Source organism: Lycium ferocissimum, chromosome 5 (assembly GCF_029784015.1).
Source record: "Lycium ferocissimum isolate CSIRO_LF1 chromosome 5, AGI_CSIRO_Lferr_CH_V1, whole genome shotgun sequence".
NCBI classification, from domain to species: Eukaryota; Viridiplantae; Streptophyta; class Magnoliopsida; order Solanales; family Solanaceae; genus Lycium; species Lycium ferocissimum.
In genome coordinates this window covers 69,418,604-69,490,692 of record NC_081346.1, presented here as the reverse complement: position 1 = coordinate 69,490,692, position 72,089 = coordinate 69,418,604, and the positions used below count along the sequence as shown (strand labels likewise).

The following is a 72,089-nucleotide window of genomic DNA, read 5'->3' as shown; positions in this document are numbered from 1 at the left end:
TATAGTCATACTCTCTTTTATATTTGTCGGCACAATTTCTTATAAATAATAAAGGATACCTTGCTGCAGCTTAGGAAAATAATTCACTCAAGCAGGCAGAGTAATAAGTAACCCAAAGAAAAATCCATTTCAAACAAAACCCATCACGGATGAGTTCTCATTTTTTATTTGGTTAAAAGAAATTTCTGAAAAAATGAAAGAAAATCTGATGCATAATTGTGGAATTTGCCAAGGGAGTAAGTATTCTATACAGTTGTTTTGCCAAGGGAGTAAGTATTCTGATGCAAATAATCTCATGCAAAATTGTGGAATTGCTTCATCAGTTGTTTTGCCAAAGAGAGAGAGATACTATCGCATCATCAGCATCTTACACAATGCGTTTCACAATGTGTTTCAACAGGAATTTTGCCAATGATGCAGATGAAAGAAAAACTAGCATAACCATTCCATCTAATAATATCCTAACATTTTCCTTGTAGCAAATTTCTCCTTCCCAATAATTGAAATCAGCAGCTTACAGTATTTAGACAGAAAAGACTAAACCATAAATTCTTTTCAGGAAAAAAAAAAAAAAAAAAAGGCTTGAGCCTTCAAGCCAAAAAGGTTAATTGGTGTGCCATGCCGAATGAAGAAAATCATGGAGACCTCATGTCAACAGAAATTCCACGAATTTCCACCCAAAATAAAAACTATCAAGCACACACACAAAATAACCAGAACCAACTACCAAAATTCACATTTCTAGACACCACGAGGCCTTTACACTCATTTCTACCCCAAAAAACAAAAAAAGAAAAAGAAAAAAAACACAAAAATAAGCAGAACCAGTGGTAGAATATGATGTTTATCAGTTGGTATATGCTGTATATCGAGTGTATATCTTAGTGTGCGCAGAATTAGTTCAAATGTTAGTTAAAGTTAGTTGATGTATTAGAAGGAATGAAGTAAGGATCGTGGCCAGCTGTATGAAGTAAGGATCGTGGCATTCTAGTCACAATCATATATACTCCACTCCATTGTAATGATGAGATTGAATCAAATATTAGACTTGCTTTCTACTTCTTCTCTCTAACCGACTTTCCCTCCAAAATGTCTAACCTCCATGGATGAGTTTGAAGCTCATCTCATGGTGTTGATTCAATAAATTCATATGGTATCAGAGCAGGTCATATACGATCACTATCTAGACCAATAAAACTCCATTGGAGAATAACAAATCGAAGCTTGAAACAAGCTCAAACATGACAGGAAATTTGAATACCACAGAAGAACCAATAACCACAATCAATCATCATCATCCTTTGTATCTGCAGCCATCTGATGTACCTGGACTTGTTTTGATCCCAACAAACTCAAAGGACCAGAAAATTATACACTGTGGAGCAGATCGATGAAATTACCATTAAGAGGAAAACGTAAACTAGAATTCATAAATGGAACTTGTATAAAAAGTAAGTACAAATGTGATTTAGAAGAGTTATGGGAAAAATGTGATGCAATAGTATTATCATGGATAGGAAGTACGGTTTCAAGTGAATTGATAACTAGCATCACGTATGCTGCTAGTGCTAGACAGATCTAGGAAGATTTTAGAGAAAGGTTTGATAGATCAAACCTTACAAGGATTTATCACTTGTGTTTAGCAATACTAAATTTGAAACAAGGTAATGATTCTGTTACTTGTTATTACACTAAGATGAAGGAGTTATGGGATGAATTGGATGTGATGGTTCCCTTGCCATCCTGTTGTGAAGAATCCAAACAGTACATAGATCATCTTAAGTCTCAAAGGCTAATACAATTTCTTATAGGATTAAATGAAAGTTACAGCAATATAAGAAGTAATATGTTAGCAAAAGAAATTTGAGTGTTAGATCCGTATTTTTATACGTTGGGGCAACCGGATTAACTATGATAATTTTGGGCAAGACCATTCCGGATTTCAAGTCGGGACTTTTGACCCTTGATTTTATTTTTAATACATAAGTTATATATATGAAATTGTTGGTATTGGGCACTTAGAAAATTAAATTCACAATTCATAAAAAATCAAATTAAAAATGTTGTGCAAAAATGCCATTGTGTGGGCCATAAACAAGTGGAGATATTTAATGTGGCTTAAAAGATGACTTTCAAGTCACCTTTCTTCTTACACTTAGCCAAAAAAAAAAAAAAAGACCTAGAAGTTGGAGAAACAAAACCCCAACCTCACCAAGACCATGGAAGACCAAGTCCATTTCAGCCACCCCAAAATTAATTCTTTGGTACAAACCCACTAATTAGAGGTCCCTAAGTAACGCGGAAGCATTTTGGAGTGATCAAGCCATCAATTTTAGGATTTCAAACCCTAATCCATTGTGGAGTTGAAGAGGAAAGGTGAGAATTTCTCTTGTTTTATGAGTTATAAATGTTGTATGCATATTGTAGTATGTTAATACGGATAAAAATCATGAAATATTGTATGTTGGAAGTGGGTGTGTGCTTGCGAGCTAGCCGTGTAAATGGGTGTTGAAAATGGAGTTGATGAATTAATTCTTGTATCATGTTAAATTGTTGTAGGATGTAGGAGGGCTAGAATCATCGATATATGTATATATGTGGGTATGTGGTCGTATATAGCTCCCAATGTATGCGAAAGATTGCATTAATATCGCTTAGTATGTTAGTTGTTATTGTTATGAATTCTAGTTTGGAAATGAGCATTTAATGACTTAAGATTGATGTTGAGGTTGTGTGGTCGATTTGAGGCTTATTGTGTGTTTGAGGAAATGTGTATATTTATGAGAATTGTATCGCTATATTGTGGATTGTTGATACAAATCATGAATTGAAATTGAGAAGTGTGGCATAGGAGCCTCACGGTTTTGGGACTGCTCGGCCCAAAGGAAAAAATTATCGATCGTGGGAATGTTATGTGAATTGTTTAGAATGTCTTTGAATATTGTTGGTAAAGAGTTGGGTTGGTAATTGAATGTATGAGCTATATTGTGGCTTGAATGTAAGCGTCGAAACGAATATTTGCAAAGTTTTTAAATGATGTAAAAGAGAGTTACTATTGTTATTTTGCCTTTTCGAATTGATGATCGATGTTGCTAGGTTAGTTATTGTGGTTGTTGTTGTTGATTTTGAGCGAGTTAATTCTCGGGATGGCCTATTTATAGGAAATCTTCGCCGAATTTTCTGCAGGTTAATAAATAGTTGGAATGAATGGCTTAAGTGCCCTTAGCTAATGTTTGGTATTCGTTGGCGTATTTGTAGACCTTGGGAGCCCGAGGCATAGATTGGGATTGACTTTAGATTCGCTATCTTGGGGTGCGTGCGAGGTATGTAAAGCGAACCTTCCTTCTTTAGCATGCCTTAGTTTTCAATAGGCTAGGTTATAAGCCTTAAGGAAAATCCTAAGATTCGAAATCCGAGCATGTTATGATCCTTATATATATTCCTTGGCACTCCTATGCATGATTTGATGAAATATGAACCATTATGTCTTTGAAATAATCGCTTTCCGAACTTTGCATGAAAGGTTCACTTTAAAAAATTTCGTAATCTCTAAATGCCATATCTTTCGCATAAAGGCTCGGATTGCTCCAATAATTTTTATAGAGTCGTACGATGTATAATGAGTATTTCAATAGGCGGGCCCGACTCGGGTCAATACCCGTTCGTGGGTCCCGCGACTTTCTTTTTTTATGTAATTCGGAGAACTTTGGAAAGAATTTATTATGACTATGATTCGATTTTCAAGTATGACCATTTTACTTATGTTTGAGTTCATGATAATGATTTTATGCATATGACTACTCACGACTCTACTCGTGCATTACATGTTATCTCTTTCGCCGAGTCCCCTAGCCTGGTTGTCGCGAGCACTTTGATATACTCCGAGTTATGCGTCGTGTTTATGGTTCACCGAGCTTCGTCAAAGAGGTCGGGTTCCACTTATATGATGTTACGTGCGTGTATGGCGTTATCTTTGTGTTATGGCATGAGACGGGAATATGGAGATTTGAAACTTTCGGTGTTATGTCGTGTTATGGCGCCATTGACGGCGTGCGACCATATTCTTTCCGTACTTACATGCATGACTTATATTTTGAAAATTAAACATTTTGATATAGTGGATTTGTACTTACTTTCCGTACCACTATTTTGTCTATGTCTCGTATTTGTTTTCAGTATCTTCTCGTTTGCATACTGCGCACATATTTCGCATCGACCCCTTTCTTCGAAATTTCGTTTATGCCAGTACGTATGCATGATTTATGATCCACCGCCCAGGACACCCTCTTCTCGTTTGGAGTGCTCTTCTCATTTCGGGAGCATACACTTTTATATATATATTTTGTTCGATACGTATATATATATATATATATATTTTGTGAGGGTGGCACTGCGGTGGCCTGTCCGCCCCTATGTTTTTGTTGGTCCGTTTAAGAGGTCTCAGACGTATTTGTGGGCGTGTGTGCCTACTTGTTCGTACGTGATCGCACGATCTTATTCGCTATGGCGCGCCCGTCGGCGTGCATTTTGTATATGTTTCGGGGGGTGTGGTGCCATTTGATAGTCAAAGGCTTTTGATATATATATATATATCCGCATACGGGCCGCGTGAGATGTGTTTGAAGCAGTTTGATATAGATTGAGACGCACATACGTATTTATGGCCGTATATGCTATTTGTATGTGATTTGATTGGATAAGCGTATGCTCGGGTGCTCCAACTTCGGGCGCGGGCCACGTTCGCGGGGTTGGTCGTGATACGGAGTGATCAGAATGGAAGCATAAGGATGAGTTTGCATAGAAGAGAGTCAAAAATCTCTAGGAGTGATTGATGCACATAGAGAACCATTGTATGCTAGCGTGAAGGACACAAGGTTCTGTATACAAAAACGTCTTCGGACTATCACTCGTGGCTACCATGTGGAGAATGTGGTTATAAAGGACATAAAACTCGGGATTGCTACGTACTTTGGCATCCCGTCGACTTTAAAAGCAAGAAGAAGAGTGGGCAAGCTTCTCAGGACAAGCCTTTTGCTAACTCAACTACTGCTGAACCTAGTGGATCACAACATGGAAGTGAAGGATTATTCACACCACAAAAATATCAGGAAGTGTTGCACAAGCTCGATGAGTCTGCACCTACCAACTATGTAGCAAACATGGCATGTATATCTTCTCTTTTAGCCAATGCTATAGCTCATGAATGGATAGTAGACTCAGGTGCATCACATCATATCACACCTTGTAGGAAGCTCCTAAATGCACTTAGAAATTTAGGAGGACAACAAAGTAGCAAAGTGCAGATTCCAAATGGTGATAAGTCACATATAGCACATGCAAGAAATAATATGATTTTAGTGGTCACACTATTCAAAATGTGTTACATGTACCAGACTTCAAGTTCAACTTGTTGTCAGTATCAAAGATCACCAAGGAACTAGGTTGTGCAGTTTTCTTTTTACCTGATTTCTATATGTTTCAGGGACTCTTCTATGGAAAGGTAATGAGGATTGGTAGTGAGAGATGGACTATACAGTTTGCATGACACAGGTCATGTAAAGGCACCAACAGTAAACAACTCTTTAGTTTCTCACAATAAAGATGGACAGCTTTGGCACATGAGACTGGGCCATCCTTCTGTAGGAGCAATGAATCACATTCCATTAATAAAGTTCAAGGTTGATCACAGTGTTCAAGAGTCTTGTGACATATGTCCCTTAGCTAAACATCATAGGCTGAAATTTCCTGTTAATGAAAGCAAAACTGATGCTTGTTTCCAACTAGTTCATCTAGATCCGTGGGGTCTTTATAAGAAGCCTACGTATGATAAGAGACATATGTTTGTTACTATTGTGGATGACTTTAGTAGATATACTTGGATTTGTTTGATACAATCTAAATGTGAAGTGGTCATTGTGTTACAAGACTTTTTATGCTTAATAAAAACTCAATTTGGCAGCACTATTAAAGTATTAAGGCCTGATAATGGAACAGAATTTTTTTAATTCTAAATGTAGTAGTTTACTTGCTTCACATGGCATAATTCATCAGAGTAGTTATCCATATACACCACAACAAAATGACACTGTGGAGAGGAAGCATAGACATATACTTGAGGTTGCTAGAGCCTTGAGATTTCAAAGTGCAGTCCCCATTGGTTTTTGGGGTGACTGTGTGAGAACAACAACATACTTGATCAATAAGTTACCTTCACAAGTCCTTGCAAGCAAAAGTCCTTATGAAATACTATTTGGAAAAATACCATCATTGGATCATCTCAAACTTTTTGGTTGTCTTTGCTATGCTAGTAAATTACCCAAGGGTGACAAATTTGATGAAAGAGTAAGAAAAGTTGTTCTTATTGGATATTTAGAGACTCAAAAGGGCTACAAGTTATATGATCTGATTTCTAATACAATATTCATTAGTAGAGATGTAACATTCAGATAATTTGTTTTTCCTTTTAGACAGGATGATGCTATTTTACAGGTTGAAGATATGTTCTTGAGTGACAGTAGTTTAGCTCAAGATGGACATGAGGACCATGACAATGTCCCATTTCCTGTGTATATACCAGAGGATCACACTCAGCATACTCCAAGATCTCCTGAGCCTACTGCAAGCCCATCCCATGATGATCACAATGTCATGTCACAAGATGAAGTCATAGCTTCTATGGATAATGTTGAAGAAGGGTCATCAGAAGACATTCTTGATGAAGGAACTAATGCTCTTATAGATGTGCCTTTGGATTCAGATGACAGCATGGAGTTGCCTTTGCTGCACCAGCATGAAGCAGTGAATGATAATATGCCCACCCTACAAAAAAAAAAAGCAACATCATCAATATATCAGGCCTAGCAGAACCATTAAGGCTCCTACTTGGTATAATGACTATGTTATGGCACCTAAATAAGGAGGCCAGTGTCCCTATCCTATTTCCAATCACATTTCATACTCACATTTTCCCTCAACTTATCAAGATTATCTGAGATGCTTCTCAGCAGCAGTAGAACTAAGATCTTCAAGGAAGCTGCAACTGATCCTTTGTGGATGGAAGCCATGCAAAAGGAAGTGGATGCACTAAAAGAAAACAATACATAGGAGCTGGTTCCTTTGCCACCAGGTAAGCAACTTATTGGTTCTAAGTGAATGTACAAGGTCAAGTTAAAAGCTAATGGTGAGGTTGACAAATACAAAGCAAGACTAGTGGCAAAAGGCTATACACAAAGAGAAGGATTAGACTATCATGAGACTTTTTCACCTGTGGCAAAAATGGTTACTATTAGGACAATCATCAGTATTGTAACTACTCATGATTAGGAGTTATATCAAATAGATGTCAACAATGCATTCCTCTAAGGTAATTTGGATGAGAAAGTTTACATGGCCCTTCCACAAGATCTTCATAAACAAGGGGAGTCAAGAGTATCTAGTTGGTCAAATCATTGTATGGACTCAAGCAAGCATCAAGACAGTGGAACATCAAGTTAACCACTACCTTGGTGAGGGCAGGATACTCACAAAGTACTCATGATCACTCTTTGTTCACTAAGCAGGACAAAGGGAAGTTGGTCATAGTGCTTGTATATGTGGATGACTTGCTTATCACAGGTGACATCACAAAGCTCATTAATGAGACAAAAGGCTACTTACATAGCCAGTTCAAGGTGAAAGATTTAGGCATTTTGAAATATTTCTTGGGCATAGAGGTGCTGAGATCTAGACATGGCATATTACTCAATCAAAGAAATTATGCTCTTGAGTTGATCACTGAACTTGGCCTATGTGGTTCTAAACCAGTTTGTACACCATTAGAAGCAAATGTAAAGCTGACTTCTGTGGTATATGATGAAGTAGTGAAGTAAACAGATGACAAGTCATTGCAGGAATAGATGATCCAGTCTTGACTAATGCAAGCAGTTATCAAAAACTAGTTGGCAAGTTGATATATTTGACTATTACTAGACCAGACATATGCTTTGCAGTACAAGTCTTTGAGTCAATTCATGCAACTTCCAAAAAAGTCACCTTGGGATGCAGCCTTGAGTAGGGGTGGGCGTTCGGTTCTTCGGTTCGATTTTATCAAACTTAGGTTTGGCTATTTCGGTTTCAGTTTTTTGAATGTGGACACCGAACACTGAACCAAACTAGTTCGGTTCAGTTCTTTCGGTTTCGATTTTTTGAATTTTGGTTCGGTTCGATTTCGATTTTTTCAATTCGGTTTTTTTGATATGATATTAGAAGCGATTTCATTTACACTAATTCATATTCTCAAAAGCAACAAAACATAAAACTAACAAATTAAAATCAAAATCAAACAAACAGGATATACAAGAACAGAAAATCATAACCATAATATAGGATTACTAGGTGTTACATACATTCAGTAAGAATAATTAAGAAAATATATAAATGACATACATTAATCCTAAAGACACATCCTAGTCACCTTTCTTTGTTAAGGATATTTGATTTTCTCAACCGAAGTGAAAAATTAGGGATACGAAAGCAAAAGAGAGCTTATTAAAATTGGGTTTTTTTTTTGGCTTAAACTTAATGGGTCTGGACTATTTTAATTTTTTTGGGTAATGTATAAATTTCGCTTCTTCGGTTCGGTTTCATCAAAGCTCGATTCGTCTATTTCGGTTTCGATTTTTTGAAGGTGAACACCAAACACTAAACCCAACTAGTTCAGTTCGGTTCTTTCGGTTTCGGTTTCTTGAAGTTCAGTTCGGTCCAATTTTTCGATTTTCGGTATTTACGCCCAACTCTAGCCTTAAGAGTGGTCAGATATGTGAAGAAGTCACCTGGACAAGGTGTCTTACTGATGACATTACAAAGATGACAGTATTCTGTGATTCAGATTGGGCTGCTTGCCCCAATACTAGGAAATCAGTTACAGGCTTTGCCATACAGCTTGGTGGTTCATTAATCTCATGGAAGTCCAAGAAACAACATACAAAAGAAGCGTGTCGAGTATAGGTCAATAGCTCCGCAAAGGTCGAAGTAGTTTGGTTGCTAGGATTACTTGAGGATTTGAAAGTATCAGTCACTCTACCAATATAGGTGTTTTGTGACAGCAAAGCAGCTATTCAGATTGCTAATAACCCCATATTTCATGAGAGAACCAAACGCATCGAAATAGACTGTCATTTTATTAGAGTAAGGTATAAGAGTGGCCTGATTCACCCTACTTATCTTAATACGAAGTTGCAACTTGTACACTTGCTCACCAAAGGCTTGGGAGTTGCTTAGCATCATTTTCTTTTATCCAAGCTGGGAGCTCTAGATATTTTTGCACACACCAGCTTGAAGGGGAGTGTTAGAATATGGTGTATATCACTTGGTATATGCTGTATATCGAGTGTATATCTTAGTGTGCGCGTTAATTAGTTCAATTAGTTCAAATGTTAGTTAAAGTTAGTCGATGTATTAGGAGGAATGAAGTAAAGATCGTTACACAACTGGCATTCTAGTCAGAATCACATATACTCCACTCCATTGTAATGATGAGATCGAATCAAATAATAGACTCGCTTTCTACTTAATCTCTCTAACCGACTTCCCCTCCAAAATGTCTAACCTCCATGGATGAGTTTGAAGCTCATCTCATGGTGTTGATTCAATAAATTCATAACCAGCCACCACAGATTCACATTGCTAGAAACCATGAGCCCCTGTTCAATCCAGCCCCAATCAAAAAAAAAAAAAAAAAAAAAATTATCAGAGTACAAGGCCAATAAAAGCTTCTACCTTTTTTATTCGGGTAACACAAGAAATCAAGACCATTCAGGAAAACCCAAACAGAAATTCCAAAAAGCTGATAGAAATCATGAAGTTCATTTCAACCAAGTTTATCCCCACAACAAAAAAATAAAAATTTCTGGACAAAAGATAATCATAACTTCTTTCCGGAATTAAGAAAGCTAGAACCTTCAAAAGGTACTATAACACCAAAAAGTTATTGGTGTGCCATGACGAATGAAGAAAAGCATGCAGACCTAAAATTATTAGAAATTCAGCAAATTTTCCACACAAAATAACCAGAACCAACTACCACAAATTCACATTTCTAGAAACCATGAGCCCTTTACACTCATTTTTTCTACAAAAACAAAACAAGAAAACACAAAAAGTAATCAGAACCAAACATTACAAATTTCCATTGCTAGAAAAATGATCCTCTATTCAATCCAGCCCCAATCAAAACAATAAATTCAAAAATTTCAAGGGCACAAGGTCAAAAGCTTCATTTTTTTATTTTTTTTTAAATTTGACACAAGAAACCAAGACCACCAAGGAAAAACCAAACAGAAATTCTCACTGTTAGAAATCATGAACTATTCCCAAAAAAACTGCTCGAAACATGAAAAACTTTTAACTTCAGTCCAATCCCACAACAAAATAAAATTTTGGGACAAAAAGCTAAAGGCGTCAGCATTGTTTTGGGTCCGCCAGGACGACAGAACCGAGGATACCTACACCTACATTAACCAAAAGGAAAAATATATTTGGTATAAGCACAAATGGCACAACTCCACCTTTTTAGGAGTACTAGTATTTCGACACGTGCGTTACGTGTGTATGTGGAGCTATCTAATATAACACATCTTAGAGACCCGCATCAATATTATTAAAATAAAGGCATGATTAATAATTATACATGATAACTTAAAAGGATTAATGTGATTTGTTGTATAATGACTTATTTGTCCAGGTGACTTTTCTATTTCATGGAGGTCAGACAAAGACTTTTCTATATCTAGCAATAACTTCATGACCTTTCCAGGCTTTCCTAGTACTCCATTATTATATGATGTGTTATTTTTGGATCCATTTAGGTAACTCTGTCGTGACAATGACTTTTATTAGTTCTAGATAACTTATTAATATATAATATTCCCTTCGTCTCAAATTATCTGTTTCGTTTTTTTATTTCACACCCTTAATAGATACTTAATTAGAAGGGGTATTTGACTAACTTTATCATTATTTATGTAAGTTATAATCTCTCTCCATTAAATGTTACTCTATTTATGTCAAAGTTATAATCTCTCTGCACTAAATGTTTACTCTATTCATATGTCATCGCCATTATTGACAAAATTCTACCAGGGTAAAAATGGGAAAAAATAATTAATGATGTCTTGAACTTCTAAAATGACGTAAAATTTGAGACAAGTATTTTTAGTAACCACGACAAATAACTTGAGAGTGAGGGAATAAGATTTCATAATAGAATGTAATAGCTCTACGCCTCTAGTAGTAACTTCATTCGCTTACCACTCTAGACAAATAATTAATTCATGTAACGTGGAAGAAATCAATAATAGTTAAAATCTTTCAAATAGGTTATAATTACCTTAAGGAAAATACAACTTACCCACGGCATCTTAATTACGGGGTAAAACCTTCGCATACTATTTTGGTGACAAACATACATAAACACATGGGATGTACATATTTATCCTAGTTTTTGAATGATTAAATATTTATTGCAATAATTATTGTCATAGTACAAAAAACTAATTAATAGTATAATTAACAACCATAACTAACACAAAATAATTCTAGAAATTAGTGCTAAAACCATATCTCCGCTTTGTAATGTTCAGATTCCATTTGTTAGGCAACCAAACAAAATCTCGTTGCATCGACAGTATAGTTACGTAAAGGCCAAAGTAACATCATCATAAAATGCAAGAAAATCATCAAATCACTTCATTATGACTAAGTAAAGAATGAAATTCAATTAACTAAATACTCAAGGTGAAAGTTCAATAAGAATCATGTCAATTAAGTTGTCTATGATTATTCCAAATTCACAAAAATAGTTAACTGGAATTAGTATCATCAAGTAATTAAACACATAAATTGTTAAATCATAGTACTTGTTAGAAGAGAATAAAACTAAGAAATTAAAACCACCGATTACTTGAAGAGACAAGATAGGCCTTTAATCGCCTTATGCCAATTTGCTTCCGTATTGAATCACGTTTTACCAAAATGAGAATTCCAATGGAAAACAATTACTGTGTAAAGATAAATACCTTAATCTTCATTTGGTTCTGAGGATTATACTTCTAACTTTGTTTTTGGTAATTTTCCTGATAACTTTCACCGTCAATTATCCAAGGGAGAAAAAATATTGATTGTGAAATAAAGGACAATGGAGAGATGGTTTATCATTAGGAGATGTGTGTGTGGGAGTGTGTCTCTTCTTTCTCAAATTGCGCAGGACGGGTACTATCTGCTAGGCAAGTAAGCATGCGTCTTTTCCTTTTGGGATATTACTAAGCGCTGCTTTGTTTTTTGTTTTTTTAAGTTTTAGAAGTAGGTTATTTAATTTTAGAAGGGTATCTACGTACTTAACTTTCAAGTTAGGAGTTTATTCAATTTGCATTCTAACAGAGGACTAAGAACTATTATTATTTTGGATATATGTCATTCCCAGAGGCGGATTCAGGATTTTATAGTTGTGGGTTTCCCAAAAAAAAACAAAAAAAATTACAACAACAACATATCTAGTGTAGTCCCACAAGTAAACGGCATTCCCGAAAAAGAAACGAGAGAAGTAACCAGGCCCAATTCTCTGATTAAGCAGCTTAATAAAATAACTTCTTCTTGTCAATATTTAAGGGTATCTTGAAGAAACTAACAATTAATTTACATAATATGTTCTTGTCATCTGATCCATACAAGTCCCACTAGCCAGTGGTGTTGCCTAATTCCTCTAAATCAAAGTATACGCTCTTGTCACCATATTTTTAAGATGAAGCTTAGTTCCAGCAATGGAGATTCCAGCTAGGCCTTTGACGTTGGTACTGGACCGCATCAAAGCAAGGGTTGCCAAAGATGCCATGGCTTTCACTCCAAACTAACAAAAATTACTACTTTCGCAAAACTACTACTTTGAAAGTAGTAAACTTTAGTAATCGTGAAATATGGATAGTAAAACTCAAAATTGAAAAAATAATGAAAATTAACACATCAGAATCAACTAACTAGAACTAGATCCAACAATGGCAAGAACAAGAAGTCCCTTATAGAAGAGAAGCTATTTTTTATTCCTAGCTTTTCTTTTTTCTCATTTGTTTTGGTTTCAAATTTAATTTGAGATATTGGGATTTGGGTAAAGTAATAATTTATTGGTTGATTCTTTTTAGTTCACTTTGTAATGTTTTTTTAAAAAACAATAAAAGAAGAATAAAACGTGGGTTACCGTTTTAATTTGCTTGGGTCTATGTTTTTTGTTTGATGGTCACGCTTTTTAGAAGCAAAAGAAAGCAAATTGAAATTTTTTTTTTTTTTTTGCCGAATCGATCTCGCAACCACCGGGCAAAATCCTCTTTGGCAGTCCGTCCTTTGCCATGGCACCAAGCAAAGCGTTTCCGTTATAGGTTTCACAATGAAAATACTTATACTATTCTATATTTTACAATATCAAAATAGGTCTCGCTACTGTGGATCCGCCTCTGGACTCATTCCTAGCTATAACATGTACAAAAATATACAAGCTATATTGTGAGATCATCCTAAAAACATTATGATTAACATTTTTAGAAATCAAATCTACCAAAAATACAAAAGGTGGAAAATTAACAAATAAAAGAGAATGGTCAAAAATCCCGAACCCGTTCTTGGTTTCGTTTTAATCCATTGTTTGACGTTGTGTCTTCACCATCCAAGTAAAAAAGTGTCGGGTCATGCGTGTTGAAGAGAGACAATGGGATCCCCAGAAATTAAATAAGATGTAGGAAATATGATAGGTTAAAAATTGTGCCTTTTCATATGTATGCAACGTCTTTTGTAATATAACCTCCACAATGGCATTCGCAAGAAAGACATTGGCCATATAGGAACTTCCTTCAGACATTGTCATACTGGAATTCACTTTTTTTTTTTTTAATCATCATTATCATCACTGTAAACCCTGTTGTTGATATAATTAAAACCTCACATTGTCTTTTTTTAATGGATTTGTACCCATGTTGTGCAAAATCCATTGTTGGCTATAGTTATTTCGATTAAAATTTTGCTTCCTTTTACATTTTGTTGCTTAAGTGACTGGTCCACTGAGACTAAATAAATTCCATAAAAAATTGAAGAACAAATATTTACCAAATATAACAGTCAAAGTATAGGATTTGGCAGGAATTAGAGTATCTAAAGAAAATGTACCAGACGGAACCGTTCACAACCAAGAATAAATGGCAAACCAATTAAACTTCAAGTTGCAGCATTTGATAATATTAAACTTAAAAGAAGATAGGCTTGTTTGTTTGAAAAAAGTTCTTTTCCGTGAAAGAACACATCCGTTCGTACACAAGCGTGAGTATGGGGTAGTGTTTCTGCTGTTTCTTTTTAAAATAAATAAATAGGGTAATTAGATGTTTAAGAAGGTATTTAAGTAATTTAACTTTTAAGATCAGGTGTTCATGTTTTTAATATAATATAGATATAGATAGATAGATATAGATTAATGTAATTCTACATGGCCTTTGAGGGTGTACCAGTAAATTCCTCTTTTTTCTATTCCATTGATATCCTTCCTGAAAAGTTAAAGGGAAAAGTCAAAATAATTCAAATTTTACTCTCTCTTTCTTCAAGACCACAATTACTCTTTTCTTCCCAATAACATTCAACAAGAAAAAACGTGCAATACACCTATTGTCTATTTTTTTTTTTTAAATATGACTCTAAAAATATCTTCATTAGATAAATCAGATAATTATCATATGCAACATATTGTTGACATGTTGAAAAAATTCAAGTTTAATCTAATGGCTAACGAATTTTTTCTTCCGTCTTATAATAATCGTGATGGTGATCAGATGCTTCTCGCTAATTTCGTACCGGCTAATAAGACTTATGGTTTTCAATATAACAGAAGGTTCTTTGTTATTTTTTTATTATTTTTTTTGGAAATTGATGTTTTTGCTTATTTTGTTTTATGGGTCGATTCAAAATTGAGTTAGTGCAAATTAACGAAGATTAGATTAGGATTGAGTAAAAAAAAATTGCTAAGTGTTGATTTAATTTCGTCAATTTTAAAGAAAAAAATATATGTAACAAATAGTCAACACTATGGTTGGAACGAAAAAATGAATCAACTAGAACATAATCTAATCTAAAACCTAACATTCTCTTCTCTCTCTACACGGAGGCCTGAGGGCGTAGCCATTGCTGCCACAGCTAGTTGACTTTAACTGAAACATTAAATTATCGCAATTTAGCTAAGATTAGATATAATGAGTAATAATTAGCAAATGTTGATTTAATTCAATAACCTTTTTTTTAAAAAAAAATAGTGAATGTAACAAGTGTTCAACACTGTGGTCGACTTTAATTGAAATATAGGATTGATTCAATTTGGCTAAGTAGATAGAATTAAGTAGCAATTAGTAAATTTACATCTAATTTAATCAATAAAAACAAGAATGTAACAAGTACTCAACACTTTGATTGAAACATTGAATTGCTTTAATTCACCCAAGTATTATATAAGATTGAGTAACAATTAGCAAACTTTGATTTAATTCTATCAATTTTAAAAGCAAAAAGTATATGTAATTAGTAGTCAGTACTATGGTTGACTTTAACTGAAACATTGAATTATCTCGATTAATTAAGTATTAAATGGAAAAAAGTAACAATGAGTAACTTTAAATCTAATTCAATCAATTTTTTTTTTAAAAAAAGAAAGAATATAACAAATAGTCAACACTACGGTTGATTTTAATAGAAACAATGAGTTATCTCAATTTAGCTAAGTGATAGCACTTAAATAATGTTAAATATTTGCCTATTTTTATTTACATATTTTATATTTTCTCTAATTAATTCTCTATTTTTACGGTGTAAAATGTCTTTCGGGGAAGAGAAAGAATTTATAACCGAGCGTTATAACAAAAGGAGAAAATTGCAAAGTCGATACATAAAGATTGAAGATGAAAAGTTCATATATTACATCGAGCTCAATAATCAATATCTGCAATGAGCAAAAGATAAGTAAAAGACTACAACGTGCTGTACATTTAAAACCTATAAAAAGAGATGTTTAGATACAAAATGGAGGCACACACTTTCCAAGAGATATCAAAAAGTTTTCCTTTCTACTTTTTCAGCAACCTTTCTCAACTTGTTTTGAGAAAGTCTTCACAGAAGAAAAGAAAGAGCCAACTTTGGGAAATCATTCTCTCGGAGGAAGCTAGATTCAAGAAGTGATTTTAATATGCAGGGACAATTCCGTAATGGAAAAGAATTCTCTACAGTGAAGCTTAAGTTGGGATATATTATGAAGAATTCAAGAAGTTGTGCTATCAAAAGGGAGTTACTACAATGAAATAAAATTACTATATATTTTTGTTGTTAATTGCATTTGTTGATACTCACTATTATGCACTATATTCCGTCGTCTTTTACATTCTTATCCTGTGAAAAAATGAACTAATTCTTTAACAGTTGGAAATATGATGGATCTAGTTGATTAAATTGGGATACAATAAGCCTAATTACTTGCTACTGATTTTATAATTTATCTCTTTTACCTTATTATATCAATTTTTATTTGAGAAAACGAAATTAATGTAATAAGTTATATTAAATTTGACATCCGAAAGGAATCATCTTTAAATATAAGAATTATAGCAGGTATCTCCTTGTAATCATTTTATAATTAAATTAGATATCTGAAATGAATATAATTTATGAATTATACGAATTGATTATATTGGCAAGAAATAATTAATTCACCAAAGGATTCGTATCTCAATGAAATTAACAAGTGAAATCACTATTTCCAACATCTTTTCCATTTGGTAAATTCTAATCACGATACTTTAATTTTATTACTTTCATAAGGATTATCAAGCGAAAAGTCGTTATTTTTACGGTAGTAGTCAAGGTAAGAGCATTAAATATTCTAATCTCTGTGGGATCGATATCTTTCTATACTATAATTTGATAGAGAAATTTTATATATGCTAGACACTCGTCACTGAGTATGAGATAGAATTGAGTAGCAATTAGTAAGTTTATATCTAATTCAATCAATAAAATAGTGGATGTAACAAGTAGTCATATTACAATTAACTTTAATTGAAATATTGAATTGCTTCAATTTAGCTAAGTATTATATAGGATTGAATAACAATTAGCAACTTTTGATTTAATTCAATCACTTTTTTAAAAGTAGATGTAACAAGTAGTCAATATTATGGTTGACTTTAATTGAAAAATAGAATTATTTCAATTAGTTAAGTATTAAATAGAATTGAGTAGCAATTAGCAAGTTTAGATCTAATTCAATCAATCTAAATAAAAATAAAGGATGTAACAAGTAATCAACACTATGGTCGACTTTCATTAAAACATTGAATTCCTTCAATTTAGCTAAGTATTATATAGGATTGAATAACAATTTGTAACTTCTGATTTAATTTAATCATTTTTAAAAAAAAAAGTAGATTTAACAAATAGTCAATGCTGCAGTTGACTTTAATTAGAACATTGAATTATCTCAATTAGATAAGTATAAAATAGAATTGAGTAACAATGAACAAGTTTAGATCTAATTCAATCAATTTAAACAAAAAATGTAGATGTAACAAGTAGTCAACACTATAGTTGATTTTACTTGAAATATTGAATTGCTTCAATTTAGCTAAGCATTATATAGGATTGAGTAACTATTAGCAACTCTTGATTTAATTCAATAAATTTTTTTTAATAAAAAATTAGACGCAACAAGTAGTCAATATATGGTTGACTTTAATTGAAAAATTGAATTATCTCAATCAGTCAAGTATTAAATAAAAACGAGTAACAATTGGCAAGTTTTGATCTAATTTAATCAATCTAAACAAAAATAATGAATGAAACAAGTAGTCAACACTATGATTAACTTTAATTAAAACATAAAAATTATCTCAATTTAACTAAGTATTAGATAGAATTGAGTAGCAATTAGTAAGTTTAGATCTAATTCAATCAATAAAATAGTGGATGTAACAAGTAGTCAACACTATGGTTGACTTTAATTGAAACATTGGATTGCTTCAATTTAGCTAAGTATAGGATTGAGTAACAATTAACAACTTTTGATTTAATTCAATCAATTAAAAAAAAAGTGTAGATATAACAAGTAGTCAATACTATCGTTGACTTTAATTGAAATATGAATTATCTCAATTAGTTAATTATTAAATAGAATTGAGTGACAATTAGCATGTTCATATCTAATTCATTCAATTTAAACAAAAATAGTGGATGTAACGAGTAGTTAACACTATGATAATAGTTGACTTTGATTGGAATATTAATTATCTCAATTTATGAAAGTATTAGATATGATTGAGTAACAATTAACAAGTTTTGATTTAAGTCAATTATTTTTTTCAAATGTGGATATAACAAGTAGTTTACACTATGGTTGACTTTAATTGCAATATTGTATTATCTCAATTTAGTTGAGCATTAGATAGGATTGAATAACAATTAGCAAGTTTTGATTTAATTCATTTTCTTTAAAACAAAAAACAAAACAAAAAAACAAATAGACGATGTAACAAGTAGTGTCTCTTCGTAGACATTCGATAAAATTGAAACTATACAAAGAGACGTAACAAGTAGTCAACACTATGATTGACTTTGATTGAAGTTGAATTATCTCAATTTAGCTAAGCATCAACCATTATTAAGTAAAAAATTTCCCAAGTGTTGATTCAATTCAATCATTATTTTTTTTAAAAAATAAAAAATAAGTGGATATAACAAGTAGTTAACACTGTGATTGACTTTAATTGAAATGTCAAATTATCTTGGTCTTTCTAAGAGTTAGATAAATTTGAGTGCCAATTAGCAAGTTTTGATTTAATCCCATCATTATTTAAAAAAAAAAAAAAAGGATGTAACAAGCAGTTAACACTATGGTTGACTCTAATTGAAATGTTAAATTATCTCAAATTAGCTAAGTATTAGATATGGTTGAGTAACAATTAGTGGCTTTTAATTTAATTTATAATTTAATCAACTTTTTAAAAAGAAAACAATAGATGTAACAAGTAATTGGCATTGTGATTGACTTTAATTAAAATATTGAATTATCTCAATTTGTTAAGCATTAGATAGGATTAGATTGAATAAATATTTTGTAAATCTTTGATTTAATTGAATCAATTTAAGAAAATAAAAAAAAAAATAGTGAATGTAACAATTAGTCAACACCGAGTTGACTTTAATGGAAACATTGGATTATCTCAATTTAGCTAAGTATTAGATAGAATTGAACAATTAGCAAATTTCGATTTACTTCAATCATTTTTTTTTATATAGCGGGTTTAACATGTAGTCACACTATTGTTGACTTTGAATTAAAGATTTATTCTAGCAAGAATTTAGATAAGTATTAGATATAATTGAGGAACAATTAGCAAGTTTTGATTTAATTCAATCAATTTTTTAAAAAATGACAAAAACTTGATGAAACAAGCAATCAACACTATGATTGACTGGAATTGAAATGTTGAATTACTTCAATTTAGCTAAATAATTATATAGGATTGAGTAAATATTTTAACTAACTTTTGATTTAATTCATTCATTTTTTTATATAAAATAAATGCAATTTTGTCAAAAAATTAGACAATTTTAAAAGACATTTATAGGGTACATTAACGTTACACCCCGCACTTTCAGTGTTACACCCCGTACCTCGGAGAAGCACTGATTAAATTTGAATGTAAGTATGTCGAGTTATGGCTAGGTAAAACAACTTTGAAGTGTGAGGAACGAAGCATTATTAAGTATATTGTTTAAGTAAAGGATGAATTATGATCTTGTAAGTCGTGGCGGGAAGAACAACCTTGGAACCAAAGGACATGACTATTGTCAAGTATGATTATTGATAAATATCATGTATGGAGAGTTTCAGAAGATTTCGGGATCCAGAAAATCGAAGAAAATAAGTTTGACAAAAATTTAAAAAAAGTTGGCAGGATTTTGGGCAGATTTTTAGTCAATTTTGGAGGGGTATATCTCCTAGTATATTAGGAATTTTTAGGTGTTTCAAAAGCCTAAGATGAAGTTCGTCGAGTCTAGTTTCTAACGCAACAAACCGCTCGTCGATACGACGTCGGAGTAGAGAATTATGGACGTTACAAGTTAGGCGGACAGAGTAGGTCGCGCTGCTACAGTGGTGCTACAGTGACGCTACAGTGGTTCCGACTTTGGCACAGTATATAAGGGGCAAAACCCCATTTTTTTTTCACAAAAAATTTCCCAAATGCTCTAGAGAGTTCATCAAACATATGAGAGCCTATATATCATATAAAAGTGAGGATTTTGAGTAATTTCAAGTTACGGAGTATTAATCGAGGTCCGGACAACGTATAGTCGCGCTTATAGTATCGTTTTGCGGTGGATTTTGGCTTGGATTCAAGATGGATATTGGAGATATTATTGTTCTAACAAGGAAAAGGTATGAATCTCTCCTTATTGGTATTAATTTCGGCTTCTTTTACGGAAATAAAGTTATTAAATAGTCGTATCACAAGTTGGTTAGTTGAGAAATTTAGAAAACATCGTGTGGGATATTTTAGGAAATATATTGGTATGGATAATGGTGTTGATGATGTTGGTATTGTTGTTGTTGATTGGTTGTTGATATTATGATTTCGGGCTAGGCATATAAATTTGGGGAGATACTAATTACTATTTCTTCACATAATATCCAAAAGGATTTTAATTAAAGGTTTGAGACAAGTGCATGATAACGAGCCTAAAAATAGTATGAATATTTTTATGTAGATTGCGAGTCAACCAAAATGGGAAGTAAGTTGGAAGTCGAGAAATTATCTTCCATGCAAAAGTCTTTTCCTTCTGCTATGTTATGTTGTTGCTAGTCCCTTTCTTCTCAAAAAAGCTTCACAAAGCATGATTCCTTTCTTATGAATCCAATAGGTGTTTTCCAAATGTCCCATGATCCCTCTATGTGAATCCATAAATGTTTTCCAAGAATATTCTTATTCTCAAAAGCTATAGATTCATGATTCATGAAGTCAGAAATCCTCCTTCTCTTATGATGCTAAAGATAAACGTGTTTTGTGATGACGATGATCCTATTTCTAGAAACTCCTATGTTATAATTCCTTACATATGTTTCATAACCTCCTTACTTCCAAAAGTTAGAGTTCATGATTCAAAGGCATGGCTTTTTTCTTGATAATCCATAAATGTTTTCCAAAATGTCCCTATTTTCCTAGTCAAAGAATTATGATTCTATAAGCTTTTATGACAACAACAACGGACATGTTTTTATAATGTTAATGACGATGCTAAAGATGAGAATGTTTCTATGATGGTTATGACGATGATGATGATTTCATGTTTAAAAGTCCCAAGCTTATGATTTCAATGTGAATATGAGAATGTTGAGTTATTTTCGTGATTTTCTTGATTTTTATTCATTGTTGTTGATCTAGCCTTATAATAATAGTTCCTTCAAGATGAGATATAGCGATGATGATTGCTCCATAACATAAAAGGCTTCGGTTATGTGGAGGTTGCCTAATGGTGACCATGTTTATGGTTAATAATTACGTCAGTAGAATGTGCTCTCCGATAGAGTCGTAGCTTTTATTTGGCTCTCGTGCATGCTTTATATATATGTATGTATGTATTTTCTCACATCCTTTCGCGTCACGCTATAGTCGGCGGGCATAGCACGTAGATGTGCACACCACTACGGATATATTTGGCATATTATGATATTGCCAAAATGGGCCAAGCCCATTTGACGCGGGCTAATGATGATAACACCGAGCCTCAATGGCCGGCATGATACTATATATGACATCGAGCCTTAATGGCCGGGCATGATCTTATATATATGACACCGAGCTACTTAATGGCCGGCAATATAGTACTATATATATGTATAAAATATTTTTTAAGGCTACATGCATGGCATCCGCCTTATGAGGCATCCGTATGTACAAGTTATCTCTCATATTCCATGTTACCTTTCATATCTATATTATGTTGTTATTCATGCCTTATATACTCAGTACATTATTCGTATTGACGTCCCTTCTTGTGGACGCGCAATCATGCCCGCAGGTAGGCTAAGAGAGATTAACGGATCGGGCTCCGTTGGTCTTTAATCTATCGGATCTCTCAGAGCATTTTCAATCCGCTAACAACCGGAGCTGCGTTATCTATTTAGTATTGTCCTTATGATCATTTGTATTCCATGTAAGGCTCGTAGGCGTGTGTGTACAGTTAGATGTTTTGTATCTCCACCGGTTCATATTATGGTATAATATATTGGTGCCTTGTCGAAATTATTTTGAGCTCTTGATACTTTCTTATGAATCCAATGTTAGCCTTCCCATGATCCGTAAATCCATTATGATATATTCTGTTGTGTTGTGTGCTAGCTTGTCGGTCCGCATATGTACATATGTGTTGAATGATCTCCAAAAGGATATTCCTATGTTGGACCTTTTCTGCTTGTCAAAGTGTGTTCTTTTGAGTTATAGTTTATAATGTTCAAGTAACGGATAAGTCGTGGTTCCCAAGCCACGGGTATGAGAATGTTGAGCCCGATTTTTATTCATACTCACAGTAGAGGTATGTGACAAAGTAGTATCGTTGCCGACCTTCGTCTAAGGAATGTCTACAGCCGTGTGTCTAGTAGAGTCTTGTTTATGGGTGTGAAGCGCGCCACACTTATAAACAAGAGAGAGAGGCATATTAGGAACCATTGACCTTTCTTTCTTTATCTTAGATCGTACTATGAACTAAATCATAGGATATGATGTCCGATTCTAACCAAATGTTTTGATCATGGATAAGCGATTGATTATGCCACGACGAGGTAATTCTTGCGAATTGAAGTTGTTCGTTCTTTGTGAGAAGGTATGTTTCTGTTTTATTAATATGGATAGACGTTGATATAAGAACTTGAGCAAGATATTATGGGTATTTGTGATTGCTCACAAAGGGGGCATTGGATGTGTTTTTTGGCCGTTTGTGTGCGGTGAATGAGGTAGTATGAATTATAGAGGAAACTCTGCTAAAATTTTTGCAAATTGAATTGTTTGCATGTTTATAGAGAAAGAATAAAGAGAAAATGTGACCATCAGCCGTTTGGTAAGTCATGATTGAAGGAACAACTATGCGATGCCTTCCAAAGAAGTTTTAGAGTGATTTTAATTTAATTTAAAGGAAGAACCCTGGAGGAAAAATGATTAGTAGTTAAGAAAGTGGGATGAGTTGCATCCGAGATTTAAAGAGAGGATCGGGACCTATTGGAAACATAAAGAAAGTTGACATTAGGAACTCAAATATTAGTAGTTAAGAAATACGATTTATAGATTAGATTGGTCTAAAACATAAGTGATAACAAAGAGATATTGATGTGGGAAAGGCGATAACAATCGGATATTCACGGAAAGTTCCACTCTAGAAGTATATATATATATAGATATATACACGAGATCAAGATGGGTTTGTACTCATAGTGGAATGTCCTGCAAACTTCTAGGTAGATATTATTAAGTGGCAAACGGGAAAGAGCACTTTAAGAGCAACGGAAATCAAGAAGGACCTTCGGAGACAGTACGAGAAAGTGCGTTAAAGTGAATTGATTAAAGGAAGTTATGTGATTGGCGACTATAAGAGGAAGTTTAATAAATTAATAAGGTTGGCCAAGGTGAACGGTGATGGCATACGATAGTGGACTTGGGATAGAGATACGATTATTATAAAGGAAACAGACGAATATACGGAAATAAACATACATACGAGCAAGCTATGGTATCGTAAGGGAAATAAGAAATGAACAAAGGAAGAAAGAAAAGGGTGTATTTTTAAAATTTCATGATGAGAACAAGAATCGGCGGGACATTAGAAGGATTATGATGCATGATTATGATACAAACAATTAGTTAAGAGAAACTATGGGACACATGAGCTAAATTAAGAAAAGGACGAATCGTGAATATATGAAAGTATCGACTTTTCGGTATGATATAAACCCAACTCGAAATCGAGAACCAAGAGTAAGAGAAATCTCGGAGACTGCTGGGAAAGGATGTCTATGAAGGAAAAAAAAACTTACGGCTGAAGGAGCATGGTATAGTCGAGCATTCTATAAGAAGCCTAACGAATTCCGATGTCACTATTGATTCATTAACCTAGGGGACTATTAGGCATGAAAGAAGGAAGTAGTTTGAGTTGTGTCCAATATGTATGGATGACTTGATACAAGAATCCAGTTAGTAAAAAAGAAATAAGTCAAACCAGGTGATAAAAGTAACTCCGACATTATATGGACTAGAGGAGTTGAAGGATCGCTAGGGTCGGCCAATTGACTACCAAAGACGGTCAATACTCGAATGTTACTGGTATATGAGGACATTCTTAGACGAATTAGAATATTCCCAAGTACAGAAGAAGGAAATGTACCGGCTTGAAGGATAAATTGAGATGAACTAATACCTGACAAGGATGTGCTAAAGAAAAGTGAAAAAGGACTAAATGCAAGTATATTATGAGGCATGACATGGGAAAGGAGGCATGACAAGATAATGAAGGTTTAGCAAATCAAATAAGTTTTGTCAATGCAACACGTTGTGTTCAAGGCTATGATTCGAATCGGTCGTACCGCAGAAATTTTTGGTTACAATTAAATATCCGGCAAAACGTACCCCAAAAAAGGTATGTAGTGAGAAGGCATACAAGTGACCAAGGATAAGTATCAGAGACAAGCATTTTATTAACAACCACCACAAGTGACGCTGCTAAAATCAAGAAACCAATTTCAAACAGTTTATTTGAAGAACAAAATCAACAAATTTAGGGTATACCATTATACGGAATAAAAAAACAAAAAAATGTCCAACAATCTTTAAATCATAAATAATGGAACAAATATGGGAAAAAATTACATCAAGGAACAAAGTCAACAAATTTAAGGCATACCATTTTATAAGAAATAAAATAGAACAATTTTTTTTTTCAACAATCTTTAAAACCATAAATAAAGGAACTAATATAGGAAAAAATTACCTCAAAGGGACAAAAAAACAATTCTAAGGCATACCATTATAAGGAATAAAAAGAACAAATTTTTTTCCAACAATCTTTAAAATCATAATTTAAAAAAACGAATTAAACGAAAAAGAATTACCTCAAGGAACAAAATCAACAAAATTGGTATCTCCTTGGCGGTGTAATTTTTTTTTTTTTTTTGGTACCGAAATACCTTGCACATTACTCATTTATTATCCTCGATTAACATCAATGTTTCTCAATTATAAATCATTTAAAAAACGAATAAGATCTATCTATTTTTTCCAAAAATATACACCTATCTCGAAAAGAAATAAATTCCACAAAAGTTCGTGAAGTTATACATAAACTAGCCTTAACCTCTAACAGGAATACATTTCATTGCAAATGTTTGTCAAATAAAAGCCAATTAATTAGTTTAATAACGTAATTAGATGTTAGGAATCCTAACGTTAAGACTGTGACTTCTTGTGAGCAGCAAAAGTGATATATGTGGACTTGTGGGCATTACAGGATGGATTAAATTCATACCAACTGATAGTGTAATGAAATTTTCACACTATCTAATACTATGCTATGAACGTTACTTCTATTAAACTTTCAGATTATTGAGATTCATATAGCTGATTCAAATTGTATGAGTCTGAGACTTAGTTATTACTTTCAGTACGTAGAAGTTTAACAAATAGAAAATACCCTTGGAAGAAACATTACAAAATCTTTTTAACTCGTTAAATTCTTGATTACCACCCATAATGCACAACAACAACAATGACATTAGTATTGCATCAAGAAGTAGAATATCCTCACAGATTAGTTAACATGTCTGAAACTACCTATAAATTGTTGGGTTCACGCTATTGATGTGAGATAGATTTTAAAAGAAAAAGATTGGGGTGGGTGGGGGGGGGGGGGGGGGATAGTTAACGATTCGTATGTATATTTCACATATGTTAAGTTAGCTAACACTCAAGCCAATGATGCTTTCATGCTATTTTTGTGATTTGCTTGAAATGTCCTCCGAAAAGAGGTGCAACTATGTTGAAAAGACAATTATCTTGCTTACAACATATTTGAGCGGGATTTAAATATATGACTAAGATACTCGATATTATTACTTTATATCAAATTGCCACTTGCTTTTCAATTTACATAAGAAGAGGACCTTTGTCTACCACAAGTAACATATAATCATGTTAAGAGAAATGTCAAGCCAAGTATTGTTGATTTCTTATATATCACATCCCAACTGAACACTTCTCTGCATAAATTAGCAAAACTAACAATATCAGAAGCTAATTAACCATCTGAATACAACTTGATGAACATTATTAAACAACATTTTAGACATTTGGAAATAAGCATAATAATGCCTAAGAAAACAGAGGAAAAAAGAGCTACTCAATTAAAATTAAGACAAAAAGAGTTACTAGTAAACTTATGTCCCTCAATGAGCTTCTTTTTACTTCATGTTTTTCACCTCCTCTTATTTTTGCTTCCAATCAATAAAGCAAAATAGAAGAGAATCCTGAAGAAAAATCCCAAACCAATAGTGATCCAAAAACAAGTCCATTTGTTCAACTCATTCACACCACTTTGCTTCAATATGTCTGTTCCTGTTGTCACACATGATGAGCTTGTTATGTTCATTCCCAAAACCTTGCTCATATTTTGCAGCAACTTAATCTTTAATGGCTCAGGGACAACCCTCAATGGGGAAACATCGAAAATTTGGACACCCTTTACAAAACACTTGTTAGGATCAGAGAATTCATTTTGTAACACCCCTTGAAAGGGGTATTTCACTAAGGACATATAGTGAAACCATATCCAATAAGGAGGGATCCGATCGCGACTAATGAAGTAGCCACTGAATAAAACGAAATAAGCCAAGATCGCAACCACGACCGTGTAGGCCATCATGACATTGTATATGACACCAGAGAGGAATGTGACAAATGAGCTCCCAGCCCAAAATGAGGCAACCATGAAGAGCAAGAAATTAAAGAAACCTGAACCGCCACCGGCTAGTCCAACTGACCAATAAGTTGTGACAGCAAAGGCAAGGGAGAGGACTAATATGGAAGGAAGTGAGATAATGGCATGTGAAAGAACATAAGAGGAACGACGATACGCGTTATATGCAGTTTCCCTCATGAAAATGTACCTTTCTTGAAGAAAAACAGGAATAGCTTCAGCACAAGTGTAAAAAGTTGTTGACATTGCAAATGCGAAAAAGCCTAGTCTTTCTTGAACCCCTTTTGGAGAATTGTCCAATTTCCAGAATATAGTGGCTAGGATAATCCCAGTGACAACGACGGCGCCAAAACGCATACCAAATAGCTCAGGCATTCTCATGGAATTCAACATTGATCTTTTGGCTATCACAACCATATCCACCCAAAATGGATTAGCAAATTTTGGGACTTTTGAAGAAGAAAGATTCGGGTCGATATTCGTTGCACCCGAGACTAATTTCCCTCTTGCAACACTTGCACTTATTGCATCTTTGAGTGATGGTTTTGGTCCATTGTAAAAGTTGTTTCTGCTAGTTGAGGTTTTTTCCGTTTGCCATGTTTTGTTGAATTCCATCAAATTCTTGGTTCCATTGGGAGTTCCTTCAAGTTCTCTGATGAAATCCAAAGCAAACTCTATCCTGTTTTCATTTTCCGGAATTGGATTTCCAAATTCAGCAAAAAACTGTTGTAGACTTGAAGGAGGGCTAGTAAAGACTGTGTGTCCACGCGAAAGGATGATCAAACGGTCCAAAAGACTCAAAATTCTATAACTTGGCTGATGAATTGACATGATCACAATACTTCCACTTTGTGCTATTCTTTGCAAGACTTTTACCTGTTAGGGTCGAAATAATAGAGCGTCATGCTAAAGTTAGCAAAACAAACTTTGAACAGAGAATTATACTACATGTATGCATGATAATGTAATATTTTTTGACAATTGGACTACATATGAGGAAACTAATATAAATGAAAACAAATTTTATCAGGAGAATAATTATTGTAAAATTCAATTAAGGTAGGAAATTCAAGGCAAAACCTAACATACCACCATATATGCACTAGTGGAATCAAGTCCTGAAGTTGGTTCATCAAGAAACAGGACAATAGGGTCATGAATTATGTCAATGCCAATAGAAACACGCCTTCGTTCGCCACCAGAAACTCCCCTATGGCCTTCATCACCAATCACTGTCTTGGCAGCATTTCTAAGGCCTAATTGATCAATCAACGCCTGAACTCTAGCTTTCTTTTTGGACTTAGATAAAGTCCTTGGAAGGCGAAACTCGGCTGAGAACATGAGTGTTTCTTCAACCGTTAACATTGGGAACAAAAGATCATCTTGCATAACATATGCTGAGATAACTTTGAGAAGCTTTGATTCAAGAACTTCACCATTCAATGTCACTTCTCCTTTAAGGCTTTCCCTTGATATTCGATCAGCAAGGGCGTCGATCAAAGTAGATTTTCCAGAGCCACTAGCTCCAAGAACAGCCATGATTTCGCCTTCTCTTGCTTCTCCTGATATGTCATTCAGCAACACCTTCATGTTATTATCAGATGGCAAATCGTCGTCCTTAGTACCCCTCCTCAAGCACATAGGAAGTGTCATTTTGCTTTTAACTTTAACACTATAGCTCAGATCGTGGAAGGAAAGAACAAATGGAAATGATGAAGGAGTAGCAGCAAAATTGGAGTGATTCCCAAGTTCAAGAACTTGGTGTTTTTCCTCAGCAGAGTCGCCAACGCGTTTCAATAGCTCACCGAGTGTGACAGAGACATTGTGCCTTGGCTTTCTGCTGAATTCTTGAAGTTCCGTGTTGTTTCTTGGGCCTAAAAATGGAACGTCGCTGGCTGAAGACATGTCGTCGCCTCCGCCAAGACTAGACATTTTTTTATCAAAGCACTACTGAAAAAACAGGAATTAGCGACGGAAAATTCTATATAGCTAAACAACAAAATCCAGATTATCAAAAAAATCTTTAGCGAAGAAGGTTGTAGCTAATTTCAATTTTTCTTTGTAGTGAAGGGTGTTTAGTGTTCATGGATCCATACTTCTTAGTAGTTCTGTCTAGAAATACAGACTAAATAGAAAGGCAAGTGTATGAAAGGTTCTTCAACAAATTTTCTTCATGTTGAGTCACTTTCTTTATGTATTTTAGCTAAGTGAATGTCTTTGTTGATGCCTTAGTACAAGAATATAATGTTAAAAAGCTGTGTTTTCGTGTAATGTTGAGGTTTGAAAATTGTAGTAAAGTAAGTTCAGTAGGTGGCAAGTTGGATGCCTTCCATTGAATAAGTAAACAATTGTGTACGTAATTTACATCATCAACTTCTAGGTCCATTTCTACCTTGAGGTTTCTTGTAATAAGAGTAGGAATTTGGGTGTGTAATATTTACCAATTCTGATCTAGAAAAGTGAAGGGATCAATGTTGCTCGGATATGGGTGTGGGCATCCAACGCGGGTACGGATCTAGATTGATCATCACCTAATTCTTCTTAGGATTAGATGGTGTTATATAAGATATGACCAATAAATGTATATTAGGACATATATAAGTGTTTTACTTGACGTTTAGTTAAACTTTTTTATAAACACTTAATATTAGCCCGAGTTGGATGGACCAAATTCGATACCGGTCATGCGGCAAGCATTTTGAAGGATCTGAGATCAGTTCTATTCTTGAAAAATAGCCATTGTCTTTTAAATTTCACAAGTTAAACTCGATGATAATGTCTTATAATTTCACATGTATAATTTAAAACTCCATAATAATATCTATTTTTCAATGACAAAGGTTGAAAAATGATTATTTGTGAATATTACCCTCTGAGCAATATAGAAAGGGATACCAAAAGAAAAAATTTAAAATAATAAAGAAAATAGAAACTAGTAGATGCCATAGTTTACGGTCTATCACGTGTAACAAACCAGATTTATTGGGGAGACGTTTCTTGTGTACTTTTTAGAGGAAGGTTTACAGAGTAAAAAAAAAGCAAGAAATATAGATTTTTTTTTTTTCTTTTTTAATTGAATTCTGCAAATAGGTCGATGGGGAATATCAAACTCCCCACCTTGAAATAGAAATGATCTTTATTCTTTTGTCAACAAAAAAATTATTATTATCAACCACTTATGCTTCTAACCTAATAAATTCCTTTCAAGTTTATTAGAGTAAATCATAACTCTTGGAACTTCATCAACTGGATAGACTTTGACGAACATCTTTCTTCTTTGGGAAAAAGTGCAAATATACCCCTTAATTTTGTGATTTAGAATAGATATATTTCTTGTTAAAAAAGTAGTGTATATATACCCTGCCCCTACACAAATGGTACCTGCCGTTACACAAATGGTCAAATATACCCTTTTGGCTGACAGAATTTTTTCTAAAAATCATTTAGCTTGTTTTTAATAAAAAAAAATGTCACGTGGCTTTAAAAAAATAAGTCTGCTAAAAAAATGTGTAGACTTATTTTTTAAAGCCAGGTGACATTTTCTTAATTAAAAAATAAGCTAAATGATTAAAAAAAAAAAAAAATTAGCAACGAAAAAGGTTTATTTGCACCATTTGTGTAACTACAGGTGTATATGCGCACCACTTTTTTAACGAGGAGTATATCTGTTCTAAATCACAAAATTGAGAGGTATATTTGCACCTTTGCCTTGCTTCTTTTAATAAGCTGAGAAATAATTTACAACAATGAAGCTTATTGGACATCACTAAAATGCCAAAAGCTTCACGTCCATTAACTTAAGGTTTGACCATCACAAGGTATGGTGAGATAGTTGAGACCATCCACTGTTTTCGAGCTCCGAAAAATAAATAACATTTTGATAGGGGGTGTTTTATTCCTTTAATAAATCTATCCGATGGAGATTAATCCTGAATCACCAAAGCGTATGACGAAATGATTAGGACCTGTCCACCTAAAATTAGTGATGTGTTCGTGCTCTTAAAATAAATAACATCTTAGTAGTAAGCGTTTCAACCCCTTAACAAATTGCTCATGCAAAAATTAATCATGGATCACCAAAGGGTATGGCGAGATGGTTGAAACGCATCCACCTAAAATCTGTGGCTGGTTCAAGCTCTAAAAGTAAATGACTTGTGATAGTGGCCATTTTAATCCCTTAATAAGTCACTCCGGGGAAAATTAATCATGAATCACCAAAAGATATGGGTGAGATAGATGCGACTCGTTCTCCCTTAATCAATGATTGGATTCGAGCTTCAAAAATAAACAACATATTGATAGGGATCGTTTAACCTCCTTAATAAATCACCCTTTCAGAAATTTTGATTATTTCAAACAATTAGTTTCAGATACTTACCGGATGCCAAAAAGCATGAACAGTGACGTAAAGATGTACCCCAAAAAGTGACGTAAACATAATGTAAACTTAACATTTTGTGCAAAGGAAATAAACAATACATATTTCATTGTTACTTGTTGCGTGTTATACTCATATAGTAGCCACTGCTACTTCTTGTGCGTTTTAGTTGCAGATAACTCTAACTCATCTAATTTTTATTGAATTATTAGTCACTTCCAAGTGGCTAATGTGGTGACCAAAAAATTCCTAATCTCTCATGCACACGCCTTCATTTCTTTACGAAATCAATTTGTCTACTTGCCAATATTTTCACTTGATAGGAATGTTTTCTTACAATTATTTACCATATTTATTAAGCTATACCTAAATCCCTTTCTTATTAATCTGGATTTTGATAAATTTAGGTCTGGATGTTCATCTACTCTGGACCTAAGAATTCCTGCAACTCTGCAGTCAAAAAACAAATAAAAATAGAAATCACCCCATCCAGTGCATATACTTGGTTTACTTATTTATGCTTTTTTGGGTACAAGGATACGTGAATACATGAGTATGTAACATGTTTATGATGAGTGTTACAAGCCAGAATGTATACAGAATTTACTTGATCTTTTATAATCTCCCTTTCTTTTATTTTCTTTATTTATTTCTTTTCCATAACATTTAGGAATTGTGAAGTTCCTTTTTTCCCTTTTTGAGTATTTTCGCTTATAAATGAACATACTAAAATCACTACTCCCATTATTTGATTCCTCCAGAACGCCATGGGATGAGTTGATTTCAAATCCTCGTTGGTTTGGAACTTGGAACTTAACCATAACAGAGTTAACGTAGAAAACTAGGCAGAAGGAAATAGTTACTCGCAGGAAATAGTTACTCACACGCAGTAGTTACACCAAAATATGTAAACTTCTATAGTTAAGTGATTTGATGAATGAGAATGCAGGTTAATTAACTATGGATAAGTGTTAAAAGCTATGTACAAAAATATATTATGCATCTATTCGCTTGGTGCAAACATTGGATGAGGATAAATTTTTACTGCTGGTAATTTACCTGACAAAAAAGACCCAGCCAAAGCCCACGGGTACTTTCATTTTTTCCTTACTCATGTTAAACGACATCTTGAGAGCTGTCCTTCCGGCTTCTACAACTTGAAGCAAAATATCTTTTCTTTTCCAAGATCAAGGACTAATTTTGAGGTTCAATGACTTTATATAACACTTTCACTCTGTTAAGTTACACTATACATCTCTTTCAATAGTTCCTTCCAAAAAAAATTGAAAACAAAAAGGCATGTACAAGTGTTTTAGGCTTTTTTTCTCTCTAAATGACATGACTAAGTGGTCCAATGCCCAATTCATCCTCCACGTCATCGCTCTCCTCGAACAGCTTCAAGAATCGAGCTTGTTCTTGCTGTTTCTTTCTCTTTTGCCAATATTTGTAGGCAGTCACTGCTCCAAGAACTACAAAAGTCATCACTAACACACAGATGAGCAGCACTAGAGCCCAGTGCACTCCCTTTCCCTTATTCCGCGGGCCATCGGTGTGATTTGAAGCTAAAAAAATGCAATAGCACAGACAATAAGTAACAGAATATAGACAACAAATTACAAAGAACGAACATCCATGTATGAAGCATAGTCCAGACGGTACTATAAATACAATAATTGTACACAAAAAATAGTTAATGTTATTAGAATCTCCTATTAGTGAAGTTAGGGCTATTAATGGCTGGAACATCTCTCTAAGAAGAGGACTAAATGACTGGTAAATGGATGGTTTGGCTACCTTTTTACAAACTATAGAAGGAAGGAGGGATATCTTTGAAGATGAAGGCATCATGATCTGGAAGGGCAAGGGTAATAAGGTATATTCTGTCAGGGGAGCTTATGCATTTTTGGAAATGTGGGCCAACAGGAGACAAATTGGCCCTGGAAGCAGATCTGGAAGGTCAAGGTTCCTTTCAAAGTCTAACTGCTTCTCCTGGTTGGTAGCAAGAAAGGCCTGTCTCACTCATGAGAATCTACAGAAAAGGGGTATGCAGCTTAGCTCTAGATGTTGTTTATGCAATCTCACTGACGAGAACATCAACCATCTCTTCATCCACTGTGGATATACATCACAGATCTGGCAGCTTTTTATGACTCTAGCAAACCTCAAATGGGTGATGCCTGGGAAAATCTTTTGGTTGCTTGGGCTCAAGAAGGGAGCATTGTTAGACAGAAGAAATGGTGGAGGCCTATTCTTGCTTGTATTTGGTGGATCATCTGGAAGGAAAGGAGTAGTAGATGTTTTGAAGATAAGAGCAATCCATTCCAGACAGTCGAGATGAACTGTATTTTGAACTTGCATTTTTTGGTGTAAAGAATTTTGTATAGAGGAGGCTGACTCCATACTAGACTTTTTAGAAGCCTTCTGAATTGTACTGATGGATACAACGTTACCATTTTCTATCTTTTGCATTACTAATTTTTAAGGATTGATTCAGTATAACACACCATCTTTGCGAGCACCGAAGTCCCTAAGAATGGGGATGTCAGGGGAGACACAATGAAATGCCATTTAGAACAACAATGGCCGAAATCCCAATTATCACCATACTGCAAGGGGAAATGCAACCATCCTCTTACTCTGTTTCTTTTTAAGAAGCAGTTAGTTCAAATAATTCAGAATCAATAGAACTAGGCAAAATTAGTGCCAGACTTTTTATTTACATTTGAGAACGCCCCTTATTAAAAGTAGGGAATTAGCTTTGTCTCTAGATTGCAGTGCCAGTTGAAGGAGCCCAAATCCTACATCCCCCACCAAAGCCTTTTTCTTTCAACTATTCTTCACCAGACAAAGAATAGGGTGGGGGAGTAATTAAGTTTGCTTTCCTCCAAGAAGCACAACATATCTTCTTAAATATTAGTGCACATTTTTTCCCGACAACCGAGAAATCCCCTACGTTTTATGGCACAACTCTATTTGACGCACAGGTTAAAGAAACTCGGGGGAGTATAGACCGCCCCTCTATCCTGCTCTTACTTAAATACCAGGCTCCTTGCGATGTGTACTTTGTACATCTGGTTAGATACTTATGTTGGTCAGAATGGAACAACTTAGAGAACATAAATGATTTTCCTTACATACCTGAGATTGGAATATATTAGAGCAATTATGAGTTATTTTTTCTCTTTCGGTGAGAGCATTTATGAGTTTTTTGTCAGTAAAATGTCAAACAGCATCAAGTCTGCTGTTCTTACATAGAATAAACCGCATTAACTAAGGAGAAGAGGAGACAGCAAAAGATAGAATACTCACCGCCTTCAAGGGGGACACAGTCTGGACATAAGAATGTGGCGTTGAACTCTTTCTCCTTGAAATGAATATACTTCCCATCAGGACTAGTAAAATCCGAGGCACAGAACTCCCACTCATCAAATACATCATCAGGCTTTATGAATGAGTCTTTTTCATATATCCCGCATCGTTTGCACTTTTTTTCTTCTAGTTCTGTCAGAGGCTAAAAACATAAAATTGTTATATCAGCTTCTGAAAGGAGATGTCTTATACCATGCGCAGTAGATCAGCGCACTTGTAAAACTACTAAAAGAACAGACATGGGCAAGCTTGCTAGCAGCATCAGAAACCTTCCAAGTCACACCAATAATAGTCTAAAATTGCAAGAGATTCCCGTGATACATAAAGCAGACAAACACCACAGTCAATTAAGAATAGAAGTCTCCCTGGCCAGACTGCCATACATATGAGGTAAGATTGTAGCTTACTGACGATTGTTCTAACTTTTTTTCTCGGGGGGAAACTGGTAAAGTTGTATTCCTCAACATTAAAGATGCTGGAGACCTTCAAAAACTTGTGGACCAAATCATGACCCAAAAAGTAATTACAAAGATCCTAGAAGATCAACTAACTGATCAGAGTACGCAAGCAGTATCAAGGAGGTCTAGAAACAGTAAAAAAGAAAGACCAATCAAAGTCCTGTGCAGCCAGAGATTTAAATGGATCTATGTATCTAATGTACTAGTTAGTAGTTACAAAATTTTAATTCAACCACAACACTAAACTTTGGATACATCTGAATTTTGTTGATCCTTTCTTCCTTCAAAGCACCTCTTGTTCCTTTCAAACCATACTGTCCATACAATATAGATAGGGATATCTTCCATTTCATCTTCCTTTGCCTTTTCTTCACATGTTGTGCCTGCCAACTACATAATAAACCTCTCAAAGTCTATGGCATTGTCCAAAAGACCCCACAAACATTCAAGAACAAACTCCAGACGTGCCAAGTTTGATAGCAATGCAAGAGCAAGTGCTCTGTGTTTCACATGTTTTCTGCTGCACAGGTGTAAACCTCTCTTCTTACTTAACTTTGAGATTCTATGTGTCATGGAGAGGACTTAAAACGAAATCATTAAGAAAGATAATTATACATTGCTCTAAGTCCTGGTTACAAGTTCTCTTTGTCAAAACAAGCTTTAGATGATCAACTGTTTAATTTCCTTCCCTTTTTCTCTTTTCACTTTTTTTCCCGGGGTTGGCGGGGTGGGGGTTGGTTCTATCTCCCTTCGTATTCATCCATGCACTAGCTATGCTATATCATTCCAAGAGATCTTCTGGTAGACATATGTACACATTTCACAATTAAAAGTTTATGCATTAGTTATGGTAGAACAAGAAATGGCATCCCTAGGTTGAAACCTAGAAACTCCACCTTCACAAAATCCCTCTTGTCCATCCCTCAACTTTACCTTCCATTGCCACCAGGACATTCCCAGACAACAACTGATCTCCGAACAACTCTCCCCCTTCAACTAGCACTTCTTTTCCCAGGCCTGAAATGCCCTCGATATGCTTCCTCCACATCATGCAACACCAACATTTCATCCTTTTCTTTCTGTTATTTCCTTTCCAGCATGAACTAAAGTTTAAAATTCTTGCCAACCATGTAGCAATGAAAAACCTTTAAACCAAATCCCGACATTTCTCCTCAATGAAAGACAACATTTCTCCTCAATGAAAGACAACAAAGATAAAGATAATCAGACTGAATTCTCCATAACTACATCAGCCCAACTAAATCAGTTTTATCAAAGCATTTGGAAAGAGAAATGACTACAATCCATAGACAGGTGAGCATACCAAGTCATATTTATTTAGGGATGGGGCCTTCATTGGAAACTGCTTCTACAACAGACCTTTTCCTCCTAAGCAAGAGCTAAGAGACTGTATAACTCGTTGGCGCATCATCCTTCCAGATTAGCTAAACCAGAGTCTTTAAGTTTATCTCAGGAGGTAACCTCTACTAAAAGGTTCAATGACTACTAAAATAATTTCTAGTACGTCTAAAATTGAATTTCACTTGCACAATTCTGATTGACAATCGACCTGAAGGGAATAAAAATGTGGACTATTTGGAGGGAAAGAAACCAGATATGTCTTGAGAACAAACAAAAAAAAAAAAAAAAGAATATTTACCAGTTGAAGTACAGCTGCCTTGTTTTCATTAGCTTTTTGGTATAAGTTAAAAGAAGTACAATTTCCTCAGATAGCTCACATGTTAGTGCAGTCAGGGGTTGTAATTTTTTGTAAGGTTCTTGACGTATGCTTCAGCATCATCTTGATGCAACTCATCAATATAATTTTTGTTTACCTACCCAAAAATGAGGATTTTTCTAGAGCACATTTTTACTGACTTCATTAGAAAAATTTCTTGTTTTAGCTTTTCCTGTTTTCAATAAAGAGTTTAAGCATGAGCAGACTTGAGTAATTGGCAAATGGAATGCCAAATAAAGGACAAAAGTTTGAGAAGATAACTCTGATTATAATCCACCTCTCTTTGAAATTAAAAAAAAACTCAACTTAAAGAGAACAATGTAGTTGGAATATGCTGAACTAACAGTTTTGCAATGGTAGTTAAGAAATTATCAAGGTAGTTCGGGCAGTGGAAGACTTGGAAGGCAGCGGTAAGCTATTGAAAGTGGGTAGTCCTTTGGTTCAAGGATCGGTAGCGTCTTCCTCGGGCGGGAGGGGGCATGAATGAAGCTTCTAGGATTCCTGGGCAGCTGCATCTAGTAAGTGTTCCTTCTATCTTTATTACATTCATTTTACTTGTATACTTCTCCTGATGTGTTTTATAATACTATTTTAGTAGAATAATAAAGTCAGCATAACTCAACCTATGTGCAAAGCATAACCGGTTCAAATCCCACAAAAAGAGGAGGGTTTAAACTTGTCATAACTTGGCATTAAAACGTCAAACATCCTCTGAATCACATAGGATTCATATAGTTAATCCTAACTACTTCCTCCGTTCACTTTTACTTGTCCACTATATGAAAAACAAATTTTCCACTTTTCCTTGTCCACTCTAGCATATCAAGAGAAAAACAATATTTCCTTCCGATCATTAACTACTCATCCCCCAAAACAATATTTTTTACCCTTAACATTAACTACTCATTCCCAAAACATTTCCGAAGTCCATTAAAACTATACACAAATTAATATGAGTATTATGATAAAATATGCACTTCACTTATTACTACTTAAGGGAAGTGCAAAGTCCATTGTGGATAAGTAAAAGTGAACAAAGGACTAATTCAAGATTGATGCATAGCTTATCAGTTTTTTCTTTTTCTTTTTTTGGGTCATGTAGTTGATTGATTGAATCGCATTATTTCGTAGTCATTTACTGCTTTCATTTTCACATTCCCTTTTTCAAACTGCTTTGAAATACTTTAGTTGAGCCGAGAGTCTATCAGAAACAGCATCTCTATCTCTACAAGGTACCGGTAAGGTCTGCATACACTCTACCCTCCCCAGACCCCACCTGTGGGATTACACTGGGTATGTTATTGTTGTTGTAGTTGATTGATTGAAAAATTTAACTATTTCCAGCAACCGAGAAAGTACACAGTAGTTATATATATATATATACCTGCCAAGACTCTTCACCTTTGAACGTATATAACTCATGTTTCTTCTTCACATCAGGCAAATATATTGTTCTATTTTCACCTTTACACTGAAAATAAACTTCCGGTAATGCTCCGAACAATTCATGAGTATTATATATTTCGATCGAATCTAGAGTTACAACCGCCGCTCTAATCAATCCTGCAGAAGAAACAAAAAAAAAAAATACAAAAATCACATAATTTTACTTTCTAAAAAACAAATAATTAACGTTTCTAGAGCAATCGATTACCTGGAAGCAAGATAAAAATAATATTCAAATAATTGATTAGTTAAGTAAAATGAGGAATTGGATTGGGTTTACCTGGAAGGGAGGTATAGAAGAAGAGTAAAAGGAGAGGAAGAACCATAGGCTTTAAACGACGACGCATCGGTGTAACTATTTGATTTTTCCTTGCTTTTTTGTGCAAGGAATATCTCAAGACGACGATGTTTGCTTCTGGAAAGTTGTTTGCTTGAGGAAAAGGCAATGGAACAGTTGGCGCTATAGGTGTCCTTAGCGGAGCAGAGCAAATCTTCTGTTTCAAGACCTGGTAATGTAAGTGGGGACAATTAATTATAGGAAATTTTAGTTTTGAGTAAATCAAGTTATTGACATTTAGGTTAGTGATTAAGGAGTTTTGACTCATTTTTGGATTTGTCCCCGGGTTTTATTTTTTACTCTTTGGTCCAATTTAATAAAATCTTAATCATCTAAAATTGGTTGGGGGAAAACCCACCGGCCCCCTCCCCCTCCTCCTCCTCTTTTGTTGCTGCTGTTTTCTTCTTTCGTTTAGAAAAAAATTGCTCAAGAGAAAAACAAACTCACCCGATTTATGTAATTTTTGAACCGGATTTCATTCGTGTAGTACAGGACATTACTTCATAGATTATATCCGCTCATTTGGTAAGTAAAACAATGTTGTTTTATTGCAATTATTCATCTAGGTATAGCTGTTGATTTTCCAATAATTTACAGTAGCAGTTACAGTTATTGGAACAAGTGCTAAAGATGATGTATAAGAGCTTCTGAATTTATTGCAACATCTATTGTAGTTTTTGCAACACTTGCAACAATTTATGTAGTTGTTGCAACTTCTATACTAATATATTGCAACAACTGCTAAAATGTGTATAAATAATTTAGCCTACTTCTTGCATTAACTGTGAAAGCTCTTGGACAACTTCTACTCTTTCCAATAACTCACTGACTTGTCGCAACAAGTAGACTTCTTGTTGCAACAGCTACATTAGTTTTTGGACATATTTTACAGTTGATGGATGAAACAGAGACAACCGAAGCTGTCTCCAACAACTGAGTGATCAGTTGCAACAACTCACCTAAATGATATGTTGATGTTTTTCAAATCACAAATGTATGTTCTGTTGTTAATAAATTGCTGAAAATTTTCAACAAGTAATAAATCTGTTGCAACAACTCTGTAACATGTTGGGGTTTTTCCAACAAGTAACAAGACTTGTTGAAACAACCATTTATCTGTTGGACTTTATCCAATAAGTGACAGGACTGGTTACAATTAACAAATCTATTGCAGCAACTAAGTTACTTGTTGGGGTTTGTACAACAAGTGACATGACTTGTTACACCAACCAGTGTTTTAAAAGGCAGTTTCAAGACTCGCTTCGAGGCTCGCCTCGGGGCGAGGCACTGGCAAAATGCCCCGGGGCTCACGTGCTGGACTTAGTTCCTGTGAGGCTTACGCCCTAAGTGCCCAATTGTATGCCCTAAACACGCGTAACGCGCAACTCTCGGGGCTCGCTAACAGTTCTACACAAATTATATGTTAAATTCTTTAATTAAAATCGTTGACCCTCATAATTCTTTGACATGTGAATAATACTTAATAGTTTTTCATCTATAGAAATAAGAAGATTGAGCGTAACTCAAATAACAAGTCAATATTTACTACTCCCTCTGTTTCAATTTATATGAACCTTTTATTATTTGGGGAGTCTACGAGGTGGTTCTTTGACCACATTTTCCTTAAATTTTCTCTAAATTATTGTAATAATAAATTATCATAACTTATAGTACTTTTAATGTAGTTTCTAAATATATAATTTTTATTTTTACAAACTTGAAAAATCTATATCAAAATTTAAGGTCAAAGTTATAAAATTTGACCCTCGTACTCCGAAAAGGTTCACATAAAATGAAACGGAGGGAGTATTTGAGAACATCGTACGGGTGAATACCACTTAATATTTCTTTTAAAAATACTTAGCCGATTTGTACATTTTCACTTGTCATTGGTCTTTTGTCCTATGTATCAAAATTATCATATTTTATTATTTCGCTATTTGAAAGTAATTTTAATTCTATTCATGAAGGAATTAGGTTTTAATTATAATACTGATAAAGTTTATTGATATAAAATGAATAGTATGATAGTAATATTATTTTAAGAAATTGTGATTTTTTCATTATTTGAAAGTTAAGATGTTAGAGTTGATTTATTTCATTGTATTGTTTATACTTGTAAGATTATGTTATATATAATTATAAGTTGTAAGCAGGGGTCGCTCAAGGGTGAGACTAGTAAAGCTTTTGTTTTAGGCCCTCAAGCTTTTGAGGCCCCAAAAAATTTTTACCGGTAAATTTTATGGTTTAAGTTTTTCTTAGATAATATTGAAGATTGTAAAAAGAAGTACAAAATACATATAACAAAAGAAAGAAAAAACATTATCTATTTTTTAAGAACAATATTCTAAAACTTTGGACTAAACTACTCAAATCTTCATATTATTACATAAATTTTTTATAATAATATCTTAGGTAATGTCTTTAAAACACATGGTTAATATCTTATTGACTTGAATTGATCCTCACTAATATAAATATTGATGTTACTATATGTCATTTATTTACAGTTTCTTTTATTTTTTTAATGTAATTTTACCTATTTAAAAGTATTTATTGTAATTATAATATTTTATGAAATACTCAAAATAAATACTCATGGGGCTTACGCCCCGTGCCTCGGGGTTTACGCCTCGCCAAGGCTAATGTAAAATGCCCAATTATACTTAATCAATTTGATGGTATTTTGAGTCAGTACAGATGATCAACTAAGTCATTATGCACTAAATCAAGTGATCATTTGAGTGATTTGATATTTAGTGATAAACAAAGGAAATCAATGATATTTAGTGATCAATTGAGTGAGTATTTTACAACAACTAAGTACTTTGTTGCAACATATGAGCCATCTATTGCAACATTTGACCCATCTGTTGCTAACTTTAGCTTCTCTCAAATAGATTTTCGGCTCAGCCTTAGTATAGTAGGTCCACCATTCCCGCTTAATTTTTGGGAGGCATAGAGAGAGTGTTTTCCACCAGCCATCTTGTTATGGACCCTCTGTATATAGTTAAAGTCAGTATTTGGGAAATGCGACAAAATCCCCGAAAAGGACAAAATTCGAACTTACCTAACTTGCAGAATGACTCCTCAGCTTTGACTTCTCCAAATAGTTGTCCCTGCAAGCCCATGGGCATGTTAGATGATGCAACAATTGGAAGTTGTTTGGGTGGGGGGGGGGGGGGCATAAATGTTTACTAATTGAATGGTTTCAAATTTTTCTTTGAATTTCCGTCTATTGACGAAGGCCGCTGGTCCTGAATCAAAAACTGCTGTTGACACCTAATTTTTGACCTCCTGTAACTTATTTTAATTGCTCAAAGTGCCTGAATATTAAATGGGGTGATAAATATTTTTTTTAGTAAAATCAAGATGATTTTATAGACTATGCATATAATGTTTTAGCTCTAGTGTTGGATAAAATAATTTCTATAATAGTTTTTTTGGAAATTATTTTTTTTTCACAATAATAAATAAGGCATTTACTAAAAATATTGTGGAGTAGCGATTTATTTAATTATGCAAATATCAGGATTTTAATCAGCAAGTATTTAACCCCCATTTTAATTCAAGGAAATTAAGTAATTGAAGTAAATAATCATTTTTTACCGCAAAGTTTTAATTTTTTGCATAATCAATTTATGTGGAAAATTCTCAAATTAATTTTAATTGATTTAGATAAATTAATTATGATTATATTTGTAAATTGCCTATTATGTGCGTAATTACGGCTACAATTGAAATAATCAATTAATTAGCCAAATAGGGCCACAATTGAAAGTAGCAAATTCATGCTTTAATTCAATTAAGGCCATCCCTTAAATTTAATATTTTTTGTGAAGTTTATTCATGTTTTTTAAATTCATTGGTTGATTAATTTCAATTTAATAGCAAATCAATCTATTAAATTGTCTTTTTCTACCCGTTAATTCTTTCCTCTTTGTTTTCTTGCGTTAGTATATATATGTGTAATGCATCTATATATATATATATATATATATATATATATATATATATATATATATATATATATATATATATATATATATATATATATATATATATATGTATGTATGTATATATATACGGGTTGCCCGTTTTCAGAGGGGCCGAGTCCAGCCCAACAAGTGCCAAACCCGGCCCAGTGCGCAAAATAAAATGAAGGGGATAATGCCCCATTTGTATTATTCAGCTACCAAACAAGCCTTATACTCTTCCCCTCCCCTTTCCCCTTTGAAACCCTAGCCGCCTCCATGGGTCTCTTCTCTCTCATCGTCATCGAAGCCATTTTTGGCAAAGTAGCAGAAGCCTTTTTGCTTTTTACAGTCTTGCATGGCCTCAAAGGGCAAAGCATTCAATGCTTTCACCCGTTACCACCACGAATCGACCAAACGGGGTGCTAACGAGCTTATTTACTTGATTTTTTGGTATTATTATTATTTGTTCAACGGTCTAACACTGCAATCCTTTAATGGTTCTTGTTTGTTTGCGATTTTGAATTTTGAAATCTTATTGGTTCGCGATGAACTTTTCAGATCAGGGTTTAGTTAGTCGAATCTCGACCCTTGATGTATAGTTGACCCACTTTTGACCCTCCAACACCAAAGTGTGAGGAAAATCCCCAACTTGGAGGATTGTCCCACATCGGGTGATTTGAGATTTTAAGGGTTTAGGGGGATCTATAAATAGGGTCTTATATTTTTTTTTTTCAAAGAGGAGGGCAATCTAAAAATTTTAGCTTGCATAAACACTGAGAATATCTGTGGGTTTTTTAGCTTCTGCTTGAAACCTTTAAAAATTTCAGTGAGTTTAAAGTTTCTTTTAAATCTTTTTTCGGGTGTTCTTGTTAGTTTGTAGTGTTTGGAGTCGAATCCAGGTTCAATCTCTTCAAGGCTGTGCCTTAGAAAGGTAATTTCCCCTTTCTCTTGTTCTCTTTATATTGTGTGTGCTATGCGTTTTTTATGATAGCTTATTGTTGTAATTTATTGTTTGTATGAATGATTAGGATGTTCTATCTTGTTTATGTCGTTTTGCTTTGGTCTGCTGGATGATTGAGTCTTTAGTACACTGTTTGTTAATCATGGTATGTTCTTAGTCTCATGATCAGTCTAAAACGCGAATCATATTAGTGTAGTTCTTGTGTTGGTCCAGTTGATCCATAATGGGCATATCATGTGTTGTTGACTTAGCTTATGAGACATTTGCTCAAAAATGACATTAAAAAGGTCACATGTATCACTCTTGCTTGTCTAAATTTAATGTTAACATTTTTTTCCCTTCTTTTCTTGAGTGAATATGCCCAGTCTGTGTTTTGAATAGAGAGGCTTAACCTTGCTTTCTTTGAACAGGAATGCCTATCAAAAATAAGTTAGACATTTTAACTTAACTGTAGAAAAGAGTGTTTGGTCATTTGTTTGCTGTTTGGTTCTGGTAATTCTAAATATGGCCCCAATCTATCCTGTTACATATTAATCTTGAATCATACGTGACATGGGGAACTTAATGGAAAGTGGTCTCAAATGTTAATAAGGAAACTTTTTAAGACAAGATCATTCTGTGTTGAACCTGTTTTGGGATGGCTATCTAGATGTCATTTATTTTGAGTATGGTGAGCTGGTCATTATGTGCTGTTGTTCAAATTTTAAAGGGTAATATAAAGGTGGCATAGTTAGATTATATTTGCAACTAAGCTTGATTAATGCAAGGTTTGGTTTCAATTAATTCTACAAATGGTATTGACCTGTGTTAAGTTGGAACCTATACCTTAGTCTTTAAATGATGTGGATTCTGGTGTAGGGAATGTAGCTTCATCATGTTTAAACATCATAGTAGTTGTGTGATTGTTGTCTTCCTCTTTGTTAAAACCATGCCTACATTTGTGCAACATAACTTGTATGCCTTTCCTACACTATTTTATAGCAACTCATTGAAGGGTCATGTTTGTCCCCTGTTTAAGTTTCTTGTGAAATAATGATATATCAAGGTGTTAAGTTGTCTATGTGTTAGTCCCATGTGCATTGCTTGACCTTTATGTACTGTTTTGCATTACAAGTTTAAGTACCCTTTTTTCTTTTTCTTTTTCATTTTTTACTCGGAATTTAACTAAGTGTAAGTTGTATGCATGAAATAAGGTTGGTATATATATATGTATATCATATAGTATCCTCCTATCTAATACATTAATAAATATGGTTGGAGGTTTAAGTGGTCATTAAGGATCAAGCTTAAGCCCTCCCCGATGTTTACGAATTTTATGTTGAAGGTGTTTAATGGTTGGATGCTCGGGGTTCAAAGAAACCTCTTGGATATTGTGCGGCATCGGGAATAATGGGGGTAAGAGCTTTCCTATAACTGACCATTCAAAAATCTCTATGGATGTGTGTGATCATGTATACCATGGATATACATAGATGTGTCCCCATCTCTGTTTTGGTTTAAAGGTTGAAGTTTTCCCTGAATTTTGTACTGTTTTGGAAGCCCTTTCTATTTGAATTCGATGGTCTGTTTAAATATTGGTCTAAGTATATATATGAGATATTGATTCTTTATCTTTTCATTTGGGAACCCCTTCTTTGCATTTCTGGGTCATTTCTCTGCAAATACAAGGATTGGGCTGAGGCCCAATCCCACTTCTGCCCGAGTTTGATGTTCGCTGTTTGCAAGGGAAGCTATATTATTTTTTTTGCGAAGGCCCAACATGGGTAAGCACGGTGAAGGCCTAACTATGGGTGAGAATAGTGTTAGTGGGTGCGGGTAGCCCATTAACTAAATTTCTTTACTTTCTTGCTTGGTCATTTGATGTATGGGTTGTAAAACTAAACCTCTACTATTAGTGAAACCCTTATGAACATAGAATTAGGATTGCCACTTAGCTAAGTAGGTAATTATTTCAAATGGGCGTAAATCTTTTTACAAAGCCTCTGCTTTTAAAAAATAAAAAATAAAAATTTTGCTTACTCGGCCTTTAAACGATTTTTGGGATATAAAATGGTGGATATTTGCTAAAATATAGTCTTAAAACCGGGATAAATGGATTTTTTTTTAATTAGCAATAGAAAGGCATTGTCAAACAAATTTCATGGAATAAGGGTATTTTGATGAAGATTGGTTGGTGGTTTTGAGTTTAAATAATCTCTCCAACCAAGTAATAGTCCCTTGATATAATTTTCCTTTTAAAATTGATGATTCATGTTGGACCTGGAAGTGGGCTGCATTTTCTTTGAGAAAACCGGACACATTTTTTGATCTATCAGACCTGGTGAACTTGGGCTAAAAAAGAAATGGGATTTTACTTTGGACTGAAGCTGGAAAAGGGGCGTTACATAAAAAATGACCTTTTGAAAGCCAGCCTCTTGGGCTAAACATATTGCGACTATTGGCGGACCAAGTTGCTCAAGCTGAAAATGGACTTTGGACCTGGTTTGAGGCTGGACGGATCTGGTTATGTGGAATATGGATTGGACATATTGGGCTTCGCTAAAAATGGACCTAATAAAATGGACTTATATATAGATATATATAGTATATATATACCAAAGCGGGAATATATCTCATATTTTTCATATAAGTATAAAACCCGTAGGTACTAAACACATTTCGTTAGGACTAGAATAGTAGCGACTCTACCCGGGAGTGACCCCGGGTGTGTCCTCGTCCGGAAACGAAGTGGGTTGAACACTTATGCGGATTTTTCTAAATCAAAACCCCCTTATTTATAAGGGGAATTTTTGCCAATTTTTTTTTTAAAGGGAGATGATGATATAAACATAAAAATATATATTTTGCGGAAAACTTTAACACATAAACAAATAAATAAACCTTACAGTGAAGCTCGTAGGTCAACCGTATTCTACGGATCCTTAATACCACGGTGCTTAAAACCTTTCTTGGGGCATCACGTAACCCTTACTTCGAACTCTGGTCCAAAAGACTTTTTCTCGGCCTGAAAAACTCTTTAAACCCGGTTTTCCTAATTTTCCTTTTGAATAAATTAGGTGGCGACTCTAAAAACATAAAATCCAATTTAGAGCACCAACAACCTCGTAGTAACTTTTATGCCTTAACCCGCGTAAAAGTGAACCGTAATAACTGCTATAGGCAGATATTTGCAATTTCAACAGTGTGTCGACAACCGTTTTTTATTCAGGCCCCGTATCTTTCTTCAACCATCTAAAGCTGAATCATCAGAAACTGTCTTTTGCGGAGCACGACAACCCCAATAGCACACAAGATATAGAAATCGACATGCAGGCACAGCCAGGATTACTACAGGGGTTGAGAGGATTACACAACATCTATTCGAGCTGGTAAAGCAATTCCCTCAATTAGAATGGTATAATCAAAAAAGTGAGGCCTCAAATTTATGTATAGAAGCTGAAGCTACTGCATGGGTTTGCCGCAACATTTTGAAACTTAGCAAACAGATGGGTGTAGATAGGTTCCAAAGCAGAAGCTAGACAACTTTTTACAAAAATTGACAAAAAATAGACAATTGAGGACCAAAAAACTCACCTGGAGTAAGTTCTAACAGTAGCAGGAAGAGTGGGAGTTACGAGATCAATATATATGTGATTGAAATGATATTTGGGAAAGAGGGTGTTACGGTAAGGGGAAGATTGCTTACTGCAGATGAATCATGAAGATGAAAATTGCCAGTTGGAATGTGAGGGGTTTAAATAGAAGAAGACAGAGGGAAGTATTAAAATTACTTATGCAGAAACATGGGGCCGATATTGTGTGTTTTCAAGAGATAAAGCTGAATGTAATCTCTGTTAGAATCATCAACCAGATATGGCCAAACAGGTGGGCTCAATATACTGGAATGGAAGCTGGGGGGGGGGTGTGGGTAAATACTCGTACTAGTATGGGATAAAAGACCCTTGAAAGGCACTGCGTTCTTGCTCTCTAATGAATGGGAAGAGCCTTTAGATTTTTGAAGCAGTCGACTTTGCAAAGAATTAATTTCAGATCATTTTCCTCTAATCTTTATAGTGTGGGGTATGTGAAAGACAAAATAGTTACTTTAAGTTTGAAAACTGGTGGTTGGGGTTTTTGTGGAAATGGTCAATGAATACAAAATAGTTACTTTAAGTTTGAAAACTGGTGGTTGGAAGTTTTGTGGAAATTGTCAATGAATGGTGGATTAGCTTCACAGTTGAAGGTAAGCCGAATTTTATACGTGCTACAAAGCTGACACTATTGAAACAGAATCTAAAGGAGTGGAACAACTAGTCTGCCGGGAACTTGGGTAAAAGGAAAGATGAAATATTTGGGAGGATTGTAGCACTTGACAGAACCATGGAAGATAGGTATCTTGGAGAAATAGAGCTGATACTTAATAGAGAAGGCCAACAATCAGATATTGCAAAATGGGAAGAAATTTCTTGGAGGCAAAAGTCAAGATGCCTATGGCTGAAACAAGGAGATAGATACACTAAGTTTTTCCATAAATTGGCAAATGCTCGCAGATGGTACAATCACATAGACAAGATAGTGGTAGATGGATATAACAAAGAGGAACCAGTAGAGATTCAAGAGGAGATTCTGAATTTTTATGAGAAGCTTTACACATAACCGGAACATTGGAGGCCATCTTTCATTATGGGAAGCACAATAAATTAATCAAATCCACTAAATGGAAAATCTAATCACGTTAAAACCAAAAAAAAAAAGGACTGTCAAATGGAAAAAATACTCACATTGATTATTAGTGGGTAACCCTTAAGACCAACTTTTAGGTGATTCTTCGTAACATCGTACTCAATGGACCTTGAATTTATTCCGTTGGGGATAGGAATTTCAACCTTCACATCCAACAATGTCTGCCCCCATGAATAGTCTTCCAGATCTAGCCCAAGTTCTTTGTTGGGAATGGGAGCTGTACAGTTCATCTTTGATGTTTTACCTCTCTTTGATTTTTTCTTCAGTGCATCAGTTTCACCTTTGTTGCACCCAACACCTGAGGGTAAGGAAACAACTATTTGGTGAGTTTACATAAATTCGCATAGTTAATTAACATGAGACATGGATTGAGTATACTAGTTGAAATAGGCAACTATCCATTTTGTTCAGCATAGAAACCATTTATTTAATTCAATCATCAAAGGATAATGCACAGTACTCATAGATACTTGGGGCACCAAGTTTCAAATTCAGGTCAGGCAACATTTAGACAACAGAGACAAAATGGTACTCTTGTGTGACCTATCCATGTACCAGATAACAGAACTTAACCATCTCAAGGCTGACTGGTGATTTAGCAAACAAAGACATGTGTTTTAACCCATTTTTAAACTCACATAATTATTGAAGGAGCTTAGGCTCATACCAGTTACAACATGACAACTTTTTAACTAAATTAAGCAGTATTGGCATACATTCAGGGTCACTATACCTTCATAGGCTGTTGGGTCCTAATTAAACTCCCCCTAAGCCATCTGATCCCTATTTTCTACCATATGGAAGACTAGATGAACTAAATGATTTATACTAATATCAAACTTACCATTTTTTAACTTATAGCATAGGGTCCTTAATTATACCTTGTTAGGCTAAAGTGGACAGACCTTGCTACTTTAAGTTAGCAATCATGCCATTTTAAATAACTAGTGTTGTATTTAGGTGTGGACCCCTATTTATAAGGTTCAATTAATCAGACACAAACTGACATTTCAAACAAGGCAAGATGATGCATATTGACAAGTTCTCATACATGTTTCAGATGCATTATATTTAGATTACTAATAGCATGATTTGATTAGCAATGATAACACTAGCAGGTTTCAATATGAGTTACATCAAGCCACTACTAACAAGATTTCAACTAACATTAAACGGGGATACTCTTGACTCATGCTGAAACTATTATCAATAAACAATTAGCCTATAAGGCAATGAACAAACATGAAACATAACTACTAATCAACTAGGAGCAGTAATGACATCTTAATCATGCTAAACTATGACAACAAAGGACTAAACTAGCAATAGCAAATCAATGCCTATTAACCATGCTCAAACCACTACCAACTAGAAACCCAAACATCTAGACTTAACACAAAACAAATTCATACCCCTAAATCCCCCAAACACCTAATAATAAACCTTAAATCCCCAAACCCTAATTAAATGCAAGCTTCAAATACAGAAATCAAGAAAGAGTCCAAAAATTACTGTGATCGCAAGCTTCAAATACAGAAATCAAGAAAGAGTCCAAAAATTAGTTTGTATCAAAACTTACACTAAAACTGAAACAATAATATAAAATTCTTCTGAGCTTCAAATATAGTAATCAAGAAAAGATTCCAAAAACTTACTTTGATCTCACGCGTGGGTTTCAAGAACAGATATGTTAGGGTCTTCCATTGCAGCACTGTAGTAACTTGTTATTAGGGGCGTGACTTTTAAGTTTCAAGATTAAGTGGAGGTAACTCAATTTTTTTAATTAAGTAGAGGTGATAATTTTTAGATTAGTGATTAAGGAGTTTTGGACTTGCCTAATAGTTTTGTTTTTAACACTTTGACTCTAAGCTTTATTTTTAACACTTTAGCCCCAAGTTTTATTTTTAACACTTTGACCCAACTTAAAAAAATCTTAATTACTTAAAATTGGTGGGAAAAAAATCCCAAAAAACACACCAGGCCCCCCCCCCCCCATCCCCTCCGCCCGCCACCCTCATACCCCCCTAAAAAAATATTAAAAAAAGTTTTGATATTTTTTTTGTTTTCTCACCAGCCACCCCCCTCCTCCAAATTTTATTTTTCTTTTTTTAAAAAAAAAATTTGATATTTTTTTTTGTTTTTACACCAGCCCCCCTCCTCCTCGCACCCCTCCCCCACCCGCCCCCCTCCAAAAAAAAATTTAAAAAGTTTTGAATTTTTTTTTGTTTTTTCTCCAGCCCCACCCCCCATGACCCAACACCCCACCACCTCCAGCCTCCCAAATATAAAATTAATTTTGGTTTTAAAAAAAAAAGTTTTGAAAAGTTTTTATTTTTGATTTTTTGCACCCCCACCCTCCAAAAAAATATTTTTTGTTGAAAAGAAGTTTTGAATTATTTTTTTTTGTTTCTTACTCGACCCACTCACCTTGCCAACCCCCCCTCCTCCTCCTCTTTTGTTGTTGCTGCTTTCTTCTTTTATTTAGAAAAAAGTTGCTCAAGAAAAAAAATCACCCGATTTACGTAACTATCGGACCGGATTTCATTCGTGTAGCACTGGGCATTACTTCATGGATTATTTCTATCCATTTGGTAAGTAAAACAATATTGTTTTATTTCAATTATTCATCTGGGTATAGTTGCTGATTTTCTAACAATTTACAGTAGCAGTTACAGTTGTTCCAACAAGTGCTAAAGATGTTGTATAAGAGCTTCTGAATTTATTGCAACAGCTGTAGTAGTTTTTGCAACACTTGCAACAATTTATGCAGTTGTTGCAACTTTTGTACTAATCTGTTGCAACAACTGCTAAAATGTGTATAAATAATTTAGCCTACTTGTTGCAACAACTGTGAAAGTTGTTGGACAGCTTCTACTCTTTCCAACAACTCACTGACTTGTCGTATCAAATAGACTTCTTGTTGCAACAACTACATTAGCTTTTGGACATATTTTACAGTTGTTGGATGAAACAGAGACAACCGAAGCTGTCTCCAACAACTAAGTGATCAGTTGCAACAACTCACCTAACTAATATGTTGATCTTGTTCAAATCACAAATGTATGTTTTGTTGTTAATAAATTGCTGAAAATTTTCAACAAGTAATAAATCTGTTGCAACAGCTCTGTAACATGTTGGGGGTTTTCCAACAAGTACCAGGACTTGTTGCAACAACTAGTTAGTTGTTGGACATATCACAACAAATAGGAGGACTTGTTGGAACAACCATTTATCTGTTGGACTTTATCCAATAAGTGACAGGACTGCTTACAATTAACAAATCTGTTACAACAACTAAGTTACTTGTTGGGTTTTTCCAACAAGTGACATGACTTGTTATAGCAACTAGGTTGGTTGTTTGAATTTTTCCAACAAGTGGAATGACTTGTTGCGGAAACTAGGTAACTTCTTGTGTTTTACCTAACAAGTGATATGTCTTGTTCAACAGCTATGTTACTTGCTGCAACAGATACTGCAATTATCGCAACAGCAATGATATGATTCACCCATATTTAGTGATCAACAAAGAGAATCACTGATATTTAGTGATAAACAAAGGAAATTAATTATATTTAGTGATCAACAAATATATACTTAATCAATTTGATAGTATTTTGAGTCATGACAGATGATCAACTAAGTTGCTATGCACCAAATCGAGTGATCAATAGAGTGATTTGATGTGAACTACTTGATTCACCCATATTTAGTGATGAACAAAGGAAATCAACGATATTTAGTGATCAATATATATATTTAATCAATTTGATGGTATTTCGAGTCAGGAGAGATGATCAACTAAGTCATTATGCACTCAATCGAGTGATCATTAGAGTGATTTGATGTGAACTACTTGATTCATCCATATTTAGTCATAAACAAAGGAAATCAATGATATTTAGTTATCAATATATATACTTAATCAATTTGATGGTGTTTTGAGTCAAAAACAGGTGATCAATTAAGTCACCATGAACTAAATCGAGTGATCATTAGAGTGATTTGATGTGAACTACTTGATTCACCCATATTTAGTGATAAACAAAAGAAATCAATGATATTTAGTGATCAGTATATATACTTAATCAATTTGATGGTGTTTTGAGTCAAAAACAGGTGAGCAACTAAGTCACCATGAACTAAATCGAGTGATCATTAGAGTGATTTGATGTGAACTACCTGATTCACCCATATTTAGTGAAAATAAAGGAAATCAAAAATATTTAGTGACCAATATATATACTTAATCAATTTGGTGGTATTTTAAGTCGGGACAAATGATCAACTAAGTCACTATGCACTAAATCGAGTGACCATTAAAGTAATTTGATGTGAACCACTTGATTTAACTTATATTTAGTGATAAACAAAGGAAATCAAAGATATTTTGTGATCAATAGAGTGAATATTTTACAACAACTAAGTACATTGTTGCAACGGATAACATATTAGACATGTGAACTTGTTACAATATTTGTTGCAACATTTGCAACATATTAGTAACTTGTTGATCCGTTGTAACATATTAGTAACTTGTTCAAAAAAGCTTTCAAGTTCGTTTGATTTGTTAACAACTCGAGGTTTGATTTTTAACAGCAAGGTCAACAATTGTGTTTGGTTTTTTCCTAAAGAGGAACTCAAAGCTCTTTGATTATTCCCATTGATTGTTTGATATGTTGCAAATTTAGAACAAGTGAAATCAATCCGCAACAGTTACAATATATATATATATATAACAATTTACTCGACTTGTTTGATTTTTACCAACAAGGTCTTGGGAATGCATAGGAAGCTATTGAATCATTTGCATTACTCATTTGTTGTAACTATTTACTCAAAGCAACTCTTTGATTATTCCCAATAGTTATGTTTAATCTGAATATAATTTGAACAACGACATTGCAACGTATGAGAAATTTGTTGCGACACACGTTATATATATATATAGAACAAAAATTACATAATGTTTGATTATTACCAAGAATATAAAATATAAATTTGTAACTTGTTTGAAATTCCCGAACATAAAAAAGTACAAATTAAACATAATTATCTTACGACCAACAACAACAACAACAACAACAAAAAAAAAAAGAATCTTTGCATCCGCTATCTTATCGAACACACAACCTCAACAATTGTTTGGTTGGGATTTTTTCAACATTATGAGGAATCAGGTTCAACAATTAGTTGATTTCTATCTCTCTAATTGATTATTAATTGATTAACAACAAGCGATGACTTTATGACTTGTTTGAAACTCCATGTATGGACAACAAGAACAAGAACATAATTTGAACAAGTGAAATACATCTTTGGACATATAATATATTGATATCGAACCCACAATATATATATATATATATATATATATATATATATATATATATATATATATATATATATATATATATATATAGATCAAAAACATAATGTTCATCATCCACCATAATCCACCAAGAACATAAAATACAAACTTATAAATAATTGTTCGTCGACTCGGATCCCCCCCTTAGGGCTCCAAAAAGGACAAATTAAACATAATTGCCTTACGACCCTAAACAACATAATTTTAAAAAACAGTTCACAAGCCCACTTTAGGCCTCCAGCATATTATCAATCACACCCATAGCCTATTCCCATTGAGTTGTCGTTCATTAGAGTGTTGGGAGTTGTCACACTAGTGCCGGCAAGCAGGTGCTCAATGTTGTAATTGATTTCTATCTCTCTACTTGATGCATAGTTGATTTCTGATCTTCTCTTTTGGGTGGAGCCATTTTATCTGCACACAAGAGACAAATAGAAATCATCAATTAATTCGTGCATCATTCAAAGTAAATAGGGAAAAAAAACTACGACATACAAGTATTGAAGCTGTTGCAACAACTGATGAAGAAATTTTTGCAACATCTGAGGATGTTGTTGCAACAGATTCCTCAGTTGTTGGAAAAAATTAAACAATTGTACCAACTTCCTCAGCAATTGTTTGATTTTTTCCAACAGCTGAGGAATTTGTTGCAACAACTTCTTTAGCTGTTGCAACAACCTGAGCAACTGTTTTTGATTTTTTCCAACAGTTGAGGTCCTGAGGAATCTATTACAACAGCTTCTTGGGCAGTTGGAAAAAATCAAAACAAATGCAACTCTTTTTTTCCTATGCCATAGATTGACAACAACAACAACAACAACAACAACAACAAAAATATCTATTTCACTACCAGTGTACGCTATTTACAAACACACAACCACAAGAAGTTAAACAAATACACCACATAAGAGTTTCTATAAGCATGCAACCTCAGCAACTGTTTTTATTTTTTCCAACAACTGAGGTCTTGATGAATCTGTTGCAACAACTTTTTCAGCAGTTGGAAAAAATCAAAACAAATGCAACTCCCTTTTTCCTAAACCATAGAAGGACAACAACAACAACAACAACAACAATATTTATTTCACTATCAGTGTACACTATTTACAAACACACAACCAAAACAAGTTAAACAAATACACCAAATAAGAGTTTCTTTAAGCATGCAACCTCAGCAGCTGTTTGATTTTGTCAAATAAGTATTGAAGTTGTTGCAACAACTTCTTAAGTTGTTGGGAAAAATCAAAACAAGTGCAAGTCCCTTTTTCCTTAACCATAGAAGGACAACAACAACAACAAGAACAACAGTAGAAACGTAATTTCCATACCAGTATATGCTATTTACAAACACCCAACCACAACAACTTAAACAAATACACCAAATAAAATTTTCTTAAGCATGCAACAACAAAATAAACAACTTTGAAGATAAACCCATATATTTCTTCTTCTTCTTTAACCAAAATCACCATTGTCACTTTCAGATCTCAAACCCTAACTTTGAGCCAAGTCAAAGTATAAAAAAAAAAAAATTACCTGAGAGAGGAGAAAACATCAAAGAAGAAGCACCACGAAGTGATGAAAGAGATAAGAGCACCGGAGAAAGAGAGAAGTCATTATAAGAAGATCTACAAGTTGGAGAAAGCTCATGAGATAGTTCTACGAAGAAAGAGAGAAGACTAAAGAGGTATTTTTGATGAGAGAGAGAGAGAGAGGCAATTTCAGCCACCTTTGTTCTTTTTCTGATTTTTGAAATAAATGGGTTGGGGATTTAGGGTGGGAGTTTTTGTATTTTGTAAAAGATTAACAAGTTTTAAAAATTACATTTTGGACCCTAATTAACTTAATCAAATTTTTAAGTGGGCTTTGACCTTGGCTGGTCTAAGTTGTCACCAATTTTAATTTCAACACTTGTTTGGTACCTTTTGTTAATTCTTCTCATGTAAGTGCTAATTTGGCTAAGCAAAAGTTGTATGTCGCTCTTCTAATTCTACCTTAAATGCTTATTTTTGTCCTTGACATAATTGTATCATACATTAAGGGTGTGTTTGGTATGACGATGCACTAAGGACCCGTTTAGCCATGAGAATTTTTCACTTTTTCTCGATTTTTTTTTCCACTTTATTTAGAAATCAGCGTTTGGTCATGAACATTCCAAATACAACATACAACTTGAAGTTGTATTTGAAATTTGGAAAACACCTAAAACCTTGTTTTCACTTTTGGTACATTCAAACAACCAAATATTATTTGCAAAAACTATAACCAAACATAACTCCAACTTCTAAATTCCAAATAAAGTGAAAAATATTTTGTTTTCATGGCCAAACGCCTACTAAATATCTTGAAAAACATTTTCCAAAAATTAGGCGAAAAATATTCTTTGGATCAATAAAAACACAACAACGCATCCCGAAATCCTCCAGTCAATCACTCCAACCACCAACCCACCCCCGCTATCCACCCCTACCCAACCACTCCAACCACCCCCACTTACCACCCCACCACCACGCCTTACCCACCCCACCTCCACCCACCATCCCCACCTACCCCCCACCCCCTACCTTCATATATTTATTTTACTTTTCTAAAAAAATTGAATTTTTTTCTACCTGCAGCCTACCCCCACTTCCCACCCTATCTCTCACTAGAAGTTGCAATCTGGATTAAAAAATTTATAGTGTTTTAGTTTAAATATATAAAAATACTTTTAAAATGATATTTTTCAACTTGCGTACCAAACACAAAATAATGAGTAGAAAAACACTTATTTTCTGAGAAAATATTTTTTTTGGAGAATATTTTCCGTCATACAAATACACCCTAATAGTAACATGGGATGCGATTGTATGTTCATCAACATAGGGGTGGGCAAGGTACAGTATGGTACAGGATTAGAAACTTTAGTTCTGTAACTTCAGTTTTTGGTTTTAAAAAATATTGTATCATTACCATACCAAATTAATTCGGTATTGCACCTCATAAATGAATTTTTGTTAGAATCAAAATGATTTTGTTGATACATCCGAACGCTTCACAATTAGGAAACTAAATTTATTGTTATAACCTGAATTTTCCAACAAAATCGATTATTCTATTTAAATCGTGATCATGGGCAAGTGCATCATTATACTGCTGAAAGATATGGTTCAGTATTTTTCAGTTCAGCTTCTGTGTTTTGCGGTACGGTAAATCGGTAATTATAGTTTGTTCGAATTTGACTTACATATACTCATATAATAGAAAATTACGACTTTCGGCTATTCAAGAAATGTCTCAGTTATATCGTACTAAACAATTTACACATGTAAAAATATTCAAAAGAGAGTACAAGCAATCCCCTTCATAAATCAATTACACAGAAATGACATTTCAATCAAGATAGATTAGTCAAAGTTCATACGTCTAAACAATTAGTTTTATACTAATACTAGTTTATATATTTGTAAGTATTATAATACTAATATATATGTAACTATATATACTTCGGTACGATATTCGGTATTTCGATTTTTTTTAATAAATACCGAATACCGTACTGAATACCAATATTATTTTTTAAAATACATAACCAATATCATAATACTGTAACCGTAAAATTTTGATTACGGTATGGTAATCGATATCTACCGTACCATGTCCACCCCTACTTCCCTCTTCTGATTCTACCTTAATGCTTATTTTTGTCCTTGACGAAATGGTTTTGTATGGCTACTTCCAATTTTAATAAAAATAATACTAATATTTCTAGATCTTTTAGGTATAAAAATAAGTAAAATTTACTATAAAAAAAGACATCATAAATTAAACAATAACATGGGATGAGACTGTACGTTGATCAACATGCATGTTAAGTGATATAGGAAGCGAATTAGCTAATCCCATTGTAAAATCAGATACTTTGCTACACAAGTTGGACGGAAGAAAAATATGGATAATATTTATATTATAAGAAAGGAATGATAATATAGAGTGACCAATTTATATGTTTGTCTATACAAACATCTGATATGCCTAAATAACTCAAATGATTAATTTCCTTCATAAGAAATTTATATGATTGTATACATATGAGTGGACAGAAACTGCTTGTGGTAAAAATAATGTCAGTTTAGTTTGTAGGGGTAAAATATATCATTCAAGGGTGTTATGTTCAACTGGATGAGTGGGAATGTTAGAGAATCCAATCATAATGGACCTGAAGTCAATGACAAAGTCAGAAATTTTGTTAAAAATGTTTAAGATTTAATATGTATGTATATGAATTAAGTAATTCTTTTACTTATATACTTTTAGTTTAATTAATACTTTATATATACAATATAAATTTTCGACGAAGAATTTTCAATTGACCACTCTTCATTGTATGTGGTTATGTTCTTTATTACGGTTTATATTATCTTGTTTTGTCCATTAACAATACTTTACAAAAGGAGATTTTTCTTAAAATCTGTAATATTATTCATTATTTTTCTATTATGACAAAGTGACGATCATCAATGAAGAAATTTTAAATTGTGATGATATTGCCCTATGATAATTTTCCATAATATTCATGAACATTATAGAGATTAGAGGCCACTGCTTTAGAAGTTGTTAACCGTATTCTCATCTCCACCATCTCTCCTTTCTTTACGCTACTCCTCCTTACATTTAAACCAAACCAAAACCAAGATTTCAATATTGCTACTTCCTATTTCCATTGTCATTGTCAATAGTCATTTTGTCAAATAATGTCGATGTCAATGGCTAAAATATTACTAGCACCACCAACTCTTTTGTTGTTGTTCATCTTATCAATCTTCATTATTTCCTCAAAAGCAACTCCACCAACCTTTGATTGGGTACAACAAGAATTCCTCAAGGCTCACAATAATCTAAGAAAGAGTGTTGGTGTTCCTCCTTTGGAATGGGATGCCAAATTAGCCGCTTATGCATATGATTGGGCTACTCAGCGCAAGGAGGATTGTGATTACAGGTAAGGATCGATGTCCATGAAAATATGACCTAACCAGCTCGTTTAAATTTAGATGAACAATACTGAACATATATGTATTCATCATTAACGGGTCAATTAAGGTGTAATAATCTTAGTTAGCTTATCGAAAGACTTGGATCAATTTGGACATCATATGTAGCTAAACTTAGGGTGACTTGCACAATAGGATCAATCTTCAGGTGCCACCATTTAAATTTTGACCTCATTAAAAATGGTGCAAAAATAACCATTTCGCCTGAATATGGAGCAAGATCCTGATGGGTCACCAAAAGTGGTCAACATCTAATAAACACAAAAGAAAATGGTCTATTTAATTATAGTCATGATAAACATAAGAGCAAAAAGCTTTTGTTAGTCCAATTTGGTAATTAAACAAATTATAAAAGAGCAAATAAATTCAAACCATTCTATAAACAAGGCCAAAAGTGGCTATTTGTACAAATCAGCTCGTCTTGACCGAAACAAATTCTAGACTGACTATGACTCGATCCTTTTATTGGCTCAATCAAAATTTAACCTAACTCGGCCATTTGACACCCCGTAAATTTTATTTATATCTACAGGCATCATTCTCCTGGCCCATATGGAGAGAACATCTTCTGGGAGCTTTACAAAGCCACACCTCCAGCCTTTGTTGTACAGAAATGGTTCGATGAGAAGAAGAATTTCGATGAGGTGAACAATGTTTGCAAATGCCAGCCAGAAAATGCAGCATGTCAATGTGGCCATTATTTAAATGTAGTATGGAAAACTACAACAAAAGTTGGATGCAGTGGCAACGTTTATTGCGATGACCAAAAGGGTGTTTATTATGTTTGCTCATATGATCCTATTGGGAATTATAAAGGTGTTAATCCTTTAAATCCTGGTGATAATTTAACAACTAATTCCACTAGCTCTTGAAGTAGTTAACGCGTGCTAGGTGCGTGTTAATTCTTCAAAAGAAAAAAATTGTAATTGATTTTTGTGTATGTTTGATCAATAAATAATGATGTTTGATTTTTGAATCATATTATTGTAAGGATTGTTTTATCCCATCAACTTGAATTCATTTAAATGGAATTAATGTCATGATATGCAGTCTTAGAAAATTGCTTGAATTTGTAATGTTTAATTTAGATGATATTTAATAACAAGTCCTTTTGGAAACGATATGCTACTTATTACTGCATTTTATTATTTGTCGATCACGTATATCTGCGTGTGTGTTTGTCGTTTGGACCCAACAACTTATTTACATTACAATCCTTATTTGGTACAGAGCATAAACAACTAAACAAGACTTGGAAAGGAAAACATAGCATAAACAAGAACCAAGCCAGCACACCTTATACATTATAGACACACCTTATATATTGAAAAATCTTGACAATGTTCTAGAGTTCGAACTTATTCAAGTGAAACTTCAGAACATATGAACCCTTGAAACAAGCACAAATTTATCGTTAATTACGAAGACCGTTTGGTCGTGTAGCTTATCCAAAAAATATTTTTTATTTGCATCCACGCTTTTTGAGAAGACGCAAGCATGTTTCAGGTCTGATGAAAGAGATTAAGAGAGCAAATGACAAAAGAGTATCACGCTTATTAATGGAGAACTGGCTAATTTTCAGTTTTTTGTTAAACAGTAGTAAACATTAATTGGCAGCCCAAAAACAGTCTAGCCGACACCCTTTTTACAAAATCATCCAAGTGACATAAAATAATTCACAAACTAGTCAAGAGAAACTTCACAACTCAATTTTGAAGGCGATTATTTTCGGTGTTTCTAAGTTTTCTTTTAATAACCAAGAAATTTTTCAAGGAATTATTTTTTAACTATCACCTTTCTATATCTAATTTTTGAAATACAATTTTTATTCAGGAGTGACGCAAAAGGATAATAAATAACCTAAATCCAAAATTTAATATGTGTTGAGTAATTTTCATTTTGATGTGATGTTAACTGTTATATACCTTCTTATGCTCTATCCATCGAAGTATTATAGCGGCCGTGCAATATGTTACCATAACATGACAAGATGTGTCCTTTAATTTGCTTTCTAATAAGTTGTGTCAATTCGTGCATGATCTAGAAGGACATCATGTTTTTGCTTAAAAGGCACATTAGCATGTAAGGGTGTGATTTAGTAGTTAATGGAGTGAGTATGAATCTTGGAAAAAATGGTTCAAATTAATAGATCATTGATTAATAGAGTTATTTTTGACACCTTTTGTTGAATATTTTATGTTGGGAGGTAGCAAGTATATATCCATTTTAATACAATGTCATAGTCACAGTGTACGCAAACTAACACGAAGGCGTATTAATAGATAAGAAGGAAAAGACAAAAGTGCACATTAGTCCTTGGTCTTGATCACTTTAAGCCTTCCACCATGGTGCCTTTACATGGCTTTTCTAATATGGACTAGGTAGGTTATGTGATGGTAGTCGATCCACATATGGCGATATGATTGCATTCTTCCATATTGCCTAGATATCTAGTCTCATAGAGTTGAAAAATTCACCACCTCATGCTTTTAGATTTTGGTGTGTTAATTATCTACCATATATTTGACTTCTAATTAAGCTCTAGGAAATAAGACATTACACTAGCTTTTCACTTCACTAGGGAAAAGCCACGCAGATGTGCTAATTTGATACACCACTTAGCCATTAATAGAAGGAGGTAAATATAATGGCTTAATAGTATGTATATGTATATCACACCCTTTTCATAAATCAAACTCCAATTACGACTCTACTTCCTTACCAACTTGAACTCATTAATAATAACAAGGATCTGACAAGATTTTCTAAATTATTTAGGAAATTGCCAGGCTCAATCTCCAGGAAACTAATTTTGGAAGTGGCTCCCCTCCAGTATAGTTTGTGTCCAGTCCGTACAGTGCCATGCTAATCTAATTACACTTGTCCGTTTTCAATTTTAATGGTCAATAATTATTCAATTGAAAGATTCTTTAAACCACGGTTAAACCCATTAGTTATCTATTTTAACCTTACCTTATTGGTAAAGATTTGAAATATTGCTTATTCCAGTTTTGTTTTACATTTCATAGAATCCCAGCTTGCTATGAATTGCTCGGGAAAACAACCTATGAAAAGAATAGAGTTTTTAATTGGATGAAAATCATTTACACTCCCAACTTTGCTTTAAAAATCAAACTTTCACCTCAAATTTGAAGTTTGAATAATAGATATTCTCCCATTTTATCCGAATTGACTTTTTCAGATGTCTATATTATCCTTACGTTATCAATCTTTGTCTTTTTTTTTTTTTTTTACTTCTTTAAAATTATGATTTTTCATTTTTAATCTACGTAACAAATTTTCTATAAAAAAAATTATTTTCAAGAGGAAAAAATAAAAGTGAGAAATACTAATTGAGTATACGAGCAAAAACGTTCTATAATGAAATAATGAGCAAATCTATAAATTTAATATTATTAATAATAATTAAAACTCCAATATCTATTTGCACAAGTGAAAATAACAAAGAGTAATAGCATTATAAACATATTTTAATGCAGGTAATACAAATATAAATAATAAAATATTTACAACTATTAACGAACTCTTAAAATATTATCTATTTATATTGTAAAATAAATTTTAAATTATAATTGTAAAATATTTCATTACTAACAACCAAAATTCATTTATGTATAGTATATACATAATAGAGAATAAGAGATGAGTGAAGCGCTTAAATATACACATTCACAATCATGCACTTACATACCTACATAGTTAATGCATGTAATATTAAAATAATACAATCATAAAAAATACTAGCTAGCATTAGATTTTGTATTTTAGTTCATAAAAGGATTAGATTATTTATAATATTAATAAACCTAAATAAAAAATTATAAATACTTAGGTTAAATACTAAAACATTATATATAATATAGAAAAGATTTTACATAGATGGTGGATTAAAATATCAAAGATAAAATAGACATTGCACAAAATAAAAGGGGGAGAATATTTATTATTCAAAGTAGAGGCGGGGTTTGATTTTTAAAATAAAGTTGGCATTGGGTTTAATAAATGTTACCCATATTTAATTCGAACGTGGTTGGAATTGGGTTGGGGGGGGGGGGTGTTGGAGGGGAGAAAGTTTACTGATATTTGGAGATTTGAAATGAAAATAATAAACGAAAAAAATCAAGAAAACTGTAAATATATAAAAAGAGAACTGATCCCAGCACTTTTTTCGCCTGCATATATATTCCCAACAAGGAAAGGAATGTTGTAAATATTATTTGTATGTCCATTAATTAATTTGGAGAGCAAGTTAATTAGCTTGGCCACCAAGCTAATTGCTTGGCCATTCAGTTTTTCCTCCTATAAATAGGAGTTATTTGTAAAATATTATATAGACAATGAAATCTCTCTTAAGTTACAGATCGAATAATATATCAGTCTCTTTTTATACACTTGTCTTTTGTGTGTTTACTTTATAGTTTTTATTTTATAGTAACACGTTATTGTTGGGATATATACTATTAACCATGTGTTTAGATATAGTATTTATTATAAAACAATTATTTATCCATTGTTTAATAAAGAGTTAAATAGATCATGTAGTAATATGTGTGTCCTTTACTTATATAGTAAGTGTATAGAGTTTAGCTTATACACAAAAGATTAAATCATCGGTTCTTATACGTATAAAATTTATGTTCACAATCTAAGATGAAAATTGGACAAAGTCATCGGTATAATTGTAGCACAAAATTAATATAATGTATCTTCATTATGGGAACGATATAGTTCCTTCTTCTTGTGCTAGTACATTTTGTCTGTATTGAACGGACCAAGTAGAGATAAGTGTTTTTGTACTGAATATATAAAACAAATTCTCTAGTTCATTATATGTACTTATACTCTTAATCTTGATATACTTATTATGATCAATGTGATTTGTTCATTATTTTGATTTATTAAAAGGTACGACTCAATTGCGGGTCTATATATTCCTGGTAAATTGGGTAATGACAAATTACATTTGTGAAATAATAATTAGTTGATAGAATCCATGTCTCGACTTTGAGATTGATGATACACCTTTATGGATGCTTATAAGTCTCATGTGAAAACCCTGCCGATAAGTTAAGCAGAAATATAAAGGATTCAATTAGTTAATGAATTAAATTGTCAGTAATTTAATTTAATTGATTGGTATCTATAATCTTAACATGGGGAGTTAAATAAGTTTTAATGTATGATTTGGAAATTGAACTGAGGAGTGCAGTTACGATTTTTTAGTGGAATAATTCATAATTTATTATGGTAGGATTAATTCAGATTTTTTGAATTAATTCCATAATAGGAAGCCTCGTTAATTAAATTCTGTGGTCCCTGCTGTGCCCAAATAATAATGAATTAAATGGAATATTATTTCTTGGTGGAAAATAAAGACCTAGATTTTGAAAAAGGGTGAAAACCCTAATCCTGTAGTTATAAAATAGGGGTCATATTCCATAAGGAGGTGAAGAGTATTACAAGCTTCTACACCTTTTCCATAGAAATTCGCCCACACGAATATCATTCAGGTTACACAGTAGAAGACCGTGGAACTGGAGGATGAACGCTTCGATGGTTTTTGCTCGTGCTTGAAGGCTAGATTCGAGGTTGCATTCACGCTTCAAGAGATAAGTATCAATTTTATGTTTCATTAATATCTTGATTATGTGTTGTCTATATTACATGCAAGTTCGATCCTGCTATTTGCTTCCGCTGTGTATGCATGTATTCCATCAGTTATAGCACAAGACTTTTTTTTGTTTGGATGGGCTTAAAATATCTTGATTATAAGCAAAAAAAAAAAAAAAGGTTGGGATAGGCTAACTTATTTTTTTTGGCTTATAAGTTATTTTCAACTTATAAGCTGCTTTAGATAAGCTAAGCCAAACGGGCCCAATTATTTTTTTAGGTTTATTTTATGCACAAAATGACTTTAAGCTGGTCAGTCAAACACTCAAAAAAGTTGAAAACAGCTTATAAGCAACTTATAAACCAATCCAAACGGGCTCATTGTCATTACTCTGAAAAGACGCAAATAATTACGAGAGAACTAAGGTTAAGTCTCATTTACTGGTTGTAATTGCTTAGTATTACAAACAATGAGAAAGAAAGATATGTTGGGTACATCTTTCTGTTACGGACAAAGGAAAAGATGTCAGGTAACATCTTTTTCTTTTAGGTATATTCGGTATGGAGGAAAACATTTTTCAATTTTCTCACATTCGTTTGGTCAAAAATTTTGGAAAACATTTTTTTTAGGAAAATAAGTTCCTCAAAAATGGGGGAAAATGACTTTCCTAATAAAAGTAAGGAAAACAAGTCCACAAGTGCATTCGACCAACTACTCAGCCCACCCCCAACCACCAAACCCCAATCACTCCCACCACCTCACCCACCCTCTCTCACCCCCTCCCCCCCGCCAAAAAAAATAATTTTGTTTTAAAAAAAAAAAAATTTTTTAATTTTTTTTTTTTTTTTTGGTTTTTTGCACCACGCACCCCTACTCTCCAACTACCAAACCCCAACCACTCCCGCAACTCAAGCACCACTCCCCCAACGCAGCACCCCACCCCCCCCCCTCTCCACCAATTTTTTTTATTTTCTTTTGGGTTTCTACATCACCATATCCCTCCCCCCTCCACCCCCCCGCCACCTCCACCCTTCACTCAACCCACCCCGACCACTCCCCCAACCTCGCACCCCCAAATTAGTTTTTCTTTTTTTCTTAAAAAAAAAGTTTTAAAAGTTTCTTTTTTAAAAAATTTTCACCCCACCCACCCCCATGACCACCCCCCAACACCCCACCATCCCCTCCAAAAAAATTAATTTCTTTTAAAAGTTTTGAAAAGGTTTCTTTTTTGATTCTCTACACCCACCCCCCGCACGCACCCCCTACCCTCTCCCCAATTTTCTACTTCCTATTTAATTTTACCTTTGTTAAAAAGTTACAAAAATTGAAAGTTTGTTATTGGAGGGGGTGGGTGGTGCAAAAATCCGAAAAAAGTAACTTTTAAAACTTTTTTTAAGAAATTTTTTTTGGTGGGAGGGGGGGTCCACATGGGGGAGGGGGGGTTGTGGTGGTGTAGAAAACCAAGAAAAGAAAATTTCAAACTTCAAGAAAAAAAAATGGGGGTGAAGGGGGTGGGGGGCGTTGGGGTAGAGTTGTGAGGCTTGGGTGGGTATTTTCTTGAAAATGTTTTCTACCAACCAAACGAACATGAGAAAATAAGTAAGAAATTCACTTATTTTCTGCTACCCAAATGAATATGAGAAAATAATTAGAAATTCCCTTATTTTCCAGAAAAACATTTTCCTCCATACCGAACACACCCTTAATATTCACTTGATTTCCTTATTAGAGTAGCCAATGAAGTTTGCAATAATATTGCATATCATATCACGGGTCCTTACTTGATGTGCTACTGTTGTTTAAGGAAAAAGATTAAAATATGTATATAGAGATACGGCAAATAGTATCTAGTTCACCTGACAAATATCGTTACATTTGACATATGAGTTTTTGATGCTATTATTCATAAATTTCTAAAAAAAAAAAAAAAAAAAAAAAAAAAAAAAAGGGGGTTGTAGATCTCATGGTGGTTTATAGCTCCGAAAGCAGCAATTGCTTTGAAGCTCGGTATACTCTTAAAAATATGTTAGAGAAAATTCTCTATCTTATATGTATGTCTTGATTTGTTCTTGAAGTAGCAATATCTTAAAAGAGGTTCTGAACTATCATTACTTGATACGATTAATGCACGTAAATATCTCATTCATGAAGAATGAAAACTTTTGATAAATGTTACAAATACAAATTCATTTCCTGAAGTGAATGTGATAGTATGGAGTAAAACCTATAAATACGAACGTGCATTTGGTTGTGACAATATCACGACTCACCAGAAAAGGTTGAATAATTGAGAAGTAATATTCTGAATATTCTATGTTTTACTCCTGAAGTAGTAATCTCATAAATCTGCTCTCGAAGCAACAAACTCAGAAATCTGCTCTCGGGGTAACAAACTTTGAACTCTACTCCCGAAGCACTAGAACTTTGAAATCTACTCCCGAAGTACTAGAATTTTGAAATCTACTGCTGAAGTAGTAGGATCTTAAAATTGATTCCAAAGTATTAAATATGCTGAAATCAACTTTGGAAATACTAAGACTCTAAACTCTACTCCTAAAGTAGTAGAACTTTGAAATTTACTCCTGAAGTAGTAAGACTTTGAAATTTACTCTCGAAGTAGTAAACATTTAAACTTTACTCTCGAAGTGGTAAAACTTTAAACTTTACTCCCGAAGAAAAAAGAATTAATAAAATATCATAGAAATATTCTGAAGCAATGTCTTTTTGTGCTTGAGCAAAATAACGAGCTATTGATGAACATCATATTGCAAGCACATTTGAATAATCAGGTTTCATTTCTCGAAGTGAATGAAGAAATTCCACAATATGTGTCCTGGAGAGATAAAATACAAGGAATATACATGTTAAAGTGCTTATGGAGGTTAGTCACTATTTCCAAATATTTCCTACCCGTCCCTTAGCCGACGTTACAACCATACAAATCCTACGTGATGCTAAATTCAACTTACTCTAATTAGCGAAACGGTTACTGTAAGGGCAAGCCTATGGTTCGTCATGTTCTAGCATTGGATTTTCTTTGTAAGAGTGAGTGATATTGTTGCATCTTATGTCCATTGAAATAATGTCATTGAACTTGTGTGATATATGAACAACTCTCTTTTGGGTGAGGGCACATAGTTGATAAGAGATGGGTGAAGTATTGATTTCTCGATTGAGTAGCATACTTGTTGTGTTTTGAGTCGTGTCTTGAGTCATATGCGTTTTTGAAAATGAGTGGTTTCTTGAGAAGGTTGGGTTTAGATGTTCTGAAATTTAAGAAAAAAATTTGTTTTAAAGTGTTTGGCATGACTTTTGAGAGAATTGACTCAATGTTTGGTTTGTAATGCAATGTTGAAATTACATATTAAACAAAACCCGATGTAGACCTGTTTGAGTGGTATGGTTGTGTTGAGTACTAGGGAAATGATTGGTAAGTGGTTGCTCGAGGGCGAGCAAAGTCTAAGTGGGGGATGTTAATATTTAGTACAAAAATCTAGAATTCGTGTCACTTTCACCCTACTTCTTAGCACTTGAATCGCAGCTTTGAATGGGAATTGTTGTATGTGTGCTTATGTTGGTATGTTTGTATGATTAGGTACAACAAGGACAAATGAAGGGTAATCCGAGCAATTTTGGTTGATTCTGAGGCAGTTGTGGTTTAGTTGAGTTAGCGGAAGGAGGTTGCACCACTTAGCGTCAAAATAGACCACTGAAGGGTCTCGTGCACGCACAGTGTCACGACCCAACCCCGTAGGCCGTGACTAGTGCCCGATTTGGGCACCCAAACACATCTACCGAACGGGGCCACCCACAGATGGCTTATACAGACACAATTATCAAACACTGCCTCAGATAATATCAAACACATCCACGAATATATAACAGAAGCCGACTAGGCTGTATTCCAAATTTAGATAATTTCCAGAAAAATTTCGGCAGAGTTTCCTTTGTTTTTCGGACTATCCAAAATAACCCCGCGTACGTAAAAATACCAACAAAGGCCACAAGGCCAACAACACAACATATATACATATGCGGACCGGCGCGCGCGCGAATGGGATCGCCCAAACACAAACATATCCAAACGCAACCGTACAAAAGTAGGCACAACCCACAAAACATGTCCACGGACCTCTAAACCGATGACGAGAATCATATAACGGGACGGGGCCCCGCCGTACCCATGAACAAATATATATAATGCAACGAACGAATATATACCAAAAATATAAGCTCCGGAATGAGAGGAGCACTCCAAATAGCGTAAAGAAGGTGTCCTAAACCGGTGGATCACCAAACCGTGCGTCCGTACTGCGCGGCATGAAACGCAACCGACCCCCCGAAGAAAGGGGGTCGGTGCACGAAATATGTACCGAGTATGCAAAGCGAGAAATGTAATGTACAATCCGAGATCAAATCGAAATAGAGGTACGGAAAGTAAATGCATTTCCAAAATATCAAAATGTTACTTCAAAATATAAGTCATGCATAGGGCATGTGAAATATGGTCGCCCGCTGTCGATGGCGCCATAACACAAGATAACACCGTAAAAGGTTTCAAATCTCCGAATCTCCGTCACATATCACACACAAGATATCGCCATACACAAGATAACGCCAAACATAAGTGGAACCCGGCCCTCGAGCGAGGAGCTCGGTGAACCATAATCACAAGATAACACCGGAATGTATCATAATGCGCACGACAACGTAACCGGCCCGGAACCGGCGAACGATATCATAGTAGGCACGAGCGGAGTAGTGAGTAATCATATGCATAAAATCATTATCATAAATCCAAAAGATAAGTAAAATAGTCATATTCGAAATCGGAATAATAATTATTACTATTTGTTTCAAAGTTATCGAATTCACATAAAAGGGCGTCGCGGGACCCACGGACGAGTATAGACCCGAACTGAGCCCGCCTATGAAAAACATACTCATTCTATATCATACAAACTCCTACGAAAATTTCAAAGCAATCCGAGCTTTTCGAGAAAGTTATGAGCGTTTGAAGTTTTGGAATCGCTAAAGAATAAGCTTTAAAATCAAAAATCAGCTTTCATGACATCTTTACAAATTATGAATTCCAAGGATATAAGGATCAATGTTATGGCATATGGGCACAAGAATACCAAGGAAACACGTGCGAATCATAAACAAGCTCGGTTGCGAGAATAGAGTTTCTTAGAGGCTCGTATCATAGCCTATTTTAACTAAGGCATGCCAAAAAGAAAGGTTACTTTACATACCTCGCACGCACTCCAAGTTAGCCAATCGAAAGTCAATCCCAATCTACGCCTCGGGCTCCCCAAGGTCTACAAATACGCCAACGAATACCAAACATTAGCTAAGGGCACTTAAGCCATTCATTCCAACTATTTATTAAATTCTACAAAAAATTCGGCAGCATTTCCCCTGCAAATAGGCCATCCCGAGAATTTAACCCGCTCAAAATCAACAACAACAACCACAATAACCAACCTAGCAACATCGATAACCAATTCGAAAGGCAAAGTAATAATAGTAGCTCTCTTTTACATCATTTAACAACTTTCCAAATATTCAATTCAACGGCTTACATTCAAGCCACATTATTGCTCATACATTCAATTATCAACCCGAATCCTTACCCACAATATTAGAGGACTTCTAAACCCTTCACATAATTTTTCCAACAATCCAAAAATTTTCTCCAAGCTGGCCGAAACCAGTCCCCTAGCCGAGAGCAGCCCCCTTGCTACTTTCCTCATTTTTAAGCCATGTTTTGTATCACAAACCACAATATAACGATAAAATTTTCATAGATATACGAATTACATCAAGCGTACAATAAGCCTTAGATCAGCCCACAAATTCCCAACATCAATCTTGAGTTGTTAATGCTCATTTCCAACTAGAATTCATAACGACGACGATTAAAATGCTAAACGATATTAATGCGATCTTCGACATACTATGTGGCCCACATTCGTCCACACTACACATACATATGATAGTGATTCTTAGCCCCTCTACACGCTACAACAATTTAACATACTACAAGAAGTAATTCATCAATCCAATTCAACACCCATATACACGGCTAGAACACCAAACACACGGCCCAACTTCATCACGCCATATTTCATGATTTTCATCCATATTTACATACTACAACATGAAATAAGAGTTCACAACACATAGAACAAGAGCAAAACTTACCTTTGTTCTTCAATACCACAAATGGCTAGGGTTTGCAATTGGATACAATGAATGGTTAGATGACCCAAACAACTCTTCCACGCTACTTAGGGACTTCAATGTAGTGGGTTAACACCAAGAAATTTATTTTTGAAGGGCTTGAGAGGGGAGGTGATTTTTGGGAGGGCTGGCCGAGAGCCTCTCTCTTCACTTCTTGCTCTTTTTTTTTTTTTTTTTTTTTTGAGTCTAAGTGTGGTGGAGTGAGAAATGAAACTAGTGGTCATCTTTTGCCACTTAAATGAAGTGCACAATTGTCCCTTGGCCCACACCATGTGTTGTTCCAATTAAAATTGAACACAACTTGTGTGGGCCATTCACCCCACTTACAAGGCCAACCATAGAAATGGATGATTTTTCAACTTCCAATTTTATCACTTTTGGTCCCAAATTCTCCTAATTATTTCATGCCAACTAATTCATGAGCAACCTATATCTCAAAATAAAATCGAAGGTCAAAAATCCCGACTTAGTATCCCGGAATAGTTTTGTCCTTAACTTATCATAATTAATCCGGATTATTCCAATGTACAAAAATACGGGTTCTAACATCCTTCCCCCCTTTAGAACATTCGTCCTCGAATGTTAAACTAACCTTACGGGTCATACAAACAATTTGGGGGAGTTTCCTTTTCAACTATCACGACAATACGTTCATTGATCAAATTCATTCATCAAACAACATAGTCGAAGAGAGGATTGGATTACCTGTAGGCTCTGAAAATAAATGAGGATACTTCTTCTTCATATGCTCCTCAGCTTCCCAGGTCATTTCCTCTCGGTTATTGTTCCGCCACAGCACTTTAACAGAAGCCACATCTTTATTCCGCAACTTTCTTATCTGACGATCCAATACGGCTACTGGCTGCTCTTCATAAGACAGCTCCTCGGTGACCTGAATATCATCTACAGGAAAGACTCTGGAAGGGTCACCAATACATTTACGAAGCATAGAAACATGAAATACCGGGTGAACCGCTCCCAAATCAGCGGGCAGTATCTAACTCATAGGCAACATTGCCTATCTTGCGATAATCCGATAAGGTCCAATATATCTCGGACTGAGCTTCCCTTTCTTGCCGAATCTCATAACACCTTTCATAGGTGACACTTTCAGAAAAACCCAATCGCCAATCTGAAACTCCAAAGGTCGACGGCGATTATTTGCATATGATTTATGTCGACTCTGGGCTGCTAATAATCTCTCTCGAATAAGTTTCACCTTATCCACCGCCCGCCGGACCACATCCGGGCCAATCAACTCGCCCTCCCCAACATCAAACCAACCGATCGGTGACCTACACTTTTTGCCATACAATGCCTCATACGGTGCCATCTGAATACTGGAGTGGTAGCTGTTATTATAAGCAAAT

At 34.2% G+C, this 72,089-nt stretch overlaps 4 protein-coding genes across 4 annotated transcripts; 1 reads left to right on the top strand and 3 right to left on the bottom strand.

Moving 5' to 3' along the window:
• Positions 1 to 26,288: 26,288 nt before the first annotated feature.
• On the bottom strand, positions 26,289 to 29,229 carry LOC132057210 (ABC transporter G family member 20-like). The gene is made up of 2 exons (XM_059449694.1): positions 28,147 to 29,229; positions 26,289 to 27,933 (listed from the first exon to the last, which is right to left on the bottom strand). The coding sequence occupies exons 1-2, from the start codon at positions 28,987 to 28,989 to the stop codon at positions 26,557 to 26,559; spliced, it is 2,220 nt and encodes a 739-aa protein (XP_059305677.1). The 5' UTR covers positions 28,990 to 29,229; the 3' UTR covers positions 26,289 to 26,556.
• Positions 29,230 to 32,576: 3,347 nt separating this feature from the next.
• On the bottom strand, positions 32,577 to 39,061 carry LOC132057208 (uncharacterized). Its single transcript, XM_059449692.1, has 4 exons — positions 38,727 to 39,061; positions 38,385 to 38,563; positions 34,745 to 34,946; positions 32,577 to 32,997 (listed from the first exon to the last, which is right to left on the bottom strand). The coding sequence occupies exons 1-4, from the start codon at positions 39,049 to 39,051 to the stop codon at positions 32,765 to 32,767; spliced, it is 939 nt and encodes a 312-aa protein (XP_059305675.1). The 5' UTR covers positions 39,052 to 39,061; the 3' UTR covers positions 32,577 to 32,764.
• A 2,528-nt stretch (positions 39,062 to 41,589) lies between these two features.
• Positions 41,590 to 50,190, bottom strand: LOC132057209 (protein BOBBER 2-like). Its single transcript, XM_059449693.1, has 4 exons — positions 50,099 to 50,190; positions 48,482 to 48,741; positions 41,854 to 41,902; positions 41,590 to 41,783 (listed from the first exon to the last, which is right to left on the bottom strand). Exons 2-4 carry the CDS (start codon positions 48,671 to 48,673, stop codon positions 41,773 to 41,775), a joined length of 252 nt encoding a protein of 83 aa, XP_059305676.1. The 5' UTR covers positions 48,674 to 48,741; positions 50,099 to 50,190; the 3' UTR covers positions 41,590 to 41,772.
• Positions 50,191 to 58,499: 8,309 nt separating this feature from the next.
• On the top strand, positions 58,500 to 59,817 carry LOC132058509 (pathogenesis-related protein PRB1-3-like). The gene is made up of 2 exons (XM_059450989.1): positions 58,500 to 58,789; positions 59,374 to 59,817. The coding sequence occupies exons 1-2, from the start codon at positions 58,545 to 58,547 to the stop codon at positions 59,711 to 59,713; spliced, it is 585 nt and encodes a 194-aa protein (XP_059306972.1). The 5' UTR covers positions 58,500 to 58,544; the 3' UTR covers positions 59,714 to 59,817.
• The last annotated feature ends 12,272 nt before the right edge of the window (positions 59,818 to 72,089 follow it).

Coding starts and splice junctions, on each gene's coding strand:
- LOC132057210 (XM_059449694.1), bottom strand. CDS start 28,989: ATGTCTAGTCTTGGCGGAGGCGACGACATGTCTTCAGCCAGCGACGTT. Junction 27,934..28,146: donor CCACTAGTGCATATATGGTG/GTATGTTAGGTT, acceptor CGACCCTAACAG/GTAAAAGTCTTGCAAAGAAT.
- LOC132057208 (XM_059449692.1), bottom strand. CDS start 39,051: ATGAGTCAAAACTCCTTAATCACTAACCTAAATGTCAATAACTTGATT. Junction 34,947..38,384: donor AAGGTGAAGAGTCTTGGCAG/GTATATATATAT, acceptor TTATGTTTTTAG/CCTCTGACAGAACTAGAAGA. Junction 32,998..34,744: donor CTGTGTCCCCCTTGAAGGCG/GTGAGTATTCTA, acceptor GCATTTTTTTAG/CTTCAAATCACACCGATGGC.
- LOC132057209 (XM_059449693.1), bottom strand. CDS start 48,673: ATGAACTGTACAGCTCCCATTCCCAACAAAGAACTTGGGCTAGATCTG. Junction 41,903..48,481: donor GTTACCCACTAATAATCAAT/GTGAGTATTTTT, acceptor ATGGGCTTGCAG/GGACAACTATTTGGAGAAGT.
- LOC132058509 (XM_059450989.1), top strand. CDS start 58,545: ATGTCGATGTCAATGGCTAAAATATTACTAGCACCACCAACTCTTTTG. Junction 58,790..59,373: donor AAGGAGGATTGTGATTACAG/GTAAGGATCGAT, acceptor TTATATCTACAG/GCATCATTCTCCTGGCCCAT.